This window comes from Pinus tabuliformis, chromosome 3_2 (genome assembly GCF_031772625.1).
Source record: "Pinus tabuliformis cultivar Carrire ecotype Pingquan chromosome 3_2, CPIR1, whole genome shotgun sequence".
Lineage (NCBI taxonomy): Eukaryota > Viridiplantae > Streptophyta > Pinopsida > Pinales > Pinaceae > Pinus > Pinus tabuliformis.
Genome location: NC_142302.1, coordinates 1,216,884,635 through 1,216,956,723, shown reverse-complemented (window position 1 = coordinate 1,216,956,723; position 72,089 = coordinate 1,216,884,635). Strand labels below are relative to the sequence as shown.

At 39.8% G+C, this 72,089-nt stretch overlaps 3 pseudogenes; all 3 read left to right on the top strand.

Annotated features, from left to right (window-relative positions):
* The first annotated feature begins 53,473 nt into the window (after window positions 1–53,473).
* LOC149185120 (soluble starch synthase 3, chloroplastic/amyloplastic pseudogene) lies at window positions 53,474–54,010 on the top strand (annotated as a pseudogene).
* A 4,811-nt stretch (window positions 54,011–58,821) lies between these two features.
* LOC149185119 (soluble starch synthase 3, chloroplastic/amyloplastic pseudogene) lies at window positions 58,822–59,358 on the top strand (annotated as a pseudogene).
* A 4,810-nt stretch (window positions 59,359–64,168) lies between these two features.
* LOC149185118 (soluble starch synthase 3, chloroplastic/amyloplastic pseudogene) lies at window positions 64,169–64,705 on the top strand (annotated as a pseudogene).
* Window positions 64,706–72,089: the final 7,384 nt, after the last annotated feature.

Genomic DNA, 72,089 nt, shown 5'->3' with positions numbered 1-72,089 from the left:
AGCCTACTCAGGGGCCATTTCGACAGTATGGTCTGTTCTTGTTTGTTCATCCGGAATAATATCCAGAAACTCTTATTTTGAGTCTCAACAAATTGATTCATTTGGAGGTAAATTTAGGCAATCCAGCCCTCAAGGGAAAACCATTCCCTTGAGTTCTGGATTACCACCGTATGGGGGGCAGTATACCCTTTCGTTATACCCTCCGGGGGGACAACCATACGGGAGTTCACAACAAAATTTGGGTTATGTTGGAATTACTTCTAGCGGTTGGGTACAAATACTACCTCAACAACCAAGAGTTGTATACTCGATGCAACAATGCTTACCTATGTCAAATATACCAACTACGCCAGCTATTGTGACGGTCGCAAGTTCAAGCGCTGCCTATTGTATGCCAACCTCAGGTTTCTCAGGTTGTAATGCAATAGACCCTTGACCCTGCGACTCAACCACAATCGCCGACTGGTGGAATGACACAGGTTCAGACGGGTACAATTACCCCTCATCTTGGTCAAACTGTTAGTATCGGGAAACAACACATGGCTTCACAACCATGGCTAGTACAATACCAACAACCGCAATTCCAACAAGTATACCAAGGTTCTGAGCAACAAATCTTTGCAAATAGTGGACAACCGTATATTCAAAATGGTTAAAATCAACCATTTTACAATGGTCATGCCCACCAAACTTACCAAAGTTGCCAGCATCAAATGCATTATGCCGGTATGCAAAGACCAACTGCTCAGGCAATCACATCTTATCCTGGGTATGCTTCGCCAAACCTGAATCAGCAGTTACCCTTTGTGGCAACTTTAGAGTTACCTGATTTAAATCGGTTAACAAACGATCCAATCGCTTACGCCCCTTGATGGCCAGCGATTCCGCATAAACTTCCATCAGATATTCCTAAATTTAATGGAAATCCGGGTGAAGATCCGTCGAATCATGTGATGACCTTTCATCTGTGGTGCTCATCAAACACCCTAAATGATGATTTGATAAGGCTTCGCATTTTTCAGAGGACGTTAACTGGTCCGACGGAAAAATGGTACATCAAATTGCCTAGAGCTTCATTCGACAACTTCAGTACCTTAGCCACAAACTTTTTAACCCATTTTCAATTACCAATAAGGTATGAAACAGGAACGGAACTCCTTACCAACTTCAAATAGACGAGGACCACTCACATATTTGATCATATACATGAGTGGCGATGTCGTCGTAGAATGGTAAAAACGTATGTTCCCGATCAACTCTTAGCTGAATGGTTTATCAAGTCATTACTACCTTCCATCACGAAAGATGTGGCAAAAGGGGGAGTCGTAACAGAAGAGCAAGTTATCGCTCGTGCGCAATATTTGGACTTGATTTACACTCAATCCGACACTCTCTACGATAAAATACCTGACGCCCCTAGACCGAAATCCTCAGTTCCTCCTCCTCCTAAATCAAACAATGACTCTCATGACGGCGATGGCGTGATTGGCGCAACAGACACGAAATCGACAAAGGCTACATCCAAAAAGGTCCGTAAGATTTCAGGTCAAAATGAAAAAGATGAACTTCTTGCCTCGGAAGTAAATGCCGTATCGACAGATAAAGGCAAAGAAACCAAGCAACCAGGGGGCAAGAAGAAAGGCAAAGGGAAGAAGAAGAAACAGGAAGAATCATCACCTGAAAAATCTTCTGCAAACCCTCCTAGAAATAGGAAACCAAAAAATCCATGCTTTATATGCGATGAGGATCATTGGACCACAGATTGTCCACATAGAGCTGAGCTTAAAAAATTCTTCAAGAATTCAAAAACCTCGGCAGTATTAACTAATCCGTTTCCAAATCCAGGGACAAATCTGGTTGATAGTGGAAATTCTTCCCTGTCTCAAGTGCTAATGTTGTCAGTTTCCAAACAGCAAAATGATGCTTTGATATCGACAAGAAACAAAGATTATGGGAATCCACAACTGTCGAACAGCAAGGATAAAGATAAACCTAGTAGTTCGACAACAACTTCGACAGAAGTTGCGCCACCCATCATTCCCGAGTTGACAATAAAACCGCCAAAGGGAGTAGTACACAAGTCGACGTTTAATCCCCGCGCTAGAGCGGCACAACATTATAATATAGTGGAAGATTTGGCCCAATCGCCATTCGCTATGTCGACTCTTGAGGTACTACAAAATTGCCCATCCCAAAAGCAGGCTTTATTATCAGCCATTGGTGGGATAGACCCAAAGGACTCCAATCTTGTATCCTTCGATCATAAAGGATATGATCCTCAGTTACCAGCTCAACTAGCTTTCCTCGTTCAAGTGAAAGCCCTCAACAAAACTGTTCATCGAACAATTATTGATGAGGGGGCATCTACATGTATTATGTCGATGAGTTACTAGAAAAATTTAGGATCTCCAACCTTGTCGTGATCTTCGACAACATTAAAAGTATTTGACGGATGAACATATACCCCATATGGTATTCTAAGTAACTTGAAGGTTGAACTAGGAGGGAAAATAGTAGAAATAGATGTTGAGGTATTCGACAGAAATCTCGATTACAACATCCTACTGGGAAGACCATGGATATATGCCATGGCTGCTGTTGTGTCGACCTATTTTAGGAAGATTGCATTTCCCTTTCAAGGAGGGATTACAATCGTCGATCAACAAAACTTCCTCCCCAATGGTTCTCAAGTTACGGGAAGCATTCCAATGATCCCTGGAAGCCCCCATTCGCTTCAAGATATTGGAGTAGGCCTACTAAAAGATCCTATATTAATGGGAACTTTCGCCCTTCCACCTCCAACCAATTTGGCGGAAGTAGCATCGGTAGGAACCTGCAACATGATATCTTCTAAAAAGATCTCAGAAAATGATATCGACATGGACCATGCGATGGTTTTGCCTCCGAACCCAACGGAAATATTGTAGCAATCAATGTTCCTAGCCTGGATGGCAAACCCAAATCAACACTCATTGAGTGTTTGGATAGATAGGTCTAAGGAATATGGCACCTCTTCAGATCCTTGGTCGAGAGTGCATGACACCGACGAAAGAATTGTTCAATCAATGGTAATTGAAGGAGCACCATGGAATGATTCCCACCATCGTTCCGTTCTTCCGGATTGTGGAGAAGATACTCCTGATGACCTTTATCATCCTTCAGTTTTTGATTTTCTATCAAATACTGTACACATGGTGGATTCCGAGTGAAACTTGTCCAACATTGAAGAGACTATCGCCATAAATATCTCGACCAAAACAGATGTTGTAGAGAATATTTATGTTGGAAAATGTTGTTCTCCTCAAGAACTGGAAATATATGATGCTCTTTTTCGCAAATTCAGAGATGTCTTTGCTTGGTCATATAGTGAAATGTCAGGCATTGACTCGAGTGTTGTTGAACACGAAATTAAAATGTATCCAGATGTCAAACCAGTACGACAACGGCTAAGGCAGGTGCACCCCAAGAAAGCCGCTTCCATTAAGGCAGAAGTTGAGAAACTTCTCCATGCTGGTTTCATTTACTCAGTTCCTCTAACCGATTGGGTATCGAATATTGTCCCTGTTATGAAAAAACAAGGAACAATTAGAGTGTGCATCGATTATAGGGATGTAAATCAAGCTTGTCCAAAAGACAACTACCCTACACCCTTCATCGACCAGATAATTGATGAATGCGCCGGATGCGAAATCTTTTCATTCATGGATGGATTCTCCGGGTATAATCAAATAAATATCCGCCCATAGGACCAGTCAAAGACTGCATTTATTTGTCCATGGGGCACATTCGCATATCAAAAATTACCCTTTGGTTTAAAGAACGCAGGGGAGACGTTTCAGAGGGCAATGAATTATGCCTTCCATGACATCAAAAACATCATTCAACCATACCTCGATGACCTTCTGGCTCATTCGCGAAAGCGGACTGATCACCCGCAGCATTTAAGAGCGATATTTCTACGTTGCCGACACTACAAGATATGACTCAATCCACACAAATGTGTATTTTGCGTCAGTTCTGGTTGTTTACTTGGCTTCGTAGTCTCAAAGGATGGGATTCGTCTCGACCCATGTAAGGTTCAGGCAATCATAAATTTGCCTCCACCTTTGAATTTGCTTCAGATTCAGAAACTCCAAGGGAAAGCAAACTTTCTGAGGAGGTTCATTCCAAATTACGCTGAACTTGCTAAAGGTTATACGCATCTTTTGAAAAAGGAAGTACCCTTTGTCTGGGATCAGGTTGCGCAAGCTTCCTTTGATGCTTTAAAAGAATCCCTAATGAAAGCATCATTAATGTACGCTCCTGATTATCAAAAAGATTTTAACCTGTATCTGGCTGCAGCGGATACGACCATCGCAATGGTTTTAGTTCAAGAAGACAACGGAATCGAACATCCTATATATTATTTAAGTAAAAACTTAAATGATACAGAAAGCAAATATTCTTATGTTGAAAAGCTAGTGCTCGCAGTTGTTCAAGCGATACAGAGATTTCGACACTATGTCCTCTTTCGAAAAACTGCCATTCTGTTAGATTGCAACCCCATGACTTATATATTGTCATGACAGTTGCTAGGGGGGCAAATATTCAAAATGGATAGCAATCCTACAAGAGTTTGATTTGGAATTTGTAAAATCCAAGTCAAAGAAAGCTCTGGTTTTTGCAGAATTATTATGCGATCTCCCATCGTCGCCCAACGATAAAACATCTGAAGAAACAATCGTGGACGAAAGTTTGTTTCCGATATCTTCAAGCAATGAGTGGTATGGAGATATAATAATTTATCTCCAAACCCAAAAATATAGGCCAAATACCTCCTGCTCTGAACAAAAACGTATTCGACACCAAGCAAAAGACTACATGATCGTCGGTGATACACTTTACCGTCGCGGTATCGATACGGTTCTGAGAAGGTGCCTCACGCATGAGGAGGCTGAAAAAGTCCTGAATGATTGCCATTCAGGAACGTGTGGGGGGCATCAATCCGGTTATGCTACAACACAAAAAATCTTACGAGCATGATACTTCTGGCCAACAATGTTTAAAGATTGCATAAACACAGTCAGAAGTTTCCATGCTTGTCAAATTTTCGATAGCAAAACCAGAAGACCACCCGCACCTCTGCAGTCAATAGTTGCTTTTGGGCCATTCACCAAATGGGGAATCTATTTCATGACATGTAACCCCACCTCGACCGGGGGGCATGGTTATATCATAGTCGCAGTTGACTATTTTACCAAATGGGCCGAGGCGATGCCTACATTAGATAATACTGGTGAAACAGCTGCCCTCTTCTTTTTCAATCATGTAGTCGCCAGATTCGGCATACCACAAGCTATAGTCACAGATCATGGATCGCATTTTCGCAATCACATGATGGTCAAATTAGCTGCCAAACTAGGGTTGTCTCACGATAGCTCTACTCCATATTATCCGCAAGCCAACGGACAAGTTGAAGAAATCAACAAGGTCCTGAAACGCATGTTGCAAAGGATGATTGGAGTTCACAAAAGAAGATGGCACCTAATCCTATACTCAGCTTTGTGGGCTTACCAAACATCGGTAAGGAATGCAACCGGGTTTACACCTTTCCGACTGGTATATGGCCTGGAAGCAGTCTTACCAATCCGGTGCGAAATCTCGTCTCTCAAACTCGCAATTGATCTCCTCCCCGGAACTTCAGAAGAAGAATCTCATTTCTTGGAACTAATCCAATTGGATGAAACCCGTCGTGATGCCGCTTTGGCTAACGAAGCCCATAAGAAACGAGTCAAAGCGGAGTTCGACAAAAATGTCAAACCACGTGTCTTCTCAGAAGGTGACTTGGTCTTGCTTTATGACCAAGAATCCGATAAATTGGGAGCAGGTAAATTTAAGTCTTTATGGATGGGCCCCTATATTTTTAAGCGAGTGTTAGCAAAATGAGCCTACGAGTTAATGGATTATGACGGAATTCCACTGGCACAACCTCGTAACGGGTTGTACCTCAAGCGTTACTATGCGTAATTCAGTATGGTAACCTATATGCTTTTGTTATGTTTTTGTTTTCGCTAAAGTGTTTATTTTGGTCAAGTAATCCACTTTTTACATTTATTTCAGATGTCAAACCTATTGGAGTCATGTGTTGGATATGCCGACGGAGCGATTCGTAGTTCGCAGAACCTATCTTCCGCTGCCTGGGCCATTTTTTATCCAAGCAACGAGTTAGTAAGTTTCAGAGGGGTATGTATTGTTCGATCAACGAATAACATCGCTGAATATAGCACATTGATAGAACTTCTCTCTGATGCCATCACACATGGTATACGCCAACTGATTGTCAGGCTAGACTCACAACTCGTCATTGTACAACTCACTGGTATCTACTCTGTCTGAAATCCAGCTATTTATCGCATGTTCCTAAGGGTTAAGATTTTGGAAAGACAATTTGATTTTATTCAATATCAACATATTTCCATAAACTTAAACACATCAACTGACTCATTGGCAAATTATGTGTTAGATAGACATTTGCAACATTTATAAAAAGAAGCATACCATCAATGTTTGCATTTGGATAATGTAAATCAAAAATATATATATAACTGTTTATGGTTTACACATAATGTTCTGTAACCAAGACAAAATTGGTCAAATGACCAAAAAACTCAAAATGCTAGTGGGAACCCTAGTCTAATGATGCTCATGATAGCAAGTCACAGCCTATGCGATCATGCGTAAGAGACGAGTCCATCGTCTTGGCATACCAGTAGTATGCCGTTGCAACCTCAAGGGCAGCTCGTCAGTCCTCACATCTGGAATACCAAGAGTGAGGCCCTCAACCTACTCCTGTAATGTTGTGAGAGTCTCGGCCACATCGAGGTCGTGAAAGATAGCCCTTCCAACAGCCTCTCCTGCTGGGGCGGCAGCTGGCACTCTCAGGCGTGCTACTGGCCGAACAGGACCACCATCTGCATGAACACATGAGTTTGATTATGTCTTGATAGAATAAAGCACAAGGACATTATAAATGAAAAACGATAAACAGGAATATGGTCAAAGAATTTACCAATGGCGTCCCGCTGTTCGACATCCGGCAGTACTAAATCTGGATCACCCCGGAAGTCCATGCCAGCATATGGATACTCGGAATAAACCATCTCCTGACGATTAAACCACCCGAAGAAGGTATCAAAAAATGAAATCTGAGACTGACCAGCATGCCTAGACATATGGTCAACCCATCTCTGCATACGTGGTTCAGTAGGTGAAGGTAAATCGAGTGCAAGATACTGTGGCTGCATCAGTGGTATCTTTTCCAAGGAAAAGGTGGTCAAAATAGAACCATACCCAAATTTCTTCAACCTCCCGCTCTTTACCTTGGTCAACTGTTTTTTCATCATAAGAAGTACTGCGTCGCACCAGTTGAACACCTTCGGTTGGAGGCATTCCAAGGCATACTGCATATAAGATCGATTGGCTACATGAAGAGCCGCACCACTAGCCATCCTACCAAAAGTAAACAGAATAGTCCTGAGGGACCTGTCAGTGACATCACAGATGATGATCTTGCCGTCTTTACTCGGCTGAGATCCCTCTCTGCAATATCGGCGAACATAATCTCTCACAGATTCACCTCCTCGGGCCGAACCTGATAAAGAGATGGGGGCACCCCGCCTCAACAAGCTAGTCAAGAAATAGATGTCTACTACAGTAAAGGGGATGGATTTGCCCCTGATCTGGAAAACTTGGTTGGTAGGATCCCAAGCATCGAGCAAATACTACAGTAAGTTGATCTGTTGTCTCATGCTAGAAATGTGGAAAAACTTCAGCAAGCCACAGTTCCGCAGTGCGTTTACTGTAACCGAATCATGTAGGACAAGCATGTCCTCTTCTTCATGCTCATGTTCTCGCCATGTAATAGTCATCTTACTCCAAAGATCTCTGAAAAAAAAACAAGAGAAGAGTTAGATCTTGATTTTGGTAAGAAACAGGAAAAATTTCCATAAAAAACCGTGCATAAAATTCCTTCTCTGCGCCCATCGCACCTACAGTAGTGCTCTGGGTGCATTGCATGTTCGATGGCCAGTGAACAGGCCAACATCCAACGCACCTTTCGATACAAAGAGGGTGCGTTGAAGTCAGAACGAGTTTTTCAAACCCCAGAGGCTCAGTAAAACCAGGAATCAAGCTCAGAATGCAAAATGGAAAGCATGAAATGAAGGAGCTCAGGTTTAGCTCCTACCTGGTCCAGACGACACCAAGAATCGTCCACAGAATCTCCCAAAATCAGCTGATGAAAATCAAAGGGGGAAAGCACCTCCAAAGCTCCAACAAACCAAAGTTCAAATGAAATGACAAAATAACAGGTGAAAGCACTTTTTCCTTACTTTTTACTTAGTTGAAAGTAAAATATTAGTGTTCTAACTCATTTTTCAAGCATATATTGTTCATTTATGACTAGTTTGATGAAGCAAGTGAGAATACAATACAATCTTTGAAAGAACAAAGCTATTTATGGTAAATTCAAAAAGAGACCATTTAATCGAGCAGTTTTAGCGCATAGTTCAAGCTCGTTAAAAAATAAACATAAGCCATGAGAAAATGTTTCCCCCCGCGTTTAAGCTCATTAAAAAATGAACTATTCCCCGGTAAATAACCATCGTGAATGTAGTACTTCAGCCATTACAGCCTTGGTCATGTTTGCACCGTCACCTCCACTTTTGCATTGGCCGATCATTCACCTCCATTTGATTGTTTACCCATTTTCAGGAACAGCTGTGAAGAGTGATCTCACTAGCCATCCTTGTAACACTGCCATGATTGGAAAATTCCAAACCTTACATGGAATCAGTTGCTACCCATTTTATCACTCGTTCTCAAAAGACGAGTCTCCTTTAAGCTCTTTTCAACTGACTCGTAAAATATGAAAAGATTGCCAAGCCATTGGCCTCTCCAGCTCGTTAAAGGGACTGGAAGTGCTATCCCTCCTCTAAATTTTAACCTTTTTGGACCTGAGGGATTATTACACAAAAAGATCAAGCGCTTGTTTTCTTCGGCTCGTTAAAAGTATCAAAAATTCATCCCTTCTGTATTGTTTTATACTTTTTAGAACTTAAGGGATTAGATGACGAAAAAGGAATTTTGGAGTTTCCTTTACGTTCCTTTTCAAACTCTCTAAAATTGAAAAGGACCGAGTTATCTTTTTCATTAAACTTGTTAAAATTTTAATAGCGACAAACTTGTCTATAGACGAGAACGAGTTTCACTATCGCTAGGCTCGTTAAAACATAGCGATGGGTTTTTCTGAAGGGCAAATTATAGAACAAGTATATGTTATCCTCCTCAAGCTTGATAAAAATAAAGAGGTACTGGTCAGCAATGACTGGGGAAAAATTGGGAAAAAAACTTGAAGAAACTTTGTTGGTAGCAAGTCGCTCTTGAACATGACACTTTCACTCCGCATCCAAGTCGAATTGGGTTGTTTCATTCACCGGTCACATCACCATGGTCCCATCATACCATCCACATTTGGGCTTAATGCTACCAATCCATCACGTCAGTGTCGCCGATATGTTCAAGAGAAGTCATTCAGAGAATTCACCTGTGTCTCACCCACTACAATACATTTATACTCCATTCTTTCATGACCGCCACCCTGAACCTTATATCACCAGATTGTTTTCACCTCCATTAAAATCATTTGCTCCATTCCGTGTCATTGATTTGGGATTCATTAAGGCCCTCCTATGACGGATCACTTCTTGTCGACATCAGCTCATTATCCAAGAAATTGATCTGGGAACACCCCATTCAATACTTTGAAGCTTGCATGCCTCAATGGCAAGTTTCTCACTTCCGGTGACAGGTTTACATCAATGACCTTCGACCGAAAGATTTTGCGTGGTGTTCAACGCCAAGTCCTTTATTCACACCACGTGAATTGTACTATAGTACCTTGAGGGTCATTATCATTATCGGTGATTCCTCTCGCGCTTGTTAACAGCTTATATCATTGCCTGGTAATCAAGCGATGTCTTTCCATGTTCGACTTCAGAACATTTCTCACATGGATAGACTTGTACTTCGAGTGAAGATCGAAAGAGATTGAAGACCCCGGATCTAGTTTCATCCATCTGGGCTGCGATATACATTCAGGAAAATAAAAACATCAAATGTACATCATTGCTGCATAGATAATCATCCAATCAAAGGGATGATGGCTCTATCAGAATCATCAATCTACACTCAGACGATTGTCTGTCCTATGTACATGAAAATGAATTTATAAAGCTGAGCATGGGAATGCCCGCCTCAGCTAGGTCATGAAAATATTATGAAGATAATGTATTGTATTGTATCTTATTACAGGTCTCCTCCCAGCTTGAAAGAACTTCCGATCCTCATAATAAAGCATTTCACCCGACATCAAAAGATTAACGACCTCATGCTTTAGGGGGCAACTGTTATAGACATTTTTGGGCACTACAACCCCAAGCATGAAATTTCCATAAACCAAGGGCTCCTAAGTCCCTAAAAGTGTTGTTCTAACCCCTAAAGGAACAAGGTCAACAGATTACAGCTTCTCCCAGAAGTTCTCCATGAAAAACTGCTCAGAATTGGTCAAAACAGGATCATTTCAGCTGCTCCACTGGCCAAGTGTGTTGCATCTCACCTAAGTACACTGTGTGGGTGGGTTGCATTTCAAAAATCCCTTTTATGGGGTGCGATGGGCGAGAAATTACAAATGGCAGTGTCATTCCGCGAGGTGGAGAGGCAATGGAAGCTTCCAGAAACTTCTCCTGTGACACTTGCCTCTCTGAATTCTACCAAGGATGAGTAAGAGATCATCAATATCCAAGTGGAAGCAAGAAATATCAGAGGGAAGACACTAATCAAATCATAAGCTGACTCATCTCCATTACAGATATCTATATATGGATCCCTCATCCTAGAGTTCCAGAGGCTGGAATTTTGCATATTGTAAGGAATTGTTGTTGGTTTCTTGAGACAAAACATCAGATTATTGGGTGATCTAAGCTTTGTATGAGGTGAAGAGGGGCTTCCTTGCTGGGAGGTTGATGCTGGGTCAGAACAATTGGTTGTAACTCCTCTTGGCTCTTTCTTGTTTATCAATAAAAGTTATTCAAGTTTTCCTCCATACTCTTGTGTCATTGATGTTTGCTGCATTTGTATGTTCAATTTACATCTGATCCTAGATTGTTTATGATTATAGATCCATGTCTTTGTATAGTGCTATGCTATTGTGATCTTACAGGTACTTTGTGAAGTTGGGCGTGCAAGGGAACAAGTAGTGAAAGACTATCAAGGAGGAGAGGAATCAAATCAGGAGATTAGTGCAAGACAGAGGTTGGTCTTTTTGTTCCTCTCTATCTATAATTCATAAAGGAAAAACGAAAGTAGCTTTACTTTGTTTGTTTCTAAGGCAGCTGTCACACCTTAGTGGGATAAGCAGTTCTGAGTAGACACTTTTCCCTGTAACATTGCCTCCATGCAATCCTTCCAGGCTATATAGTTTGAGCTACCATCCAGTGCATACTTAAGCTCAAACCATAGAATGCCATTTATGAAATATGAAATGTGATAAGAAATTGAAATCTATATATAGAAACCACAAACTTCTTCCTTCTTGTATATTGTTCTTCCTTGATCACCTGTGCTCTGATACCATGTAGAATTTTCTCTACAAATCAGCTAGCTCACTGATATCATGTAGAAATTTCACCTATAGATCAAACTGATATATGCAATGTACTAAAGCATAATACTAGATCTACATCTACCATAAACTTTGCAGAAGCTAATCAACCATGAGCAACATCAAGAATGAACACATATAACTGATAAGAAGGAATCAATCACACATAACACATAACATATCACTGTGGAAAGCACCAGCATAAAACCCCAACACTGTATTATCAATCAAGTGGAAATCCTCAACAACATACAAAAAGAATCAGCTCAAAAGCTATCATGCTCTCTATCTACTCTGATGATGTAGATCATAGACTACCTAGGCCTCAATATATAAGCCACAAGTCCTCCAATCCCCTATTTCCTTGCGCAATTTCGATTGGGGTCCAATTACATAACATGTGGGAATTGGCCCCAGTCATACTTGTTGTCAACCTCAGCTCCAACTACGCAATCATTCAGGACTCAAGTTCCTCCTGCATGCAAGGAATATTCACTAGAAATATCCTAGCATCTGATAGTACAATGTCCCTCATCTGATCTCAACTGGGTCTCTGTCTGAACTGCCATGCATCAGTTATCAATGAGAGAATACTCAGTTATCTGAAAATAATAGTTGTCAGAGGCATGCAAGCATCAACAAACTATATCTCATTAATTTAACAGCTTGTTAAATTAATCTAGTTGAACTTGACTAAGTTAAACTAAGTCAGCTGATCCTCTCAATATAGAACTCATCCTTAATTCCTCAATCAGTGGAGCAAATCAAAGACATATTCCCCAATTAGTGGAGAAATTATTGCATGTTCTCACAAAGACTTCAAGTTTGATTTTCCTTAACTAATTAACTCAAATTGAATTAATTAATTAATATTCAAACTGCTGGTAAGACCAAATTTGAATTTTACTTCCTATTCTAGACCAAGGACTGTCTAGAAATAGGAATCCACATTGCACTGCTAAAAATAGAACTTCTATTTTTAGCACTTCCATTTTTCATTCCTTGTTTCCCAATCCAGCATTGATGCCCAAACAACTATTTTTAGCAATTTCTTGTTGCCAATTTTTAACACTCACCACAACCTAAACATATCAATGGAAGTTTACCTTTGAATTTTCCCTTACCGATTTTTAGTTTTCTCATCAAGTAAGCATATTCTTCATCTGAAAAGCCTTCTTCATCATCTTCCTTTTCTTCACACTTGCAGGTGCAGGTGTAGGTCTTTGCCTTTGAAGGTTGTTTTTCCTTATTGGTTTTCTTAGATGTAGTGGACGCAGTTTCTAGATGCGAAGTACCCTCTTCTTCATCAAGTCTCATTTCATATGCTATGAGAACTCCATGTAATTCCTATTTGCTGTGTTTTTCCATATTTTCACTGTATTCTAAGACTGATACCTTTGGGTTAAATCTTCCTGGTAACATTCTAAGAATCTTTCGTACAATAGTCTTCTCGTCAACAGGCTCTCCCAATCCTTCTAGAGTGTTGGTTATTTCATCAATGTGTTGGAAGTATGCAACAACGTTGTCTTCCTCTTTCATTCTGAGTTTCTCAAATTTTACTCTGTATATTTGAAGCTTTGCTTCTTTGACATTTGAGTCACCTGTATATATATTCTCAAGCTTGTCCCATACATTTTTGGTGGTTTTACAACCCAACACCTTATGATAAGTAGATTCAATAAGTCTACTGATAATAATATTCTTTGCTTTTACATCATTTACCAAATTCTTCTTACCTTGTTCATCCATGGTTGGTGTAAATCCATTTTGAACATTGTCTCATACTTGGTAACCTTGTGCCAAGAGATAGATCTCCATTCTTCCTTTCTAGAGTGCACAATTATTTTCATTGAATAGAGGTGCACCATTCTTGGTATGCTCCATGATCTCCTTCCAGTTGTTAAATTGCTATTGAAGGAACGAGGCTCTGATACCAATTGTTGGAAAATACTTTGGGGGAGGGGGGGTGGGAGAGGGTTGAATCAGTATTCCTTAGAAACTAGCACTTTTAAATCTTTTTAGAGCATTAGTTAATCTTTAATTATCATTAATTTTTATGCAGTAACAACAGTGAATAAAAGAACACAAGAGGCACAAAAATTTTAGGTGGAAAATCCCCTTCAGGTCAAAAACCACCAAATGTTTTTCTAATAATTCTTTAATCTTCAACTCCAATTGAAAAAAAATCTCCAACTTCCTAGAATCTAGAAAAGCATTCTTCTCCAACTCCCACTGGATGGATGCTCCAACGCCCGAGATTCTTCAGTAGTCAACTGAACGGATGCCCCAACACCTAATGAGCTACAACTCACCCTAGCACCACCCTACTACCCTAAATTTTTCACAGGCATGAACTTGTTGGTGACTTCATGCACTAGCCTAGCACCACCTTACCACCCTATAGAAGAATAAAAGAAGAATGGACTCCTGTACCAGGGAAAATGGTCCACTTTACAATGATATAGAATGATGTAGAAGAAGAAGACACACTATACTATGACACAACCACCTAATGACGATCCTAGACCTCCCAACACTGCCTCTTCAACTCTTGGTAGATAGGCAATTTTACAACTTTTACAATGATGATTTTACAATGACTCTGTGAAATGATACTTTTACAATGACTGTATGCAAGGCTGCCCACTTGAAGACTTCATGCGGTGAACTTCTTGCTGATGTTCTACACCTTGATTGTTTCTCTTTTCATGCTACCCTTTCTCACTCTTCATAACATTATATTATGCATTGAGTCCTCTATTGATGAATATATAATACCTACAAAAAGTCTTCAAGGAAATACCCATGACATGATAATACCAAAACTTACCTCATCCTGTAGAGCATATGTCAGTGCTAAAAAAAACAACAAATTAGAATACAAAGAACCTAATGCAATTGAGAGATGAACATGCATATACAGAAGATAATTACCTGTAGCTTACCTCTACTACATTATTTTTCTACACCTTGCTCTTTGCTGCCTTAGAAAGTCTGGTCCTTTGCATTTCTTGACAACTCTTGATCTAGTTTTTCTTTCCTTCTAGGAGCACAATATTTAATCTGATGTATATCTCCAATTTCAGATCCCCAACATGTGATCTTCAATCTTGTAGAAGCCCTTTGAGTCTTCTTTCCAATGCCACAAGTCTGACCTGATTTGGACTCTTCAAGACAAAGTTATGCCCAATCTCTCTCAATGATGTAATTATGGACTAGTCAGTAGAGCAAACTTGTACGACGTTCCACGTGTCACTGTTTCCTCCTTTGGCTTTGAAATTTATACATAGAAAACTACAGTCTATGCACTATCCGTCACTATTTATAGAATTCCAATCCTCTTCTCAGAGAGAGATTTATGACAATTTTCCCAAGGTAACTTCTTTGAGATGAAATTCGATAGCCTGAAAAAACCCTAACTTCCACAGATCATATCTCTGAAAATATAGCAAACCAAGATTGTAAATTCGGTCATGACATTCATCAGGATTTCAAAGCAAATGGATTTTAATTTTACAATCTAAGACTTCGCAGAAATGAAGTTATAGAGAAAATGCCACAATCACACCTTTTGGAGGATATATGAGATTTCTTTTTACAGAGATGAGAGGGGCTTCTATAGAGAATGCTGGAGGGATTTTAGGAGCTTAAAAAATTATTAATTATTGACTATTCAATGGCTAAAACCAATTATGAGTGCCGTGCCACAACCCCATAAGGTTTTAGCACACTAACTGGGGTTACTAACTTCAAACATGAATATCTCTCAAACTGTGAAGAATTACTTGGTGTGCCATATATCAACGGAAACATCTCGACAAGTAGAATCCATCTAGAAGATCCTTGACTAAAAATAGAGTAATTTGTCAAGTAAAAATTCCATTGCAAGATCAGGTTAGCCCCCGGTGCTGCTTGGGTTAACATCAATGACAACCTCAGATCATCTTTAGATCAATAGAGACGATACTTCATCCAATATCATTTTCCTCAACTCTGCTCTGGTGTATGTTGTAACTTTCTCTTCTCCCTGCTTGGCCACTTGTAACTCCTTAGCCACATGCTCACTCTTAGCTATCAAGAATCTAACACTTCAGATGGTGGCTTCAAAATAAGTCTTGGTAGAATCGGCTAATGCAGCTGGATGTCTGCTCACATCAGACACAATCACTCATTCTTCAAACTGCCCAAGAGATACATGGACATACGGAGTGGGCCCTCTCCGTGACTGCAGAACTCTGTGTTATGACTCATCGAAAGATATGTTGTTCACATATGCTTCTAGATTGTCCTCAAGAATTTCAGTGTCTCCTTGATCGCTTGGGACTTGCTCTGCTTCTGGATCTGGTGAAGCCAGTGGAGTGACCTCTTGGTTTTGAGGCATGAGGTCAATTTCCTGATATAGCTCTGGCTAAACCACATGTGTGTCCATTTGTTCTAGCATATGTTCAATCTCCTGAGAAAAGTCTTTCTCCTGCGACTGCTCACCCTATCTGCTATGTGCCAGCTGCTCGGATGAATCAATAACATGTATGGGTGCACTCTCATCAATATGTATATGCTGCACCTCCTGTTATTCCTATTCCTGCTATGCTTCCTTCTCTCTTTTGTGCAACTCTTGTTATTCCCTGAGTTGTTGCTTCAACTCCTACAACTCCTTTTATGCTTCCTCTAGCTTCTTCTTCTCCCTCTTTCTTTATGTGATCCTTCCATCACATTGTCACCTCTTTGCTGCATTCTCCAAAGATACTCTTAACACAAGTGGATCTGCTTTGAATTTGCAGCTTTGCTCTACCTCTGCGCTGTCAGCAACCTTCCTCTTACCTTTATCAAGTGCAGGTCTACTGCCCTCTGCTACTGTTGATGATGCTTCTCTCTAATATGCTACTGCTTTATGCACTTCTAACCACTCTAAAACCATTTTTACCAATTCATTGAGCCTTGAGTAGTTGTTGAGCAGCGGATCCCCCAATAGTGGGTTTTTGGGGATTAAAACCCAAGTTTTTGGACAATGTAATGTAAATACCCCGCAAAATGCGAACATAGAGTGCAGGAGTCTAGGGTAGTCCACCCTAAAATATTGTAATTTAATTTAGAATGTGTTAGCCTACCCATGGTCCATGGTGAGGCTCTAAGGGTAGAAGGTAGTTTTTGGTTAAGTCTTGATCTAAAGTGATATGGGTTTTTGAATGCGATATTCGCTCTGAGTCTATAAGTTTGAGTCGGGATTGGTAGTAGTAAGAATAGGCTCTGTAGTTGTGTGCGCAGAGGCCTGGTAGAGTCCACAGTTGTGTGTGCGGACCCCTGCAGCTAAGTGCGCAGGGCGGAGTTGAGGTTGTAACAGAACAGAAGTTTAATAAAAGATAAGTTGATTATGAATTATTATGCATCTGCTTATAGATCTGTGTGTTTACGCTTCTGTTATATTCTTATGCATCTCTTTACAGTTTATGCTTGCGCGCACTTGTAATGAATGTTGAATGATTGATAAGATTACTGGGCCACAAAATTAAGTTAGATCTATAATAATATAGTAAGGGTAGGGGATCTAGATCACGCCTCTTCGCATTCGATACAAGAGCTATGCAGGTTGGATAGCTACGCGGAACATTACAAGCATGCAAGATTAGTTCGCAAACATCCCAGACCTCATCAAGTCATCCCTAGGGTGTGGAAACCTGGTTCCAGCACTCTCCCATACTACCTAGGGTGAGACCTAAGTCCGCGCTTCGCGGATTGTTGCCGAAAGGACCGGTAGTGTGGGATTTGTTTGGATAAAACACTTCTGAACCTGGGTCAGGCCCCAATAAGCCAACAAATGGTTCCATTGCCAGGATTGGGATCTGCCTAAGGGATGTCTAATGTCAAAACATTGGAACACCACGAAGAAGGAAATTGAAGAGTGGTTAGATCAAAGGCTTCACGAGTTCGTGGTACAAGAAAATAAAACTCTGTAGATATCTGAGAAGAGGTGGCTAGATTGCTACGTATTTATGGAAATCCATGAGTTCTTCTTCGCGTCCTTCTCTTCTAAACTATATGAGTGGATCACAAGGTTAGCAGACAGCCAGGGAAGGTACAAGCTTGATCAACTGATCGTGTGGACTCCAGAGTTACTGTGCAGATTAGAGGCATCAGAAGATAACATCGCGTAGGCCGTGGACCATTACCTTGAATGGATAGTAGGGGGTTTTATCACTGAGTTTGCGATAGACACAACTGTGAGCTATAGCGAAGCAAAACGACGTTTTCTCAATGGACAATGAGGTAGGTACATCAAATCCCTGAATACCTGGATTAAGATGCTATTATGTGAAAAGCGGGTTACGTGAATACATTAATGAGTGGAACGACGCGAAGTGGAAAGATCTACAAAGGGATCGAAGGGTTAGGGAACAGTCCTTTAATTTCACCTTTGCAAGAGAGCGAGGAAGAGCGCACTTGGGTTTCTTCGAGGAGTGTTGTCAGTTTGATAAGGTAGCACATCCCACAGTTATCACCACCCCTTACGCCATCACCCACTTCACCTAATTCACCTCCATCTTCAACCACCCCACCTCCACCAAACCCATAGTTTAGAATGGCAAGCACGATCAAGCTACCCGTATTCAGAGGAGTAGGGAATGAGGACCCGCATCAGTTCTCGTTCATGGTAAGAGCAGTGTGGGAAGCACATGAGGTTGTGGATGACAACATTAAGAAGGCCATATTGGTGAGTGTGCTGCAAGATCGCGTGCTGACATGGTATATCAAGCACTCAAATGATCACCCAAATGCAGGAATAACGGAAATCTAGAATGCGTTAAATAGAGAGTTTAGCCGGTCGAAGTCAGAGATAGTCAATCATTGGGTTTAAAGAGATTGTGATGCTTCCAGGCAAAACCCCCTAGTGATCTGGATCACAGGCTAAAAAGTACGATCCACGAGGCTAATATGATACTGACGGATGCATAGCACCACGCGCGGTTTGTAGCGTCTTTGACACAACACTTGAGGACGGTGTTGTCACAACAGAAGATTTCAACCCAAGCAGAAGCATTATAAATGGAAATGAGGTTGCATGAAACATCGATACAGGATCCGGGGTTGGGAGTCCAAAAAATCCACAGGTAGCTACAGAACCTATGATTAGAGATGCAGAGTTTGAAGCAGGATAGGGCACCCTATCTAGAAGCATGCGAAGAAGTGTGGTGCATAAAATGTAAAGGCCAAGGCCATGATAAGGATCACTATTCAGTATTCACGAACTATTTGGTAGGAGGGGGACCAATGCCATTGAGGCTAGAGGTATAGGTACGGCCAAGTGCAGCACCCACGCTCTAGTGCGTGATATGTCAGGTGGGAGGAAAGCACACAATGGACAACTATCATTTGTTGCAAAAGTATACTCAGACTTCCTAGCAGCTATTTTGCAATTTTTGTAGATCGGTGGACGATGATGAGTGTACATGTTGCAACTACAATTTAATGATGGAGTGGACCTTGGCATATAGAATGCAGATGGAAACGTGAGGCCTTGACCCAGCTGCGAGGATGACATGTGCTGGATTTCAAGGGCGAGGGCGAGGACGAGGAGGAATGGGGCTAGGAAGGGGCCACAGACAGTGAATCTGTTACAATTATGGAGGACAGGGGCACTACGCTCGTGATTGTACCAACCCAACAAGAATATCTTGTTCTACTATGAGCATTTTGATCATGAAATGGTAGATTGTCCTATGATGTTTGCACAAATGTGTGAGAAGGGGGTACTACAGCTAAATCCCACCCAGAATATCCAAATGACGAAGTCTAAACCGTGCGAAGAAGACCCCAATGTGAACATGGTGCTCATAAGTGGTGCAATCACAGGGGAAGATAAGGGGAAGTAGCTTGAGGAAGATACATGGGTTCGCAAGGCTCCTACAAAGGAACCTGAGTTTGACTTGGAACACGCAAGGGAGACGTTTATGGAAGCTAAGAAGAGCTTCACAGAGGCCTCTACTTCAGGTAGTAAGGATCAACCAGAGCCGGGAATGGATCCTTCTATGCTTGCTACCTTTTCAGAGACATGCATGAAGCTGCTACGTGATGATAAGGTAGTTAAGGGACTATAAGAGCTAATCACTAGGTGTGCAGGGTCGGGTGAACCGTGCGTAGTTTGGAAACTGGGAAAGCATGCATTGCGCACTAGAAGGGAAATGAGATTAACGACACAAATTGGGAAATATGAAATGGATTAGGTAATCCTCGACTTGGGTTTGGATGTGAATTTGTTACCAAAGTAGACATCAAAATGTATGGGCAGGCCCACGTTACAATGGTCCCCTATTCAATTATGGATGTCGAACCAACAAAAGATCTTTCCCATGGGGAGGTTATAAGGAGTAATAGTGGATATCGAAGGCGCAAGCACACAAGCAGACTTTGAAGTAATAGAGATTATTGATGACAACAATCCTTATCTCGCATTGCTAGGAATAGACTGGGCCACTGATATGAATGGAGTCATCAACCTAAAGAAGTGGAAGATGATATTCCAAAAAAACTCTCTACGCATAGTAGTTCTGCTGGATCTAGCTAAAGGAGTGTGCTACACTGAACCTGTGCGCGACGATAACAATGATGATGAGATGGATTGCATTTACCAGATAATGGCACAAGATCGGGATCGGGTGAACCTGACAGCGGATGGGAGAATCTCATGGGAGCGCGACAGTTCCTGTACTTCAGATTCAGATGAAGAAATAGAGCGCTGGTAGAACCGGTTGCACAAAGTAACAATGTTGAATTGGAACATGATGATTAGATCACTACGGCACATGATGACTGAAGCAAGGGAACTACCAAAATTTGAAGGGGAAACCTGAGTAGGTGAATTCTTAGACAAATTTGAAAGTGCAGTACTGGAACAGAAGCCATGTGGTGCACTAGAACGGGAGTTGTGTGCGACACCTGCACGATTGGGGAATATACATCAGAAGACTATGGGGAACTGGCGCGGATGTGGAAGATGGATCTGCTTATGAATTAGAAGTCCCCAGTGACAAACGTGAGCTAGGAAACCAGGACGAGGCAGTTTGCGCGGCCACCTGTATTGATGGGTGTAGACGTGTGCTGTGCAAACACCTCCCAGACTAAGGATAAAAAATTAGAACTTGGTGCGGAAGCAGGGAAGGCAACGCACTCCAAAAATAGTCCATGATGTAGCATTCAAAAAGTGATGTGGAGCCATGAAAAAAGTTCACCATATGAGATGAACCAACTAGGACCTGTGTGTACCAGCGGTTCGATGGGCCTATAGGACCAGAAGCAAAAACCGGAGCATGGAAATGACCCCATCATTGACAAGAAGAGATGAAACTAGGAGGACGGAGAGGAATCCCCAGACCACAGCTCCCACAGTTGGGACAGGATGCAAGGCCCTGGGTGAAGGAATTAGGCGGTTACAGGAAGCCATTCGGCAAGGGAGCTTGAAACTTCTTGAACTCGATGAAGAATGGGCACGACTAAGGAAGAAACGCATGACATTGGATGAAGAAATCAGAAAACTGGAAACCAAAATCACATAAGAGGGCCATGAGAAATTAAGCATGATGGGACCAACTCTAGTTGGTCCTACTACTGCATTAGAAAGAGTTGCGACCCTGCTGTCATGGCTGCAACCACACCTCACTAAATAGGGGAGCGTACCATACAAAGAAGAACACGATGCACGACTGGACAAAAGGGTATTTGAAGGGTGCCTGCAGCCTAGGCTAGAAAGAAAATTGAAGCCTCGCACTAGGGGTGTGACCACCTGACTATCTGTAGGAAGCACAGTCTCAGTGCTCCAAGTAGTTGAAAGAAGGCGCGGGACTATAAATGAGTCTGCAGGAGAGCTGCGCGGAAAGGAGGTTCCGCGCAGGGCCAGTATGTCACAGGGATCGCAGTCATGCATAAGGGGCTACGCTGCTACGCGGGTAGGCTGGGAGGTGACCATTGATGTCACTATTCATGAAAAGAGGTCTAATTTAAGACAGAAAGGAGTAGGCAGCGGGCCATTAAGACAAGACTTAAGAGCTAGATTTGGGATGATCTGCCTCCAAGAAGGTATTAATGACTCAGAAGTGGAGGGAATGGTCAAATTCAAATTCAAACGCTATTATAAAGTCCCTTGGGGTAGCCTTGAAGCAACACTTGGTTATTTGATATTTGAGCCAGTACAGAATAGCGAGCACCAAGCTACCTTGCCACCCGTGAGTATGCGACTGAACGAATCCAGTGTAGAAACAATGATGGCTGCAAGAACCAGAGTGAGATTCACGGAAGTTACCCAAGAACCCCATGTAACCCAGGAGGAGCCTGGAGAGGCAGTAGGAGCACCATAGGTACCAAATTCCCTACGCATGCCGCGACCACAGAGAAACAAGTAGCTAATAGGGCCAGTCTAGGTATCACCATGGAACCCACGAGTTAGTAAATTATCAATGACAAAGAAGGCAAAAGTTGTCACTGTTGAAACAGAGGAGGAGGAAGATTTGCAAGCCCTAATTGCCCAAATTGAAGCATAGGACGATGAGGCAGATAATGTTTCCCAAGTACCTTCAATGATAAAGTTACCCCCCTACATCGCCTCGTGGAAAGGGACAACCAAGATACCGAAGGACTTGAAGGCCACGAAGAGTGCGCTCCAGACCCCGCTTCTTCTGGATGAAATAAGGTTTTACGGTCCGTTGTTGGGATGGGTGCCCAATATAAAGTTCGAAGACTGGGACCTTATGGATAGCAAGAAGTTCCCACTGTTGGCCATGGAGCAATTATTGAAGTAGAAATGGTTACGCGGTGTGGAGAAGGCTGGGATACTACATTGCGGTGGATACCCCGCTACCACTGTGCGCCCATCACGATTTTTGTCATTCGACAAATATTGTGCCTAGGACATGATGGGTATCTCTGGCTAGAGGAGATGATCCCCATCATGGCCGACTTCATTCACTGAATTTCTCGACTGCCCATCAAAGGAAACAATCCCGCAGCCATAGCAGGGAAGAGCAACGACTTGGGCCTTGCAGAAGCTATGAAGGCCAAATATAAGCTGGAGAAGAGGAAGCGAGGATATGTAATAGCAAGAATCAAGTATTGAGGGGTGCACCTCACCACCTAGATGCTGGCTAGAAATCTCATGAGGAAATGTCACGTAGACTAGGTGCCAGCGTCTGTAATTACGTTGGCGGAGCAGTGTGCAGAAGGGGTCTAGTTCAACTGGGTGTAGTTTCTCTGCGACGAATTTTTGAAAAATTGTAGGGAGGCCTAGGAGTAGGGTAAGACCTTCCACTAAGTGTGGTTGCTCTTATCCATCCTGTTGGTTGCAGGGGAGCTGCCGGAGGATAGCCAGTTCTCCACCATTGAGAAGAACCTATCCAAAGCTGCAAAGTACACCTCACTGTGGGCGACAAAAGACGTGACAAGGGCTCATGAGATCAAGGTGTTTTGGGTGCTCATGGAGGCGCGCATCCAAACATGGATCAACCATAGGCCACATTTGTCCCCGACAGTATACAACAGTTTACAAAGTGCGGTCGAATTCAAGGCAGATATGCATAATTTGTATTTCCGGGCATGAAAGGATCCAACCCGGACATGAGTAAAGCCTCTGTTCATTGCAGCGGACAATGAAATCTTCAAGGTAATAGCGAGATGGTCTCCAGAGTGGTGCACTCCAAACTTGGTAGAACTAGAATAGATTTCCACATAATAGCGGAAGAAGGAAGCCAAGTTGCACCTCGCAAAGTTGGTAGAGAGAAAGCGCCAGGAACAGGAAGCGATCACACAGCGGAAGGTGGCTAAGGCAACAACGACAGTGCGGACAGAAAAAACCACAACCGTGGCCACAGAAGAGACTAAGGAAGGTCAGAAAATGTCCACGGAGCAGGTCATACAAGGGGAGGTGGAGACACAGGAATGCACAGACCTTACAATAACATCGACCCAACTTAAGAGGTTGCGCGTCTAGGGGTAGCCCACTGCACGCAAAAAGACAAAGACAATGAAGACTGTGGAGGGAGATCTTCTTAACAGTAGAAAACCAGTTCGTGATGCCACTAAGGATGCTCTGGAGTAGTTGATGATGGAGCAGACAACTATGTTGGGGGTGCTCAGAGCACAGTTGTAGGCATTATAAGTGCGACCCCTAAGAGTGATGACACTGAACCTTGCGGAAGGTGCATCCGCAGTTGAGCAGATGTTGCACTCCCACAAAATGAACACTTTGGTGTTACCAGAAGGCATCGTCCTAGTAGAGGTGAAAGGTGACATGAGGGGTTTGGGGTTGAATTTGGCCACCCTTCCTAGAGAGACCCTATACCAGCTGCAGGATGGGGTAACCGCTAAGCTCCGTGCCAAGGAAGGCCACGCCCTCCAGGTCTTAATGGAGCAAAAGGGAAATTTGGAGCAGATCAGTCTACAACGCGATAACTTGGTTGCACACAACCAAGGATTGGAACAGGCCATGGAGGAGGTCTATAGCAGCATACCAGAATTGACTATGCTAGCGGAACTCCCAACAGTCAAAAAGATTCATCACATGGCGGTAAGATTCCATAGGGCCCAAGAGGAGGCTAGGAAAGTTTAGTTGGAGTTGAACTAGTAGATCGTGGATCTGAGGTTGAAGGCGCAACCCTCTACACCCCCAAAAGTCAGAGAGTAATGCCACCACAGAATTCAATTGGGGTTGGAAGTGATAGAGCACGCTGTACAGGACTGCATGGGATTATTGGATCAGTCCCTTCTTATGCTCACTTCACTACAAGAAGACCCAACGCTACAACAGTTAGAGACAAAAGCGCAGGAGTTGTAGTAGGCTTATGACAATGTCTGAGTGACTGTGCAAACGGTCACCCTCACTTAGTGCTTGGCTAAGATGAGGGAGGCCCAGGCTCTAAAGGAACAGGTGGACACCACATGCCAAAAAGAATCAGGGCTTAAAGCACGCATCGAGCCTTGGATTGAGGAAGCATTCACGGTCACTGGTGTGATCAAGGGGAAGTTGGCCTAGATGCAAGACACATTGCGCTAAGGAAAGAAGGTGCCTCCGACAAGAATGCATTAGAAAATCACACACAATTGATACAGCGAACAACAGAAGAATGTGTGGTAGATGTCAGTGTAGCGCAGATGTTGCTAGATGGACTCTGAGTGAAGATCACTGCACCAGCCGAGTGAGTCGGGAGGAGTCATGATGTTTGTATTGGGGGCCTGTTGGGTAGCAGATCCCCCAATAGTGGATTTTTGGGGCCTAAAGCCCAAGTTTTGGGACAATGTAATGTAAAGACACCACAAAATGCGGGTGCAGAGCGTGAGAGTCTAGGGTAGTCCACCCTAAAATATTGTAATTTAATTTAGAATGTGTCGGCCTACCCATGGTTCGCGGACCATGGGAATGTATAAATAGAGCGAGGCTTTAAGGGTAGAAGGCTTTTTTTGGTTAAGTCTTGATCTAAAGTGATATGGGATTTTGAATTCGATATTTGCTCTGAGTCTGTAAGTCCGAGTCGGGGTTGGTAGTAGTAAGAATAGGCTCTACAACTATGTGTGTAGAGGCTTGGTAGAGTCTACAGCTGTGTGTGCTGACCCCTGCAGCTGAGTGTGTAGGGTGGAGTTGAGGTTGTAACAAAACAGAAGTTTAATAAAAGATAAGTTGATTCTAAATTATTGTGCATCTGCTTATAGATTTGTGTGTTTACGCTTCCTTTATATTCTTATGCATCTATTTAAAGTTTATGGTTGCGCACACTTGTAATGAATGTTGAATGATTTATTAGATTACTAGGCCACAAAATTAAGTTATATCTACAATAATAACATAGTAAGGGTAGGGGATCTAGACCGCACCTCTTTGCGCTCGATATAAGAGCTACGTGAAGGCCAGACAGCTACGTGGAATAGTACAAGTGTGTAAGATCTGTTTGCGACTTCCCAGACCTCATCAAGACATCCCTAGGGTACAGAAACCTAGTTCCAACACCCTCCCATACTACCTCGGGTGAGACCTCAGTCTGTGCTCCGCGGACTATTGCCGAAAGGGCCGGTAGTGTGGGATTTTTTTGGCTAAAACACTTATGAACCTGGGTCAGCCCTAATAAGCCAATAGTAGTTATAGCAGTATCTCCATAGGTCTTCCTCAGGCCAATAATACACCCCGTGGATCCAAGAATGATACACTCTCGTATAGTGATCCTTCACTAAGAAATGCGGGTCATATAGATTGAAAATTCTAGTGCTGAAGGAGAATCTCTTGAATTCCTCCATCTCAGCCTTGGCATGCTTGATATTCTGGATCTCATACAACCTGTGCCACAAAGGGGAGTGGGCCAAGGTGCCTTCTTCTTCCTGTGCAGCCTCACTGACAACCCTTTCGAGATGTGATATGCAACCTCTTGCGTGACCAGCTTATCCATGACAAACTTCGGTAAAACATGCGAAGCCTTCTCCGCGTTGTACATCTGGATGAAGGTGCCAAGGGGTAAGGCATACTAATCTAATATGTCAATCAATGCCCCCATCGCTACCTGCAACATGCAAGGTAGATCCTTCTCAAATATCATCCTATACACTGGGGTGACGAAGTGGTTTGCTAGCTGTATAATAACTCCACGGAATATGCATTCAGAGAACAACCTGCAATAAGTGTGCACATACATTTGTGAAGGTGTCCATGCCCAACCCAAGCTTGGGAACTATTGATAGGCACAAATTGCATCAAGTATGTAAGCGGACATGAAAATGTTTGCTTTCTAACCCTTAGGTGGATGTCAGGCTTCTGTTACTTCTTCCTTCAGCCGGAGAGCCAACATGTTAGACCAATTGAAAGGTCTTCCTTCATTCACTAGCTGATCCAACACAATCACCCAACTCTACGAAAATGTTTCTGTACTCTCTTGGCTGTATAGGTAGTATGAAAAAATGACCAAGACTTGATGTACCTTCCACAATATCCTTGTCTTGTACACTTGGTTGGGTGTTGTCCTAAACTTAGATGGCTTTTTCACCCAGCGCTTCAAGATGTCTCCTGAGTTTGCACTGCTGCTAGGCCTGGTGAAGGGTGCATCCATTATGACTACTGACTTCAGAAAGTGATACATCTCCTGAAAGTCCTTTTCCATAAAGGTAGCAAGTTATGTTCCACTAACACCACTCAACACCATTGTCTATGGATTAGTATGCTATACAATCGAGTGGATCATGTCCGTGCATGGAAACGTGGGATACCTGCATGTAATCCGGTACAACCCAGGCTTGTGTATGTTGAAATAAACTCTATGGTCCTCCAGATTCTCCTCAAATGTGCCTAAAAATATGTCATTGATGTCCTACCATTTTTTCTTGATATCCTTTTCTGTGAACAACTTAATGTCTTCATAGATGGGAAAGCTCATAGACACTTGCTCGACCACATCTCCATTTGCACTCTCAATGGTATCCTTTGATCTTGCTCTCTTGGAAGCCATTGCAACTATTCTACTGAGTGATGGATGAACACTTGTGATACCTAGGGACAGAGCAACACTCATGGAAAGCATAAAGTCAGTTGAAAACCAAAAAATCCTAAGGACTGACATGCAACACACCCAAGTGACTGACTAGAATATTTGTGCAATTTTCACTGGGAGGCTGGGAGATTGACTTTTGTAACTGTGTAGAACATAGTCTAGACTATTAGTGAGTTGAATCACTGCTAAAACTGTGTAGAGCACAATCTAGCTTGGCCTGCTGAGGACTGAAACTACGAATGCGTAGTTTTAGCTAGTATGAGTGCAACCCAGTAAAAGTGCATTCCGCATTTCCAGGGGCCAAAGAGGAACTTCCTCCCAGAATTGTGCAAAGAAAGCCTGGGAGGCAAGTTTTGGGCAAAGTATGTGCAATTCCTTGGAGGAAGGCATGGCATTCCATCCCAGAAATGTGTAGTGCAAGTCGGCCAAGGCAAGGTCTGGGCTAAGGCAGCCCAGGATCACTGATGAGCGACTGAAAAAATAGTAAAAGACTGAATGCATGTGTGAATATGAGTGCATACATGAGTGAATGAACATATATGCAAACTATGAGTGTGAGATTCAACAAATGGGAAAATAATTAAGTGTGTGAAGAAAGTGGCTGCAATGGTGACATTAGTGTAGAAATAGTGTCATGCATGTGACAATAAGGAGATGCAATGAGAAACTTGAAACAATGCTTCTACAAGGTAACATGCATTGAAACAACAACAGGCTTTCAATGAAACCAAGCAAACAACACTCACACAAATTGAAATACAAAAAGAGACAGAAAAGCAGAAAAAGATATGAAAAGATGACTTACCCAGAAAAATTTGAGTTGAGTGTGTTGAATGCTCCTAGATTCAATGGGGGATGCCAGAGCTACAAGATCGAAGTGAAGAATAAGTTTTGAAGAAGAAAATAAATAGCTTTTATAAGATCGAGGCTTATGATGTGCATGCCACAAATCTAGGAAAAAGCGACACTTGGTGGGAGGTTTTTAAAATGGCTTTTGCATGTAACCCCCAGCTACTAAAAATGGATCTCTAAAATGTATGGATGCTTCTTTATTTTCAAGAAAAGAATCGCATGCTTCAAGGCAATATTTCTCAGTTGATGAGGGAACTGGTCAACTTAGGAGCACATGCAACAGACTTAAAGCCTCTGGATGACTTCAAATAGTTTCTCAGCTGAGTGGATCCGACTACCCCTTAGGCCCTATGAAATTTCTGGACTGAAGCTAAGGCTGTCAGCCAGATCAGTGCAAATTTTAAGAGCAAGCCCATCGATGGGCTTCTTTGTGCAATTTCTAGAGGGAAGGCAGTCTACTTGCTCTACCCATTTTTGGAAAGCAGCATGTTTTTCGCAATTCTGGAGAGAAAGGTTGGTTTCTCTCTAGTTTTACACAATTCTGCAAGTGAGCACAAGAGCCAGTCGATGACCAAGTCCCAGGATGTCAACTTGCGGGTGAAAGGCAAACAAGCTAGCAAACACAAGCTGATAAGCCATAGAAACTCAACTAAAGCATAAGTACCTGTTAGTGCAAGACATGCTGCTAAGGATGGTTGGTAGGGAGGCTCCAAAATGAAGCTAAGGAAAATTTTTGGAGGATGCTTGTAGCTGCTACAACATTGGAGACACATTGTAGAACTCCAACTCTCTGAATGGACCTTGTTTCATGAAAATCAAGTCTAACTTCTCTAGAAGTATTGCTCGATTCTTAGATCATATTGGTTTCCAAACTAGCTTTAGATAAAGATGTAGCACCTACCATGCTCTTGATCGGTCAGCACACATTCCAAGCCAAGTCAACTTAGTTGTTTTGATTGGGAGTGAGGGGTATATTGGTGCACAAGTAATATGACTGTCAGAGTTCAAGTTTCATCTCTGGTGTTTCTCCACTGCCAGCAGGCCTAGATAGTACCTCGACGGAGTCACGTAAGAACACAAGCATTGCTTCGCTGCCAGAGAGTGTAGTCAGTACCCCGACGGAGTTACTTGCATCACCTCTCTACGCAGGAAGCCTTTCTCTTCTTTTTCCTTGTTCATTTTTTTCAAAAAATTTCACATTTTCATTTTTCATCTTTCATGTTTTCAAGAACTATGCATAGGCACTTATTTATTTCAGAGGTGGATGAGGGATCTAGACTTATTGAGAGAAGAAGAGGTTTTTCCTTAAAATAAGTATGTTATATATACCTCTGACATACTTTTTAAGGTTTCCCCCCTCACCTTACTCTACTTTACTGAGATTAAAATGGTTAACCCAAAACCAACCAACTAGAGTAGGTAGTACTAGTTAGCACACAAGTGTTGTGTTTTCACTATGATTCACTTCGAACATAACATATTTTTCCATTGGTGTATCATTGATTGAAGATAACAAGTTCTACATAACAAGAGAGGACAACAGATAACCAAGTGTTGATAGCTGTACAAGTCCTCTTGTACTTTACCCTGCTTGTCTTAAGAGTCGTACATGGTTTCATGTGAAACTAACCTACAAGCGTAAACAAGCCAACAAAACAACAAAGCGAAGAACAAAAGAAAATGTGAAATCAAAGAAAGTAAGCAAAGAAAGCAAGCAAACAAACAAACAAATTAATAAAGCAAACATGCATGCAAGAAAACAAAACAAAAGAAAACACTACTCCTACTCCTAAGCTAATGGCGCATGGTCTACTCACGTGAAGTGGTATTTCCAATGCAACCACCAATGCATTCATTGACTCATGTTGGTGAAGGCATGGTTCGCAAAAAGAATAGTTAGGAAAACCAACAAACATGAAAGATATAACAATGAAGATAAACACACTCTAAGTTTAAACACGTTCATAGAAAATAAAAGAGTGAAAGCACACTATAAGAACTCTGTGGACTTACCATGGTTCTGTGACACACTGCGTGCAAATGATAAGCATATGCACTCCCTTAATTGTGAAAAGTAAGTAAACATGAGAAAAAGAGATAACTTATATCTCACAATTTTTCTTGTTGTGTATGACTCGTCCAATGCATGAACAATAGGATCATGTGATTCAGGTGGAGGAAGCGAAATCTATGTGCTGGATTGATCTTCAATGCATACAGATGAGTGATGAGGAGCCTTGGGTAGTTCAACAATTTCCTAATCGGAATTGAAACTAACCTCAGGACAATGAGGGCCTAACATAACCATCAGCTCGGGATGAAGTTCTTTGATAGCCTGGGGGGTTTTGACTTCATCAACAGATAGATCATCATAAATAGGTGGTTTTGAAATATCAACAATGATTGAATCAACATCGTGATCGAATACAAGAATAAATAGATCAAAAAAAATATGATCAGAAACATCAATCAGTTCATCGACATCCTCATGATCTTATGAATCAAATAGAGAGGTAGATGAGAAGCAAGAATTTTCACCCTCTACGTTTCCAAAAAAAGTAGATGAAAAATCAAGTGGATTTTCAGTGAGGAATTTTTCCTCTCTGCTGTCAAATAATGGACTAACATCGGGTGTGTTCTGCGAATGATTCGAAGTAGATGCATCCGTGGATGGATTTAAACAAGGGAAATAAGAGATGGCAGAATCACTAAAGATGTTAGGAAAAAGTGGAGGAGGCATGGATAGAAGGAGGTCATCCTTCACCACGAGTTGATGCTTAGATTCCCTGTCATACTCATCATAAATGACAACACAGGTTGGTTGTGCAACATCAACTTTGTCAGTAGCTTGATCCTTGTTCAAAATTGGTGTAGTGTCCAGAATGGAAGAACAAAAGACAAGGAAATTTGGAGGATCAGTAGAACACGGAGACAGAGGTTGAGGTAACAAGTGCATATGACAACCCATGGGATTCCCAACCAAATCTGTGCATAAATTAAGAGTAGTGAGGGTGGAAGCATGTATCAGTTAAATAAACGTGTGTGAACACTCTCCCACATCACTATATGGGGGTGGAGATGTTTGATGAGTGGAAGAAGGACAATCACTTGTGACAACAACTGTGTCCTCTTGTGATTTGACAACTCCATCACCAAAGTATGATGAGTGGGATTCGAAATTTTTCTTCCCTTTGGGACAGATTGATTTGTGACAACAATATTCAAATCTATCCATAAGATATTAGAATTTCATCTGGATTTTCAGAGCTTCAAACTTGAGTAGACGGAAGTGCTTCCAAAAATCCATAGGCCATTCATGCAGAGCCTTCTGTTTTTTTAACATTTTCTTGTAAAGAGCTTCATGATCAAAATGATGGAAAATAGATTCGATTAGATCACTGAACTGCTTAAATGAGTGCATGCAATTGTGAGGTAGGTTGCGGCACCAATGTTCTGGGTATTCACGATTTGTGTGTTCAAGAAGCATATTGACATGTACTTCATTAAAATCTTCCTCATTCCCCAATAATGCAAGGAAGTCATGTAAGTGCTCAGGCTAGGCCACTTCACCTTCACTATCATATGTGAGTTCCGACAAGTGATCAAAAAATTCCTTTGTGACTTCAAAGGAATGTGCGTTGGACAAACATCATGGAGGGTTAACTACAACAATATCCATGATAGATGTGCAGAGATTCAAAATAGGATGTGAGGACTTAGCTCGTCATCTGGCCATCCTTCTAGCACCAGAAATGTTGATGGTGCTAGACCTGCCAACATGTCAGTACATCTCTTTGGACGAGAAAGCAACAGTGATTGTAATGTTCCGCTATCAGGGCTAGTGGTTGTCGCGGTTGTATGTATGATTTTATCTTTCACTCTTTTAATATAACAGAGCCAACACGTTTCATGCATATATTGTTATTGTAGTTCGACTATCTTGGTTACTTTAATGATGTATGTAGCTTTAGTTTACGCATATATGTATGGAATATTCTGTATGTGTTTGTATGAATCTTATCAAAGCATGTTGTTGATATAATCCATCTCTTTGGATTGCCGGCTATCCTTCTTTCCATCTTGTGATGTATTTTTTCTCGTGTGTTCCATTTCAAGCTGCGTGCTATCACAAGCTTATAAGGGCCACACTCATCCCCCCTTCCATGTGTTAGAGCCTTTCATGCACCTTCCTTGTCTTATTGCAAGGTCACACCCTTGCTACCAAAAATGACATTTCACTCACCTCTACGCGCAACCGCAGTCAAGGTGATACCTTACTACCCACTGCTGGGAATCCTATTCCAAACGGTTTGGGGTCTAGTTGGGACTTCTTATCGGGGAGATCCCCTGACATGTTGGTGGGTCCAGGACCGTCAACATGTCCTAATATGCAGATCTATATTGTTGATGAAATAGGTAATGAGGAAAATTTTCCTGAAAAGGAGTAGATTTTTCTTGATTTAAAAGCTCAATTAAACTTTGTTGAAGTGGAGCAAGCCCAATCTAACAATCTCATTGGTAAGCTATCCTCTAATGGTCATGCTGATGAACCTCATGATATGTTCTTACCTTTATTAGGATATTCCGACACATAGGATATAGTTAAGTTCAACTTGGTCTAGTATAGAGTTAGGTTAGAGTTAGGTAAAGTGTGTTTCTTTACCGTTGTACATTTTGTAACTTACAATCCGACGGTCACGATATGTAGTGATCCGACGGTTCACTCTCACCTCGGTATTACCGGCACTTGATCCGTGGCTTGACACCCGATTGGTCCATGAGTTCTATTTAAAGCGCATGGAGGGTCATTGTTCGGGTAATCCGTGCATGAGAGAAGCTTATGTAAATTTTCATTCTTTGATTAATAAATTGCCTGTAGTACCCACGTTGGGACAGGCCGTGGACTGTTTCCCTCCTTGCACTCTGAGGGTTTTAACCACGTCAAAATACTGGTGTATTGATTTGAGATCTGGTTGTGAGCGGTGTCCTTTTGGTATTCTTTCTGTGGAACTTACCCTGTAAATTCCTACATGGTATCAGAGCTATTTGAGGGCCGCGTCCGTTGGTGATCCAAATATGAAGCTGGTAGAACTGCATGCGGCTGTCGTTTCCTAGATCTGCTGTTTCTGACTGCTTTCGGGCCGAGAGGACTGCTCTGTTGCGTTCGGAGCATCTGTTTCAGTGAGGAACCCCTTTCGTTTCACGCGAAAAGGTTTCCGGTAGCCCTAGCTGCGTCATTTTTCAGATCGGGAGGTATACAGTGTTTTTTTTTGCAGTTTACTGTTATTTTCTCTCTGCTTATTTCAGTCTCAGTTTATTTAGCCCTTTTTTTAACCGGATCTATACCTTTCATTTCTGCGTATGCTCTTTGCCCTGCGACTCTGTGCGATCTGGGCAAATCAGAAACAGAAAGGAAGGATTTTTCTCATGCGTATGCTCTTTTCCCTGCACCTTAGTGTGATCTCGGAAAATCAGAAACATTGAGAAAAATATTTAGATTTTCGGCTAAAGCTAACTTTGAGATTTTTTTTTAAATTTTCTAGTTTTTTTGGCTAAAGCTAACTTCGAGCCGTAAGGTTCGTTTTTCTTTGCATATTCGTGTTGGGTTTTGTGTTTTGTGTTTTGTAGGGAAAAAGAGCTTTCTCAAGGCAAGCACGCAAACCAAGGGCCCCCCCCCCCTCTCTCTCTCTCTCTCTCTCTCAAATTTTTTGTATAGATCAATTGGTTCAAAGCTATTTTAAGAGAGTAGAGGTCTTGGGTTCAAGTCTCCATTTTGTGGGGGCAGATTTTTTCATTCTCGCACATTCGCGCACTTTGCCGGCAATGTCAACAATTGTTTTTCAAAAAGCCATAACTTCTTCATCCGGAAGCCTTTTTCAGAGCCGTTTTTTTTAAAACCGCCTATTTTTTCGAGATCTATCCATTGGAACACTTACTTTCAGCATCTTCAGCTTCAGTTTTTTTTTTAAATGGAAAGTCCATGCCAAGTCATTCTTGACAGCACTAACTACTTCCAATGGGTAGCCTACATGGGAGATTTACTTAGAAGTAAAGGTCTCTACAAAATAGCCACAGACCAAGAGAAGAAACCAAAAGATGAAGACAAGGCGGCAAAATGGGAAAATAGACAAGATCAAGCACGTGGTTTGATAGGGATGTCTGTTTCTCCTGATCTTAGATTCCACATTGCAGAACTTGAGACTCCTCATGAAGCATTAGAAAAACTTGCTAAAGTTTTTGGATTAAAAATGAAATTAGAGCCCATCAACTTGAAAATGAGCTGCTTACTTTGGATCCTAATAATTTTTCTTGCATTGAAGATTTCTTGTCCAAATTCAAGACCCTTAGATATCTCTTGGAAGGTGTTAAAGTTAAGAAAGAAGATGGTAACCTTATTTATTCCATCCTTACTAAGTTGGGACCAGCCTACTCTGTATTTGTTTCCACTTTCCATTCTACAAGGGAAGCTTTCATTTGTCAAGACAAGAATACAAGGCCCCTTCCTTTGACTCCTTTTGTGATTCCTTAATAAGAGAACAAGAAAAACTCTTACACCTTGGTCTTCTTAATCTTGGAAACTCTTCCACGAAAGCGTTAGCCGCCCAGCAGCAACCAAATTCAAAGAATCCTAAGAAGTCATATCCTCAAAAGAATGGTCCTAAACCATCTCAGCCTCAAAATGAAAGATCATTTCAGCAAAATGATAAGACCAATAAAAACAAATGGAAGAAGACTGATAGACATTGTAACTTTTGTAATCGAGATGGCCACTTAGAATCTAAATGCTTTAAGAAGATGGAAGCCTTGGAAGCCGCAATGAAGAAACATAACATCCATGTGGAGCCTACTTCAACTTCAACTTCCGGAATGGCACTTTCTGCATGTCATTATCAATCATCTCAGTCTGGTTATGCATTAAATGTATCTTCTTCTTCTTCTCATTCTCATGAGTGGCTCATTGATTCTGGAGCCTCTTGTCACATGGCCAAAAATCAAGCCATGTTTTCTTCTTTAAATGATTGTAACACCAAAAATATATATATTGGTGATGATAGATCTCTTAATGTTGTAGGGACTGGAACTGTTCATCTAGACAATGGTCAGTTTAATGATGTATTATGTGTTCCAACCTTATCCTGCAACCTTCTATCTGTCTATCAGATAACTCATTCAGGTGAAGGTAAAATTGTTGAATTTTCACCTCATGATGTTGTAATCAAGGATCTAAAAGATCCTAAACAGATTCTAGCTACTGGTCTTGCTGATGATTCCAAAAGGTTGTATAAGTTTCACAACTTTGGGTCATCCAATCTTCCCTCAGTATTTGTTGCTCATAATGATGAAGTGAGCAAACTTTGGCATGAGTGATTTGGTCACTTAAACTATCGCTCCCTTCAGCATCTATGTAAAGAAAATATGGTGACAGGTCTTCCTATGGTATCTTGCAGAGATGGTGTTTGTTTCGGATGTGTACTCGGAAAACATCATCGGGACAGTTTTGACAAACGTGCCTCTTGGCACGCCTCAGCCCCTTTACAGCTTGTGCACAGTGATTTATGTGGTCCTCTTCCTGTTGCTTCATTCTCTGGCTGCAAGTACTTCGTAACTTTCATTGATGATTTCTCCAGACGCACTTGGGTATACTTCTTAAAACTCAAGAGTGAAGTATTTAACACTTTTTTGGCCTTCAAAGCCTTTGTTGAAAAACAATCTGGACATCAAATTCTTAAGCTAAGAACTGATAATGGTGGAGAATATGTTAAAAACACATTCATCAACTTTTGCACCGAAAATGGAATTCAAATGCAACATACTGTTCCATACACTCCACAACAAAATGGTGTAGCTGAAAGGAAAAATCGCACCTTAAAGGAAATGGCTAATTGTATGCTGCAATCTAAAGGACTCAGTCTTAGTTTTTGGGCCGAAGCAATTAATTGTGCAAATTATATAATCAATCGCACTCCTACTAAGGTTCTAGAGAATATCACTCCAGAAGAAGCTTGGAGTTCCATTAAACCAGATGTAAGTCACTTTCGTGTGTTTGGAAGTGAAGCATGGGCCCATATTCCAGATGAAAAGCATAAAGCTTTAGAACCTAAGAGTGAGAAATGTACTTTTGTTGGATATTCTGAAGATGTAAAAGGTTATAGACTTATTCCATTTAAGTCCAAAAATGTTATCATTAGAAGAGATGTAAAATTTGATGAAAATAAATCGGCCTGCGAGCCTAGTCCGGCGGATGTGCCACCTCTTCCTATCTCTTCTACTTTTGAAAACATTTCTTCTTCAGATGATGAAAGCGAGGATGATAATCCTCCCCCACCTTCTCAGGATCCTCAACTTCCAAGATGGGTCCGTGCTACTCGGGATGCAGCAGGTGATCTTGCCGGTGATCCTACAGATCAGCGACGTACACGTTCTCAGTTTGAAAGAGCCTCTTCTTTACTGGCTCAAGCTCCAGTAAATCATGATCCTGACACTTTTGCAGAAGCTTCAGGCCATCCACATTGGGAAGCAGCTATGAATGAAGAATATCATTCATTGATGACAAATGATACATGGGATCTTGTTCCTCTACCAAAGGGACGCAAACTTGTTAGATGTAAATGGGTTTACAGAACCAAGTATGGACCAGATGGGAAAGTTGATAAACATAAAGCTCGTCTCGTTGCTAAGGGCTTTTCACAGGTTGAAGGCATTGACTACACTGAAACCTTCTCCCCTGTTGCCAAAATGAACTCTATCCGCCTTGTTCTTTCCCTTGCTGCCTCTTTAAAATGGGAAGTCCATCAGATGGATGTTAAATCTGCCTTCTTGCATGGGGACTTGCAGGAAGAAATCTATATGGAACAACCCATTGGCTTCATACAAACAGACTCCAGCCTTGTTTGTCGACTTAAGAAATCCCTTTATGGCCTCAAGCAAGCTCCTCGGGCTTGGTATGCCAAAATGGATAGCTTTCTTTTAGAATCTGGCTTTTCTAGGTGTCATTCTGACAATACTGTCTACACCAAGAAAGTGGGCAACTCTCTTATCATCCTTGTTCTTTATGTTGATGATCTTATTCTTACTGGTAGTGATCCCAACCTTATAAACCATGTGAAGTCCAGCCTTAAAAAGAAATTTGAAATGACAGACTTAGGACACTTACACTATTTTCTCGGTCTTCAAGTCTTGCAATCCCAAGAGGGTATTTTCCTTTCCCAGTCCAAGTATGCTTGTGATATTCTTCGTCATTTTCACATGGAAGACTGTAAGCCAGCCCCTTCTCCCTTTCAGTCTGGAGTCAAACTTTCAGTCTCTTGTACTTCTCCTGAAGTTGATGCTACCTTATACCGTCAACTTGTCGGAAAACTCTTGTATTTAACCCATACTCGTCCTGATCTTTCCTTTGCTGTTGGCCTTGTTGCTCGTTTTATGCAAAACCCCCGTGAAAGTCATTGGAAAGCAGCTAAAAGAATACTTCGTTATGTTCGAGGTACAGTACAGTTTGGGATTCATTACAGTGCCAAAGCAGCTCCTCTGTTAGTTGGTTTCACTGATTCTGATTGGGCTGGTGACTCTGATGATCGGAAGTCTACTGCCGGTTATGTCTTCACTCTTGGTTCAGGACCTATTACATGGGCTTGTAAGAAACAGGCTGCCATTTCTCTTTCGTCAGCAGAAGCAGAGTATCGTGGTGCCGTGGAAGCTAGTAAGGAAGCCTTGTGGCTTCGTCAGATCCTATCAGAGTTTGGCTTTGAGCAGCAGCATCCAACCACACTTTGGTGTGATAATCAAAGTGCCATTCAGCTATGCAAAGATCCAGTCCAGCATCAGCGCAGCAAACACATTGAACTACACATGCACTTCATCAGAAAGCTCATTCATGACCATGTTCTTGAAGTGCAATATTGTCCAACAGATGATCAGGTTGCAGACATCTTCACAAAGGCTCTCACAGAGGCGAAGTTCACTAAACTTCGATATATGCTTGGAGTTTAGGAAGTTGTCACTAAGGGGGGATAGGCTCTAGTGCCTCCTTCCTTCTCCTATTGTGTCATATTTGTAAATCCTTCAATCCTATCCCAAGTTGTTCTTAAGGGGGGATGTTAGGATATTCCGACACATAGGATATAGTTAAGTTCAACTTGGTCTAGTATAGAGTTAGGTTAGAGTTAGGTAAAGTGTGTTTCTTTACCGTTGTACATTTTGTAACTTACAATCCGACGGTCACGATATGTAGTGATCCGACGGTTCACTCTCACCTCGGTATTACCGACACTTGATCCGTGGCTTGACACCCGATTGGTCCATGAGTTCTATTTAAAGCGCATGGAGGGTCATTGTTCGGGTAATCCGTGCATGAGAGAAGCTTATGTAAATTTTCATTCTTTGATTAATAAATTGCCTGTAGTACCCACGTTGGGACAGGCCGTGGACTGTTTCCCTCCTTGCACTCTGAGGGTTTTAACCACGTCAAAAATACTGGTGTATTGATTTGAGATCTGGTTGTGAGCGGTGTCCTTTTGGTATTCTTTCTGTGGAACTTACCCTGTAAATTCCTACAACCTTCACCTCCTTTTCATGACCAAGAGCATAACATGCACGTTAATCCATTGATTCCTCAAGTTAACACTAATGTGTAAAATTCGAGTTTTGAATAAGTTTTGGTTTGAATTGATCACTCTTCAGCTAAGTCATTTCATCCATTGTACCCTGATTTGCTACACCAATGAATTATCTAAATCCTTTAGATCTTTATCTTATTGGTTTTGGTTGTAATTAGATGCATAATGGTGTTGTATCATGATTAGAAGATGAAAATATTTAATCCCTTGATCATGATCTTCTCAATCTGCAATCTATTAGTGTCCTATGTTATAGTAATCAGAGTCAAGGTTTTGTCTTTTCATTATTCTGGTCAAATTGTAAAGTGTTTCTATGATATTATAGAGATCAAGTCCTTATTTTTTGTGAAGAGTGTAAGATTGAGTCTCGGTGTCAGTTTATGAGAGGATATACTAAAGTTTCAGTGGTAAATAAAGATCAAGTTGTCAATGTTTTAGAAGGTATAGGTTTAACAAGTCTACGGCTAATGTGTCATCCAATTCATGAGTGAAGATAATAATTGGTTTTTGTTTTTCATCATTGATTCAAGTTAGTGATGCCTTTTCAGTTAGTTGCAAGGTCAAATTAGATAACACATCATATCCTTGTCACCACAAGTTGTTGTTGCACTTCTCTTTTATGCTGCACATGAACATTTTAAGCTTGAAGAGTCATCATTACACTTGAAGGAAGTTCTAGACAACATGGAGGAGTATAAATGAATGTTTTGGATTTCAAAAAACCCATTCAGAAAGTTAATCATCCCCCTCAGATGCTCTAAAAATCAAACAAGAGTTGCTGAGTTTTGGTTGCAGGAGATTTGTTGCACTACTGTCAAAGGCATTAAGATTTAGTAAAAGATCAAGGTTTTTATCACTATTTCCTATGTATGGAGGTCCAAGAAATTATTTTAGATTGTCAAAATCATCCATCAACTATTTTACTTGGTCATAGACTTCAAAATTTGGTCAAACTCATGCAAGCGAAATTTGTTGTGCTCAGTCACTGCACTTTTGTTGTAGATGATGATTTTCAAGAAGGGAGGTTTGCAATTTCAATAGATGTTTTCTAATAGGTGTTGATGTTTAGGGAGTTTTATTACACCTGTATAACACATTTAGAAGAACAAGAGATGATTAGAAGCATGAAAATGATGATTTTTTGCGCTTTAGTGTTGCGCTTTTTCTAAAGAAAGAAGTGTGGTGTTGCATTTTTTACTGTTTTAGTAGTTAAATTAAAGATTAGTTTATGACCAAAGGGAGAAGAATAATGAAAAATAAAAAATATGTTTTTTCAAAAACGAGATAAATAAAAAAAAACCTCCTTTAGTTTCTTCACAGGTGTCACAGATTGGAAGTTTTGAATGAAGATTTATAGACTATTTTTCGGATTTCATCATTTTTGTTTTAGTCATTATCTTTGGGCATTAATTACGAGGATATGGAGATGAATTTTTTAAATTTGAGAGAGGTTTATCTCAAGAACATTTTCATATACAAAAACCTCCTTCTGTTTTGTAAAATATTTCATGTTTCAAGAGATAGGATCTAATATTTCACTCCTATTTTCCATAAATTTGATCCCTATTTCCTGGCAGACAGTTCCAAATCTCAATGTAACTGATTCTATCTTTGGGAAAATGGTTGAAATCTACCTCCTTATCTTGGGAAAGAGTTTTTAATTTATCTTTTTGTAAATTTCTATGAGGGAGGGTTGGTCAGGGTGTGATAGAGAAGACATTGAGAATTGTACATTTTCATTAAAAAGTTTCAGTGAATGATGAAGGCCGAAGTCTACTTGTTCATGGATTCATGTGTCAGTCATTTATGGTTATGTTTATCTCTTATTTTTGTTTCATTATATTATTTTATTGTAATTCTTAAATGTCATGTTTTCAATGTTTAGTTAAGAAAAAATTATTTCATAAATCACTTTTAAGTGCTCTGTTATAAGTAATTGCATATTTTAGTGTTTTTTCCTCCATTGTAATATCTAAAATTCATCATCAGCTAGATGGTTTAGATTTTGTCAATCACAATATTCCTTTGCTCACTTATCTAAGAAATAAATTGACAAAGACACCATAAGGATTTCCTACCTTTCCCTTGTCTAAGTATTCATCATTTTCCCATCATATCACTGAAAATCATTAGCTCAATATGACTCCATGCCTAATGGATTTTCCCTCTTCCCTGCCATAAAAATTTTAAAACTTGTTTCTCTTTGATCTTAATACCTATCCTAAAAACTAAGACAAATAGTAATATAAGTAACGGAAGATTCATATAGGGAGAACCCTCTCTGTGTTGGCATTATGAATTACGTGTTATCCTTGATGGCAACCTACCTAATGAATGGAAACCTACTTGATGATTTGTCTTGTGGTGGAAACCTACTTGTTGAAGATGTACATAGGATGTGTCTACAAATGTGACAAAGTGTTTTGAAAAAGGCATAGAAATTCAGAGGCAAAGGTATGATAAAGTTGAAAGTTCAAGAAGTATACATAGGTTCTGTGAGTATGAAGAAGCAAAAGCATGTACAGTTTATGCACCATGGTATTCTAAATACCAAGGGTCCTTACCATGGTATTTCCTTGTGGTATTGAGCTCAATAACAAATGTTTTGATCTCATCTAAGAAAACCATCGACTGGAGTATGGTTTTTACCTGTGGTATTGGATAAAGGCTAAGCTATATAAGGTGATGAAGATCAAAGTGGCTACAGGTGTGAAAGCGATGGAAATCTCATAAATAGTTAGATATGAAGAAAATATGCATGTAATGGGCTATTGATGATTTTCTTTATCTAAACTAAGTATGCACCTGGGAGTTTGATGATGAATCAAATCCAATAGATCTAAGATGACAATCATGATTATGAGATGATCTAATTTGTGTTGATAGCATCTTAACGCGATATTTTTTTATGTATGCTGAGATCTGGGTATGTTTGAAGTTTTGTGTTACAACGAAGATTTGATTATGAATTTGCAGTTTTGTACATGAATTTTATCGCCTGCAAGGTATGTACACACGCTAGTGTGATTCTGGTAAGTCGCATACACGTGAGTTTGTTTCCTGAAAATCACATACACACGCGGGTTTTATACTGCAAAGTAGCGTACATATTTTGATAGATGGTTAATAAGGGTTTGCAGTAACAAAATCTGGTTTTTGATATGTGCAGTATGTTGTTTGGTATTCTAGTTATAGTGATTTGATTGTTTTGGTTGGTTGGTTGAGTTTTTGGTTAATTCAATGATTGAGTTTCAATGATTTGTTGCTTTAGTTGGGTCAGAGATTGATGATTGAGTTATAGTGATAAGTTTCAGTTTGATGATTGGTATTGAGCTTAAATGTTGGTAGTGAGTCTAGTCTGAAAATTTGATGAAATGTGGCCTACAAGTTATGATGTTGTGTAGTAGGTCGATCTAGTACGAAAATTTATGAAACGTGGTCCCCAAAGATGAGGGAGTTGGAGCTTCCTTCCAGTGGTAGCTGGTAAATCAGATCTTGGGGTTAGAAATTCCTTCCAATAGCAGTTAGAGAACAGGCAAAGGTTGTAGCCTTTTGCAAGTTGGTGCTTGCGTACTAGTATAAGTTTATGCCAGTATAAGATTCAGGGAGTTAGAGATCCCTTCTAGTAGGTGTTGGAGAACGAGCGAAGGTTGTAGACTTCTACAGGTAGGTGCCTGTGTATTGGTATGAGTCTACACCAGTACAATATTGTAAAATATTTTCTTTATATTAAAAAGAAGACAGAGATGACAACAACGGGTGGTTTTTCCCGCATTGGGTTTCCACCTTAAATCCTCATGTTCATGCGTGTTTTTTTATGTGTGATGGTTTTTGTTCTTATTGCACATGGTTACTATCTATTTAATGTTTAATGAAGTATTGATGCATTGGATCAAAGTAAATAAAAGATGAATTAAATCCAACTAATTTTACTGGATATACGCTAGTTTTCTTGAGAACAATCACGTACAAATGTGGGTTCCCTTATGTAAAGTCACATACATAAATCGCGAAATGAAATTGAAAAGTTTATTGATTTTAAAATACTGATTCACCTCACCCCCTCCCCCCCGACCCTCCCTCAATATTTTTCCCAACAATTGGTACCTGAGAAAGTCCTTTAGTAGAAGCTTGATTGCTTGAAGGAGAATCATCAAGATGACTAGTCACGAATAATAGTTTTCTATCAGAACTCCTATATTTAATGGAACTAACTTTGTCTTTTGGAAAGTTAGGATGAGAGCATACTTGTAGCCTCCATTCCTTCAGACACTGTAAGAAAGAAACAGTAAGAAATAGTTAAAAGTGGATGTATGGGAAATAGGAGTTGATGTATGGGAAATAGTTAAAAGTGGATATCAATTTATAGCCTCCATTCCTTCAGACACTGTAAGAAAGAAACAGTAAGAAACCAATGCAAAGGTTGTAAATGCCATCTTGGGAATTTTGGCCGAGACCAAGTTTGTGAAGGTAATGCAGTTGAATGAAACAAATGAAATGTGGGGTAAGATTATCCAAAGTTATGAAGAAGACACCAAGGTAAAAATTGCTAAACTTAAAACATTCAAAATATAATATGAGACATTGAAAATGCATGATGATGAAAGCATTAAAACATTTTTTCTTAGAGTAGATGAAGTTGCGAATTCCATGAGAAATATTGGTGAAGAATAAAAGATGCTTCTATTATTGAAAATATTTTGAGATCTCTAACTCTGAAGTTGGAAACCAAAGTATCTTCTATTGAAGAAATGTAGGATCTGAAAAGTTTCACACTTGATCAACTCCATGTAATATTGACAACATTTGAGATGAGGAAAGGTGGTACCTCAGATATGAGAGAAGCAACCTTAAAAGCTACTGCAAAAGGAAAAGAGAAGGAACAATCATGTTATGTATCAAAAGAAGAAGAGGAAAACTTCGTAAAGAAATCCAAGTGGGTACATGAAGATTCATAGGTAGGCTTCCTTTAAAATGTTTTCCCTATGGTAGAGTTGGTAATTATTCTACTAAATGTCCTTAGAAAGAAAATCAAGAGAAAGGAAAAGACGCTGCAAAAACAAATAGGAAGAGGTTTGAAAACAAAAGAAGTTTTTATACACATGAAGAAAATGATGGTCTTTCAAATGGTGAAGAAGGTGAGTCTAATCAAGATTGTCAATTAATTATGGAATTTGAAGATTACTCTAGTGATAATTTCATGGATGCCCTAGAAGAAAAGGGTACTTTTATTGAAGGTTTGGACAGGAATATATCAGATGCATTAACAGTTACAAATGTCAGCAAATATTCAAGTTTGGGAGCAACCCGCTTTCTAGTGATCAAGAATGAAGAGGACGAAGCATCATCAGGTATGGGTTTCCGTTCAAAATGTGATCCATTTTCTTGTCTATGCAACAATGATAATGATGATGATAATGAAACCACTTAGTTTTCACCTATGGGTAAAAGTGAAAGAAAGCCTCTTGAAGCAGAAGATCAAGGAAAATTAGAATCAATGGACAATGTATATGTGCCTATGCTAAGATAATTATCAAAAACAGAAAGGAAATATGAAACATAATCTAATGAATCTCGATGTTTGGCATCTAGTGTTCAATTTTTATGCCAAGTTTCCTCCATCAGATAAGGAAGTGCAAAAGAACAATAAGGCTTTGAGTAACATCTTTCATAGTATATTTGATTCAATATTGAATAAAGTTATGCATTATACTATTGTACAACAAGTATGGGATAAGTTACAAGCAATACATGAAGAAGTCCCAAAGGAAGATTCTTCAGGTAATCTTATATCTAACAATGTGTCCAAAATGACAGATGGAGTTGGTTTGAAAAATATTTTTAATCTTAACGATAAGTTGTAGGATTATGATAACAAGGATCATGCTGGTATGGTATCTAACCAATATTATGAAGGTCTTGAAGCTGAGGTCATCTCTCTAAGAGAAGATCTTGAAAAATCAAATAAGTGGAATGAAGAACTACTTCAAGAATTTGAAGAACAAGAAAATGGGTTGAAAGAAGAGATTCTCAAATTAAAATAGCAAGTGGAGGAAGGAAGAAAGATTGAAGAAATTATGAATAAGTAGGAAAAGAAATATCAGGTTGAGGTAAATATCCTAAAAGGTAAATTAGAAGAAAAGGATAAACATTTGCAATTTCAAGATAGTACTAAGATTTTGGATAATATTCTTAGTAGTCAAAGGTCTCTTGCCATCAAATCTGGTCTTGGTTTTCATAAAACTATTAAAGGTGAATCTAGCTCACAAGTTGAGGTAAGAAATTATAATGCAAAATCTGAAATGCTCAACAAGGAGATAAGAAGTCAATCTCATCAACAACTAAGGAAAGAAAGTCTTCAAAGGAAATCATTTACTCCTAACTATAGACATGTTAATCAATTTTCTCCTATGATCAATAGTGTTGAATGTTCTAAATGTCATAATTGCGGACATGTTGTAGCTAGTTGCAAAAGTATAATGTTTCAAGCTAATAATTGTTTCACAGAAAGATCATCATCTTGCAGGTATTTTAAGGGATATTGTTTTACTTGCAATGTGTTTGGGCACAAAACCATTGATTGCAATAGAAGGAATATGAAGCATATAAGATGTTATGTTTGTAACAAGTTTGGGAATGTAGCAAAAGAATTCAGGAATAAGTCTATGGATCACTACAAACAACATGGTAAGAAACCGAATAAGAACATTAATATCATAAAATATGAAAAAGGTGGATCCACCAATAAGCAAGAAAAAAAGAACTTATAAGGTGTGGTATTTCTCTCTGCTCATTTGAAGATGAAGATGAATGGTACATAGATATTGGATGTTCTCATCACATGACTGGAGATAAGAGTAAAACAGAGTCTCTCAGGAAGAACCATCATGGTGATTTTATTCTTGGAACTAATGTTTCAACAAAATTTCTAGGAAAAGGTAAAGCCATAATAACTAAAACTAGAGCAACCACTGATGCTTTATTAGTTCAAGGGCTAAAGAAGAATATTCTAAGTGTAGGAGAAATGGCAGATAAGGGAAGTACAATTGTGTTTACATCAACCAACTGTAAGGTTATGAATGAAGTAACTGGAAAAGTAATAATAAGAGGATATAGAAATCAAGATGAATTATATGTGTTTGAAGAACGAAATTCTCATAGATATGAGAAAGGTTCAGACTTAGAGTAAAAGAAGATGGTGCCTATTATAGTCTCTTATTTTTAAATGAATATTTCTAATATCGACTGCAAAAGTGTTGAGAGGTAGTTAACCTAATGAAAACATAAGATAATCATCAAGTCCTCAGGATCAATGATATATAATCTTAGGGAGAGAATGTTGTCTTGATGATGACTCCCATGGTTTTTATTTTTATTTTCATGCTGCTTATACTACTAAAGTGGCTCTGCTATACTAATAGTGCATAGGTATAGAGATAACAGACTCGGAGAGAGCTAAAGGTGTGCAATTTTAGTATTTCACTTTCTATATGCAGATCATATGAAGAAAAGTCACATTTATATGTGAGTTCTGAACTGAACAGTCACATATATCTTGGTTTGATGAAGAAGCAATGGGACAGACTCAGGAGAAGGGTCTGATATGCTTCAGTCAATAATTGTTTGGCTCTTTTCCTCTGATGGTTGATGGTTACAGTCTTTTGATGCTATTTAGAAGTTATTTTGGCTTTTATAAGTTGTTGATACCTTGATGGATGACTGGTTAATGAAGATACTTTGATGTCCTAACTGATGGATGCAATGATATAATCAAATAGACAGTGAATAGTTGGCACAGGTTCATGGGGAGAATTTGCTTTTCTTCTAATAATGCATTGTTGGCATTATGTTTTCTTCATACATAATTATTCTTTGGTGATGTTTCTTATGAAGTTATGGAATGATGAACTTGTTATCTCATACTATGATGAATAGTTGATTATGACTAATTAAGGTAAAGATTGATGGAATATATTTTGATGAAGTAGTGTTGGTATGATAATTCTTCTTATGAAGAATTTGGGCCAAGAGAATGATGTTTCTAAAACATGGTTATATGCTACTGCTACATCTGTTGGATGATACTTGGAAACATGGCATATTGAAGAATGATGCTACTTTGTGTTGGCATTATGATGCATGTGTTGTACTTGATGGCAACCCACTTGTAGCAGAACAACTCACATGTACATGGTAACTAGATGAATCTATAGAAGAGATATCAGATGTGACAGAATGCATGGCAGTAGTATTTATAGACGTAATGAAATACAGGACAGCTTTAAGGAATTAGTTCAGAAGGCAACTCACTCAGATGACAGATCACAGTACAACAATTTAACAACACAGAGTTACAGATCAGACTTCACATAATGAAGGAAGAGAGGTATATGCAGGTTCACCATTAGCCAAGCCACGTATACACACGAGTTCACTGTATACAAATCGCGTATATGTAAACATGCACTTTCACAAAAGGAAAAGTGCGTATACCTTGGAAAACTAAGTTTTTGGTCCGAAATATTTGGTCCATGGTATTTTCATCCATGGTATTGGTCCAAGGTATTGACCCTAGGTATTTGGTCTAAGGTATTGGTCCTAAGTGGTTTTGGTCCATGGTATTGAGAAAGGCCTACAAACGATAAAAGGAGGAGAAGATCATTAGGCCAAGGTGTGCAAGTATTGAGTATCTGATGAAGTGTGAGATCTAGTATGCAGGTTATTGTGTTATAGTACATTACTGGATCTGAACCAAGGAAGAACCTTAGAAGATGATGAGGAACTAGATCTAATGATGGATCAGGATCTTAAGGCGTAAAATGAACTATCATTATGTGTTTTTGCTCATGAATATTCTAGATCTGAATATTGACGCATATATTATTCTGTAAATGATATGATCTAGGTATGACTAAAGTTTGGAATAGTTGTAATATTTAAATCATCATTTACAGATCTGTACGTAGGTTCACTTTAGAAAAGGGGCGTATACACGTTGGTTCTGCATATCAAAGAAGCGTATACACAGGTTTGCTTTGAGGAAAGCACGTATGCATGCAGCTTCGACACATGGAAGTAGCGTATGCCTTATAAAATATGTTTTAGTTGCTTCTATTTGCTGTTGCAGTGTTTTGGGTTCTGACTTGAAATCTGGTTACTGTATTCTAGTGATAGCATTTTGAAAGATCAGATTGATGGGTTGTCAGAGTGATTGATTGATTCGGTTATGATTGGTTCAAAAGGAGATTGGTTGATGCAGATATATTTGATGATTGAATGATGTTTTTGATGGATCCAGCCTGAAAATTTATGAAATGTGGTCCCTGGAAGAAAAGAGAAGGTTGTAGCCTTTTGTAGGCCAGCACCTACGTACTAGTAAACATATCAACTAGTATAAGAGCTAGGGGGTTGTAGCTCCTTTCCAGCAGAAGCTAGAGAACATGAGAAGGTTGTAGCCTTCTACAGGTAGAAGCTTGCATACTGGTATAAGACTGCACCACTACAAAAATTGTAAACAAAATATTCTTATTATTAAAAGAAGACATAGACGATTGTAGCAGGAGGTTTTCACCCACATTGGGTTTCCACCTTATATCTTGGTGTTCATGTGTGTTTCTTATGTGTGATGATCTGTTCTATTTTCATTGCACCTAGTTACTGTTTATATGGTTAATGCTGTTTTGATTCATTGATTAAAGATCCACATATAACTGAATCTTAAGTTTTCTGGATATACGCTAGTTGCATTAAACACAATTGTGTGTACACGCAAGTTCCCTTAACTAAAGTGGCATATATGAATCTAATTATGGAAATGAAAAATAATTGATTTGCTAATACTGATTCACCCCCTCCCCCCCCCCCCCCCTCCAAGTATTATTTCCAACAATTGGTATCAAAGCAGGTCCTTCAGAAGAAGCTTGATTGCTTTAAGGAAGATCCATCATCATGAGTAATCAAGAAAGTGGGGGATCCATCAGACCGCCAATCTTTGATGGGAGAAATTTTTTTTATTGGAAGGTAGCAACCATAACCTCTCTTCAATCTCTTGGAATAGAGGTATCAGAAATTGTGGAACGAGGATATACATTTCCATCAGCAATTCCTACAGATACAGCAGGTAAAAAGCAATATGAAACCAATGCCAAGGCTGTCAATAAATTATTGGGAAGTCTATCACAATTAGATTTTTTCAAAGTTATGCAGCTCAAATCAGCCAAATAAATATGGGACAAAATCGTTCTAAGCTACGAAGGAGACTCTCACGTAAAATGTGCTAAACTGCAAACTCTCAGAATTCAATATGAAACTCTCAAGATGCACAATGATGAAAGTATAGCTAGTTACTTTTGACGTATAGATGAGATTCTTAATTGCATGAAGAATCTAGGTGAAGAGATAAGGGAAGTTACCTTAGTTGAAAAAGTTTTAAGATCCCTATCTGCTAAATTTGAATCAAAAGTATCTGCCATAGAAGAAAAGCAGAATCTACAAACTATTACTATGACACAGCTTCACGGAATCTTAACTGCCTTTGAGATGAGAAAAGGAGGTCCATTAGATATGAGAGAAGCTACATTTAAACCTTCAGCAAAAGGAAAAGAAGAACTCAATGAATCAGGACATATTTCAGAAGAAGAAGAAGAGGAAGCAAACTTTGTCAAGGAACTTCAACAGGGTTCCGAAAGATTCAGAGGTAAACTAACTTTCAAATGTTTTTCCTCTGGTAGAGTTGGTCATTATGCTGCCAAATGTCCTCATAAAGATAAATATGATAAAGGGAAGGAATCTGAAAAATGGAATATAAAACAAAGTGTAAGTAAAAAGAGCTACTATACTCATGAAGATAGCGGTGGTTTATCAAATAGTGATGAAGATGAAAATAGTAATGACCATAGGCTTCTGATGGCTTATGAAGATGATGATTTTTTGGATGCTTTGGATGAAGAAGACCTTTATGAAGAAATCTCTAAACTCAAAATATGTTTAGAAGAAAAGAATATGATTATAGATACCTTGACATACCAACTTATTGAAAGAGAAAAACACAATGAAAAGCTAGAATGTGAAATTGCGGGTCTAAGAAAGGATCTTGAGAAAACAAAATCTTTCAATATTAGATTTGCTAAAGGATAAAAAACCTTAAATGAAATAATAAAAGTGCAGTGCTCTCCTCTAATAAAGACAGGTCTTGGATATAATGAAGAAACGTCTCAATCACAGAAGTCATCAACTTCCACTAAAAGCTATCTTGATGCAGCAAAGAGCAGTGAACAGTTCGACAATCGTCAGCAAAGGCATAAAGAAGATCACCAGGTGAATTAGGCTCAATTTACTTCAAGGATGAACAAAAGCCACAATCAACCTCAAGTAAATCGTACTCAATTTGATTCAAATAATATCAATAGAAACTACAATCAACAGGTTAGTAGATTCGATAATCGCAGGAACTTCTTTAATGGTTAATGTTTCTCTTGTCATAATTTTGGACACAAAGCTGCTCAATGTGTTGCTTACAAAACTATCATGATTAGAGAAGCATGAAATCAAAGGAATGTGATAGGGATCAAGAAAATTTCCTATAATAACTTTTCTCTTCTTGAAAATGAAATAGAATGCTCAATCTATAACAACTTTGGCCATGAAGAATATGAATGTAGGAGTAAATATCGGCAAATAGCTCAAAAGGAGCAAACTCCATTAAATCCAAAAATATGGAGAAAGAATGAACTGCAAACAGACAGATGTGGTATAGCCTTGTATGTAGAAGGACAAGAAAACCAGTGGTACATCGACAGTGGATGCTCAAAACACATGATAGGTGAATGAGAAAAACCACACTCATATAATGCCTTAGAAAAGGAAAAGAGTGTTTCATTTGGAAACGACACCCTTGCTGTCATAAAAGGTAAAGGCTTTATTTTCTTGAAAGAAAAGGTTAAAGATGGGAATGTTATGTATGTTGATGGATTAAAGCATAATCTATTGAGTGTGAGTCAAATGTGTGATCAAGGAAATGAAGTAGTGTTTCGATCAAATGGATGTGTTGTTCGTGAGCTTGATATAGGAGAAACTGTGATTAAAGGGACAAGAACTCCAAACAACCTATACATACTCAAGGGAGGACAAAAACAGTGCTATCTAAGCAAAAATTATGAAAACTGGATATGGCATAGAAGATTGGAACATCTAAGCTTTTCTCAAATATGAAAAGAATGCAGATCCCGGGTTGTTTGTGATCTTCCAGATATCAACATTCCTAAAAATAATATATGAAAATCATGTTAATTTGGTAAGAAAACCAGATCTCAATTCATTGAAAAGGAAGGGTCAGCTAGTAAGCCTCTTGAACTTGTTCATACTGATTTATGTGGTCCATCAAGGAAAAAGTCACCCCGTGGAGAAGAATACTTTATATTGTTCATTGATTATTTTTCCCGAATGTGTTGGATAGGTCTTCTAAAGCATAAAGATGAAGCATTTGAAAAGTTCGAACCTTCAAAGCTTTAGTTGAAAATGAATCAGATCGAAAAATAAAATGCCTCAGATCTGATCGAGGAGGGGAATTCACCTCAGATGAATTCTTTGATTTTTGTGAACAACATGGAATAAAAAGGCAGTTCTCCACTGCAAGGACTCCTGAACAAAATGGAGTGGTAGAAAGGATGAACGAAATTGTTCAACAAATGGCTCGTGCTATGCTAGATGAATCTGGAACTCCTACAACCTTCTGGGGTGAAGTTACATTCGCCATCATCACTATTCTCAACCAAGCAAATGTTTGGGTAAGCAACACTCAAACTCCACATGAACTTTGGTATGGTAAGAATCCTACTGTAAAATATTTCAAAGTTTTTGGAAGCAAATGTTACATCAAAAGGATTGATGAAAAACTTGGTAAGTTTGAACCCAGAGCAGATGAAGGTATTCTTCTTGGTTACTCTTCCCGAAGTAAAGGATATAAATGTTACAATAAAAGACTTGGGAAAATTATTGTAAGTATTTTTGTTGTGGTTGATGAAGCATGCAAAAATCCAAAATAGATAAAAATCGAAGATTATGAAAATGAAGAATATGAGAATCATTTTCCCACATCAAATCACACTGATTCTGAAGAAGAAACTAATGAAGCACCAGAAGAAGAGATAATGATAGAAGAAAAGACTCCATCCAGGTATGTTCACAAGAATCATCCAGAAGCTCAAATATTAGGGGAAAAAGGGGCAGGTGTGTAGACTAGAAGAACCATTACTGAAGCTTCAAACTATCTAGCATTACTATCTTCCACTGAACCTCAAAATGTAAATGAAGCGTGTAGAGATGAATATTGGGTCAAGGCCATGAATGAAGAACTTGAGAAAATTAAAAAGAATAATACTTGGGAATTAGTTCCTAGACCTCATGATAAGAATATCATAGGAACTAAATGGATATTCAAAAACAAGTTGAATGAAAATGGAGAAGTTATTAGAAACAAGGCCAAACTTGTTTGTAAAGGATATGCTCTACAAGAAGGTATAGATTTTGAAAAAACTTTTGCACCTGTTGCTAGACTTGAAGCCATCAGAATGTTTCTTTCTCTTTCTAGTTTTCAGAAATTCAAAGTATACCAAATGGATGTAAAATGTGCCTTTCTTAATGGAGACTTAGAAAAAGAAGTCTATATTGAACAAGCAGAAGGATTCATTCTTGGAAATGATGTAAATCTTGTATGTAAACTTAGAAAAGACTTCTATGGTCTAGAACAGGCTCCAAGGGCATGATATTACCGTCTTGACAAATATCTCCACCAACAAGGTTTTTCAAAGGGGTCAACAGATAGCAATCTATATACAAAGATTGATACTAGTAAATTGCTAATAATTGTTGTTTATGTTGATGATGTCATTTTTGGTAGAAATGAAGAATCCATGAGTCAGAATTTTGCTTCAGTTATGCAGCAAGAATTTGAAATGCCCTTGCTTGGTGAGCTTACCTATTTTCTTGGTCTACAAGTTCAACAAAATAAAAATGATATTTTTCTCTCACAAACCAAATATCTCAAACAGATCTTGAAAAAGTATGGCATGGAAGATTCTAAACCAGTATGTACCCCAATGGTAACAGGATGTAGTCTTAGCTCAAATGATGAATCAACAATAGTACATCAACCAACTTACAGATCCATGATTGGTAGTTTGCTTTATCTAACAGGTACTCGACTGGACATCATGCATGTTGTGGGAATAGTTGGAAGATTCCAAGCAAATCCCAAGGAATCACACCTTCAGGTAGTCAAAATAATTTTAAAATATCTTCAAGGAACACATAATTTTGGGTTATGGTATCCTAGAGATACAGATCTTACACTTCATGCATATACAGATGCAGATTGGGTAGGAAGTGTTGATTGACAAAAAAATCACTAGTGGTGGTGCATTCTATATGGGTCCAGATTAGTGTCTTGGTTCAATAAGAAACAAATTTCAATTGCGTTATCTATAGTTGAAGCAGAATACGTGGCTGTTGCATCTTGCTGCACATAACAACTTTGGTTGATGCAAACCTTGAAAGTTATTTAGATCACATGTACCCCACCTGTTATCACTGAAAATTCTGTTGCCAAAAATTGCTCAGACTAGCTTAAGGACAAAGTGTTTTCGCAGCGCATAAATCCTTTAGCAGTTTCGCAGCGCAACCTGTTTTAGTGATTTCGTAACGTGCTACGAAATTGGGGATTTGTTCGAATCCATAGCAACTGTCATGCAAAATAGCTCTGCGGTGGATGTATTTTACAGGTGGCATGCTCTCAAGCTCCTGCGTGTATGCTTGTTATCAATTCTAAATCTCGAAGCCTCAAAGTTCATGTAGGAGAGGAAGTTGCTCGCAAGAAGGGTGAGAAATTGGAACTTTTAAAAGCAGAAAGGAAGGAGAAAACAATGACATTATTTCGACAGTCACAAAAACATATATTCTACACCGAACCTAGTAAAGTTGAAGCTGGGAACTCTGTTACAGTCTTTTACAACCCATCTAATACAGTTTTGAATGGTAAATCTGAAGTATGGTTTCGGTGCTCTTTCAATCGATGGACTCATCGACTTGGTGTTCTTCCACCCCAGCGAATGATCCCGGCAGATAATGGCTCCCATGTGAAGGCAACTGTTAAAGTGCCACTAGATGCATATATGATGGATTTTGTTTTCTCTGAAAGAGGCGATGAACATGTTGGATTGTATGACAATAGAAATGCTATGGACTACCATGTTGCTGTGGTTGGAGGAATTCTGAGGGAGCCACCAATGCACATTGTGCATATAGCTGTGGAAATGGCACCTGTTGCAAAGGTTGGGGGACAGTAGTGATGGGTTTGGAGCATCAGGACGCCCTCAAAAGTAAACTCGTATGAAACAGAAGTTCACTAGTACAAATAACTTTGGCAGATCCTATTCTAATCTGTTGCAATGTAAATTAGAACCTTCAAATTATGGTTGTTCATCTCCAGTAAAGAAAAGGAGGTCTGGAGGTAGTAAGCCCGGTGTTGTTGGAAAAAGAACACCACGCTTTCCTGTTTCATACACACTGGAAAAGCAGAATTCTGAAGTAGTGCTGTCTGGTAAACAAGAGCCTGTCCTTGATGGCGATCATGATGATTATGATGTTGCTAAAGTAGTTGCATTGACATTAGCAGAGGCTTCACAGAGAGCAGCCTCTCTTCAGGTTTCTTGAACACCTAGTCGGATAACATTACAGATGAGATCATCTCCTGTCCAAAACGGTGATTTTAAAGGTTCATATACTCGGAATGAGTCTGGAGGATCTGCAATCAAGCTTACTGGGTTTACAATGGATGAAGGCAGCCTAGAAGGTAGTCAAGAAAGCAAGGTAGATTGCTGAAGAATGTTCCTTTGTCCGCCGAAGATCCTGAACTCAATGGACCAGGTGGGCCTGTGTCAGACCCGGTAATACAAAATCCTACTGCAAGTCAAGTTAGCTTAACGACAAGACTTTGAAGCAGGTGCAAAATGCCTTTAGAAAAGGTTGTGGCTTCAAAGCCTGTGGAATGTCCAGATAAATGTGAGAAAATTGTGTGCAATGAACAATCTGAGCGACTACACAATGCGACTGTGTTCTGCCCTCATACGGTCACAGACAGGGCATCAAGTTTGAAGGCCAAGTTTATTCATTTCTTATCATATGCTAAGGTGTGTCATTGGTGTACGTATGAGTGGTTCTACAGTGCCATTGACTGGCCATGGTTTACTCGGAATGAGTTTGTAGAGTACTTAAATCATGCAGGCCTTGGGCATGTTCCTAGACTTACTCGTGTTGAATGGGGTGTTATACGCAGTCCACTTGGAAAGCTACCCAAAGGCCATTCAAGCCCTACAGAATTAATTCCAGATGAGACGCTGGGTTCACTAGTACAAACGGTTACCACCAGTAACCAATCCCCAATCACATTTATGAATTCTGTAGGCCCTCAACCTGAGTTACCGAATCAGACTGCCACTGATCAAGCCTCAAGCAAGGATTCGGAGGTCTCTTTCTTTCAAGTTATGAAAGTTGTATTTGACAAGCATGATTTGAGCTTTGTAGAGAAGGTTAATTTTCCAGAAGAGCAGGTTCTTCGTCTCTGTAACGGAATTGTACCTAATTCTTCGTCTCTGTAATGGAATCAGTTTCAACTCCTTGAATTAACAATCTTTGCCGACAATTGGCTTCTATGGGGACAAGCGAACGATGAGTGGAATATTGAAGGAGATGGGTGTTATAGATCATTCCGTTCATGCGCAAATGAAGGAAGACAAATTCGAACCAGGTTTGTATGTTGGTCTTTTGAAGCGGCGCATAGTTGTTTTCTATTAGCATCAAGGTAATCATCTCAAAGATGCATCAAGGAAACAGGTTTCTTGCAATTTCATACGTTATGTAGTGGATTTGTGCGATGATGTTATTGTGTGCGTTGAAGAGCATAACCTTCTGGGATCTATGTCGGTTTCTGTCTCAATCACTTCTCGTAGATTGAAACGAACTCAGAGGCTCAAAATAAGTCATGTCCAAAATTCTGAAGATGATGTCCGGGTTTCGCCCGGGTTCAACGTAAACATAGGTGAAGTCGACAATACAAACAATACAAAATAGAAGGCAAAGATTTTGCCTATTATAAAGGATGAATCTATAAGGCAACGCTCAATAGTAGCAGAATATTGTTTTCCTGACTTTCGTTATGAGCAACGGTATTTTGGAGCAAATGAAGAGCTTTGGTCAGCCTATTATTGAGAAACTTGTGAACACAGAAAGAGATTTCATTGATAACTCATGATTCTGTTGGCTCGGGTGGGTTTAAAAATGAAAATACCCTGAATGTGGAGATAGATATAGGCTCATTTATCAGTGTTGAAGATGGTTCACTTTCATGGAGTCAGGCTTCCAGCTCCAGCCAGATCATAACTGTTGATACATTGGAAGATCACTTCCAGATATTGAGCTTGGATCAAACAGAGACATAATTACAGTTGCTTCGGCAAATCCAAAAAGGTAAGTTGTTTAAACAATACAGAAGTTTCGTAGCGCGCTACGAAACTGCTGTAGGTAGTGTTTTTAGCGCAGAGAGGCAGTTTGGTATACAAGCGGGAATTTTGACAGAGAGGCACCTGTCCATCAACGAAGCTGCCAGCACATTTGGGAATATGGTGATGCTCGTCATTGTTGGGGTATTAAAAAGAGCTGGAGACATGCAGCTTGAATTCCGAAGAGTGGTGGAAGACAAGGACCGAGAAAACAGGGCACCTATCTTGTTGATTAATGAACCATCTACGCAGCCAGTATCCAAAGCCAGCTTGTTCATTGCATTCTCCTCCAACATATCTCGGCCAAAAAAGAAAGTATACAGGTGTCAAGAATTAGAAAGTAACCATGCTACGAGGAGGGCAGATTTGAGTTTTGAATAAATTAGGACCTTTTGTAATTACAGTTCAGCACTTATGTAATTAATGAATTAGTTACACAGTAGATAGGGATAGTTAATAGCAGCCTTCGATGCTCCCCTCATGCTGGAGGAGGAAGCTCGAGGTGGTTAGGCATGTATTCCTATATATGGATCAGACTTGGATGTAATTGGGGTTGGATGTTTTGAAAAAGAACAAGTCTATTTTGGTTTATGTAAAGCAGATTTCAGTAATGCAAACAGCTGTTGTTTCTTCTCAGGATTCTCAATAGATCTTATTGTTCAAATGTATGGTGGTTTATTCTCTTAATGTTCTTTTACAGTCTTGTTATGGCATAATCACTCAGAACTCATGTATCATGCTCTGACTTCCTGTATGCTTTGGCAAACTGGAATTTATGTAAGTTGTGTTTGAACATTAGATGTAAAGAGCCCTGATTTCTATGAAAAGATGGTGTTTCTGTTTGCTGAGATGTGTGAGACTCCATAAGCCCAATGGGAAACAATTTGATATTTGTCCAGCCAGCTTATTTTCATGTGTTTTTTAAAGAGTTAGCCATCTTTCCTTGTCATTAGTCCATATTCATAATCTGTGAGAGAGCCCTCTCTGACTAAGGAGGCTAAACCTTAGTCTAAAGCCTGGTTTGAAACAGTTACACAGAGTCTTGCTGATTCGCAGCCTTCAGTACCTGATTTTGTGATAACATTTTGGTGCGTCTGCCGGGAGACTGAAGATTATTCTTTCCCGAAATTATGAAGCTGAACTTCTGAAGGTAGCAGGAGCTCAGAAGGTTTTTGAGGCTGCAAAACTACCTTGGCAACTCCATTGTTGAAGAATTCGAAATTCATAGGTTCATGGTGATTCCATTGGAGTTATGAAGGACCCAGAAGCTACCATTCTTAGTTCAAGGTATGCATGCATAGATTTTTCAGGAATTCATGGTTTCCCAAATCATTTTCCCAAGGATGCATATTTTCTAAGGAATGGTCCCAAATTTAATGGAGAAGATTTGAGTTTAACTCTGAAGCATATCTCAGATTTCTGTCATTTTGCTGAGCTTCTTAGAGTTAAACATGAGGATGTTTGCATTATGTTATTTTATGATTCACTTCAAGGGAAATGCAAAAAATGGATTGAAAGTTTTCCTATCAAATCCGTTAAGTCATTTCAAGACTTATGGCTTATGTTTTTGGAGGAATGGATAGATAGGTCAGAGGTGGTGGCAAACTCTCCTTCAGTTGAGGGTTTCAAACAATGGAATGATGATCATATTAATGAAGAAATAGGTGAAAATTTTTCTTTGTCCTTGTCCTCGTATCTAAAGTCATTTGACTGTAAAGCAGAGGATAAGATGAGATTTTTGGATGAAGTTGCTGAGGACATTGAGAAAGAAATTGAAGGTTTAGAAGGTCAAATTCAGGCATACAGTTTTCATAATCATGATCATTATTTTCAGAGGTTTTCTATGGCAGAACACAAGGAGAGAATGCTGGTTCCTTTCTCTTTCACGATTGAGGAACTGAACACTGTTGTTGAAGATCATTTTGCACAGCTGGAAAGTTACAAGGAAAAACAAGCTGATCATGTGTTCTGGGATCCTGTAGCTGATTACATGGAAGAGTTTTACTCTCAAGTTTTTCAGTTTTCCTATAAAGATCAGAGACAATTTCAGTGGCAGGGGTCATCACACTATCATATTGGCTCTGAACTCCGATGCAGTCAAAGAAATCAAATATCAGATAAAACAGAGGATTGGCTACATTGGAAATTTCATATTGATTGAGCAGAAAGAAGTTGAAATTGTTAGGGTAGGTAGGTAGAGGTAAATGCAAAATAAGCTCAAGGTCAACTGAGCATTTTTTTAGTAGAAGTAGCTTTCTTTCTCCTACAGTCATGCTGGTCAAGCAAATTTCTGTTTGTCAAATAAATTTTATAAGGCACTGGAACTGCAGGTTCTTAGTGCACCCCAAGGGCACATTATCCCAAGTGGAGCCACTGTTATCACTGAAAATTCTGTTGCCAAAAATTGCTCAGACTAGCTTAAGGACAAAGTGTTTTCGCAGCGCATAAATCCTTTAGCAGTTTCACAGCGCAACCTGTTTTAGTGATTTCGTAGCGTGCTACGAAATTGGGGATTTGTTCGAATCCATAGCAACTGTCATGCAAAATAGCTCTGCGGTGGATGTATTTTACAGGTGGCATGCTCTCAAGCTCCTGCGTGTATGCTTGTTATCAATTCTGAATCTCGAAGCCTCAAAGTTCATGTAGGAGAGGAAGCTGCTCGCAAGAAGGCTGAGAAATTGGAACTTTTAAAAGCAGAAAGGAAGGAGAAAACAATGACATTATTTCGACAGTCACAAAAACATATATTCTACACCGAACCTAGTAAAGTTGAAGCTGGGAACTCTGTTACAGTCTTTTACAACCCATCTAATACAGTTTTGAATGGTAAATCTGAAGTATGGTTTCGGTGCTCTTTCAATCGATGGACTCATCGACTTGGGGTTCTTCCACCCCAGCGAATGATCCCGGCAGATAATGGCTCCCATGTGAAGGCAACTGTTAAAGTGCCACTAGATGCATATATGATGGATTTTGTTTTCTCTGAAAGAGGCGATGAACATGTTGGATTGTATGAAAATAGAAATGCTATGGACTACCATGTTGCTGTGGTTGGAGGAATTCTGAGGGAGCCACCAATGCACATTGTGCATATAGCTGTGGAAATGGCACCTGTTGCAAAGGTTGGGGGACAGTAGTGATGGGTTTGGAGCATCAGGACGCCCTCAAAAGCAAACTCGTATGAAACAGAAGTTCACTAGTACAAATAACTTTGGCAGATCCTATTCTAATCTGTTGCAATGTAAATCAGAACCTTCAAATTATGGTTGTTCATCTCCAGTAAAGAAAAGGAGGTCTGGAGGTAGTAAGCCCGGTGTTGTTGGAAAAAGAACACCACGCTTTCCTGTTTCATACACACTGGAAAAGCAGAATTCTGAAGTAGTGTTGTCTGGTAAACAAGAGCCTGTCCTTGATGGCGATCATGATGATTATGATGTTGCTAAAGTAGTTGCATTGACATTAGCAGAGGCTTCACAGAGAGCAGCCTCTCTTCAGGTTTCTTGAACACCTAGTCAGATAACATTACAGATGAGATCATCTCCTGTCCAAAACGGTGATTTTAAAGGTTCATATACTCGGAATGAGTCTGGAGGATCTGCAATCAAGCTTACTAGGTTTACAATGGATGAAGGCAGCCTAGAAGGTAGTCAAGAAAGCAAGGTAGATTGCTGAAGAATGTTCCTTTGTCCGCCGAAGATCCTGAACTCAATGGATCAGGTGGGCCTGTGTCAGACCCAGTAATACAAAATCATACTGCAAGTCAAGTTAGCTTAACGACAAGACTTTGAAGCAGGCGCAAAATGCCTTTAGAAAAGGTTGTGGCTTCAAAGCCTGTGGAATGTCCAGATAAATGTGAGAAAATTGTATGCAATGAACAATCTGAGCGACTACACAATGCGACTGTGTTCTGCCCTCATACGGTCACAGACAGGGCATCAAGTTTGAAGGCCAAGTTTATTCATTGCTTATCATCTGCTAAGGTGCGTCGTTGGTGTACGTATGAGTGGTTCTATAGTGCCATTGACTGGCCATGGTTTACTCGGAATGAGTTTGTAGAGTACTTAAATCATGCAGGCCTTGGGCATGTTCCTAGACTTACTCGTGTTGAATGGGGTGTTATACGCAGTCCACTTGGAAAGCTACCCAAAGGCCATTCAAGCCCTACAGAATTAATTCCAGATGAGATGCTGGGTTCACTAGTACAAACGGTTGCCACCAGTAACCAATCCCCAATCACATTTATGAATTCTGTAGGCCCTCAACCTGAGTTACCGAATCAGACTGCCACTGATCAAGCCTCAAGCAAGGATTCGGAGGTCTCTTTCTTTCAAGTTATGAAAGTTGTATTTGACAAGCATGATTTGAGCTTTGTAGAGAAGGTTAATTTTCCAGAAGAGCAGGTTCTTCGTCTCTGTAACGGAATTGTACCTAATTCTTCGTCTCTGTAATGGAATCAGTTTCAACTCCTTGAATTAACAATCTTTGCCGACAATTGGCTTCTATGGGGACAAGCGAACGATGAGTGGAATATTGAAGGATATGGGTGTTATAGATCATTCCGTTCATGCGCAAATGAAGGAAGACAAATTCGAACCAGGTTTGTATGTTGGTCTTTTGAAGCGGCGCATAGTTGTTTTCTATTAGCATCAAGGTAATCATCTCAAAGATGCATCAAGGAAACAGGTTTCTTGCAATTTCATACGTTATGTAGTGGATTTGTGCGATGATGTTATTGTGTGCGTTGGAGAGCATAACCTTCTGGGATCTATGTCGGTTTCTGTCTCAATCACTTCTCGTAGATTGAAACGAACTCAGAGGCTCAAAATAAGTCATGTCCAGAATTCTGAAGATGATGTCCGGGTTTTGCCCGGGTTCAACGTAAACATAGGTGAAGTCGACAATACAAACAATACAAAATAGAAGGCAAAGATTTTGCCTATTATAAAGGATGAATCTATAAGGGAACGCTCAGTAGTAGCAGAATATTGTTTTCCTGACTTTCCTTATGAGCAACGGTATTTTGGAGCAAATGAAGAGCTTTGGTCAGCCTATTATTGAGAAAATTGTGAACACAGAAAGAGATTTCATTGATAACTCATGATTCTGTTGGCTCGGGTGGGTTTAAAAATGAAAATACCCTGAATGTGGAGATAGATATAGGCTCATTTATCAGTGTTGAAGATGGTTCACTTTCGTGCAGTCAGGCTTCCAGCTCCAGCCAGATCATAACTGTTGATACACTGGAAGATCACTTCCAGATATTGAGCTTGGATCAAACAGAGACATAATTACAGTTGCTTCGGCAAATCCAAAAAGGTAAGCTGTTTAAACAATACAGCAGTTTCGTAGCGTGCTACGAAACTGCTGTAGGTAGTGATTTAGCGCAGACAGGCAGTTTGGTATACAAGCGGGAATTTTGACAGAGAGGCACCTGTCCATCAACGAAGCTGCCAGCACATTTGGGAATATGGTGATGCTCGTCATTGTTGGGGTATTAAAAAGAGCTGGAGACATGCAGCTTGAATTCCGAAGAGTGGTGGAAGACAAGGACCGAGAAAACAGGGCACCTATCTTGTTGATTAATGAACCATCTATGCAGCCAGTATCCAAAGCCAGCTTGTTCATTGCATTCTCCTCCAACATATCTCGGCCAAAACAAAAAGTATACAGGTGTCAAGAATTAGAAAGTAACCATGCTACGAGGAGGACAGATTTGAGTTTTGAATAAATTAGGACCTTTTGTAATTACAGTTCAGCACTTATGTAATTAATGAATTAGTTACACAGTAGATAGGGATAGTTAATAGCAGCCTTCGATGCTCCCCTCATGCTGGAGGAGGAAGCTCGAGGTGGTTAAGCATGTATTCCTATATATGGATCAGACTTGGATGTAATTGGGGTTGGATGTTTTGAAAAAGAACAAGTCTATTTTGGTTTATGTAAAGCAGATTTCAGTAATGCAAACAGCCGTTGTTTCTTCTCAGGATTCTCAATAGATCTTATTGTTCAAATGTATGGTGGTTTATTCTCTTAATGTTCTTTTATAGTCTTGTTATGGCATAATCACTCAGAACTCATGTATCATGCTCTGACTTCCTGTATGCTTTGGCAAACTGCGTTTTATGTAAGTTGTGTTTGAACATTAGATGTAAAGAGCCCTGATTTCTATGAAAAGATGGTGGTTTTGTTTGCTGAGATGTGTGAGACTCCATAAGCCCAATGAGAAACAATTTGATATTTGTCCAGCCAGCTTATTTTCATGTGTTTTTTAAAGAGTTAGCCATCTTTCCTTGTCATTAGTCCATATTCATAATCTGTGAGAGAGCCCTCTCTGACTAAGGAGGCTAAACCTTAGTCTAAAGCCTGGTTTGAAACAGTTACACAGAGTCTTGCTGATTGGCAGCCTTCAGTACCTGATTTTGTGATAACATTTTGGTGCGTCTGCCGGGAGACTGAAGATTATTCTTTCCCGAAATTATGAAGCTGAACTTTTGAAGGTAGCAGGAGCTCAGAAGGTTTTTGAGGCTGCAAAACTACCTTGGCGACTCCATTGTTAAAGAATTCGAAATTCATAGGTTCATGGTGATTCCACTGGAGTTATGAAGGACCCAGAAGCTACCATTCTTAGTTCAAGGTATGCATGCATAGATTTTTCAGGAATTCATGGTTTCCCAAATCATTTTCCCAAGGATGCATATTTTCTAAGGAATGGTCCCAAATTTAATGGAGAAGATTTGAGTTTAACTCTGAAGCATATCTCAGATTTCTGTCATTTTGCTGAGCTTCTTAGAGTTAAACATGAGGATGTTTGCATTATGTTATTTTATGATTCACTTCAAGGGAAATGAAAACAATGGATTGAAAGTTTTCCTATCAAATCCGTTAAGTCATTTCAAGACTTATGGCTTATGTTTTTGGAGGAATGCATAGATAGGTCAGAGGTGGTGGCAAACTCTCCTTCAGTTGAGGGTTTCAAACAATGGAATGATGATCATATTAATGAAGAAATAGGTGAAAATTTTTCTTTGTCCTTGTCCTCGTATCTAAAGTCATTTGACTGTAAAGCAGAGGATAAGATGAGATTTTTGGATGAAGTTGCTGAGGACATTGAGAAAGAAATTGAAGGTTTAGAAGGTCAAATTCAGGCATACAGTTTTCATAATCATGATCATTATTTTCAGAGGTTTTCTATGGCAGAACGCAAGGAGAGAATGCTGGTTCCTTTCTCTTTCACGATTGAGGAACTGAACACTGCTGTTGAAGATCAGTTTGCACAGCTGGAAAGTTACAAGGAAAAACAAGCTGATCATGTATTCTGGGATCCTGTAGCTGATTACATGGAAGAGTTTTACTCTCAAGTTTTTCAGTTTTCCTATAAAGATCAGAGACAATTTCAGTGGCAGGGGTCATCACACTATCAGATTGGCTCTGAACTCCGATGCAGTCAAAGAAATCAAATATCAGATAAAACAGAGGATTGGCTACATTGGAAATTTCATATTGATTGAGCAGAAAGAAGTTGAAATTGTTAGGGTAGGTAGGTAGAGGTAAATGCAAAATAAGCTCAAGGTCAACTGAGCATTTTTTTAGTAGAAGTAGCTTTCTTTCTCCTACAGTCATGCTGGTCAAGCAAATTTCTGTTTGTCAAATAAATTTTATAAGGCACTGGAACTGCAGGTTCTTAGTGCACCCCAAGGGCACACTATCCCAAGTGGAGCCACTGTTATCACTGAAAATTCTGTTGCCAAAAATTGCTCAGACTAGCTTAAGGACAAAGTGTTTTCGCAGCGCATAAATCCTTTAGCAGTTTCGCAGCGCAACCTGTTTTAGTGATTTCGTAGCGTGCTACGAAATTGGGGATTTGTTCGAATCCATAGCAACTGTCATGCAAAATAGCTCTGCGGTGGATGTATTTTACAGGTGGCATGCTCTCAAGCTCCTGCGTGTATGCTTGTTATCAATTCTGAATCTCGAAGCCTCAAAGTTCATGTAGGAGAGGAAGCTGCTCGCAAGAAGGCTGAGAAATTGGAACTTTTAAAAGCAGAAAGGAAGGAGAAAACAATGACATTATTTCGACAGTCACAAAAACATATATTCTACACCGAACCTAGTAAAGTTGAAGCTGGGAACTCTGTTACAGTCTTTTACAACCCATCTAATACAGTTTTGAATGGTAAATCTGAAGTATGGTTTCGGTGCTCTTTCAATCGATGGACTCATCGACTTGGTGTTCTTCCACCCCAGCAAATGATCCCGGCAGATAATGGCTCCCATGTGAAGGCAACTGTTAAAGTGCCACTAGATGCATATATGATGGATTTTGTTTTCTTTGAAAGAGGCGATGAACATGTTGGATTGTATGACAATAGAAATGCTATGGACTACCATGTTGCTGTGGTTGGAGGAATTCTGAGGGAGCCACCAATGCACATTGTGCATATAGCTGTGGAAATGGCACCTGTTGCAAAGGTTGGGGGACAGTAGTGATGGGTTTGGAGCATCAGGACGCCCTCAAAAGCAAACTCGTATGAAACAGAAGTTCACTAGTACAAATAACTTTGGCAGATCCTATTCTAATCTGTTGCAATGTAAATTAGAACCTTCAAATTATGGTTGTTCATCTCCAGTAAAGAAAAGGAGGTCTGGAGGTAGTAAGCCCAGTGTTGTTGGAAAAAGAACACCACGCTTTCCTGTTTCATACACACTGGAAAAGCAGAATTCTGAAGTAGTGCTGTCTGGTAAACAAGAGCCAGTCCTTGATGGCGATCATGATGATTATGATGTTGCTAAAGTAGTTGCATTGACATTAGCAGAGGCTTCACAGAGAGCAGCCTCTCTTCAGGTTTCTTGAACACCTAGTCGGATAACATTACAGATGAGATCATCTCTTGTCCAAAACGGTGATTTTAAAGGTTCATATACTCGGAATGAGTCTGGAGGATCTGCAATCAAGCTTACTGGGTTTACAATGGATGAAGGCAGCCTAGAAGGTAGTCAAGAAAGCAAGGTAGATTGGTGAAGAATGTTCCTTTGTCCACCGAAGATCCTGAACTCAATGGATCAGGTGGGCCTGTGTCAGACCCGGTAATACAAAATCCTACTGCAAGTCAAGTTAGCTTAACGACAAGACTTTGAAGCAGGTGCAAAATGCCTTTAGAAAAGGTTGTGGCTTCAAAGCCTGTGGAATGTCCAGATAAATGTGAGAAAATTGTATGCAATGAACAATCTGAGCGACTACACAATGCGACTGTGTTCTGCCCTCATACGGTCACAGACAGGGCATCAAGTTTGAAGGCCAAGTTTATTCATTGCTTATCATCTGCTAAGGTGCATCGTTGGTGTACGTATGAGTGGTTCTACAGTGCCATTGACTGGCCATGGTTTACTCGGAATGAGTTTGTAGAGTACTTAAATCATGCAGGCCTTGGGCATGTTCCTAGACTTACTCGTGTTGAATGGGGTGTTATACGCAGTCCACTTGGAAAGCTACCCAAAGGCCATTCAAGCCCTACAAAATTAATTCCAGATGAGACGCTGGGTTCACTAGTACAAACGGTTACCACCAGTAACCAATCCCCAATCACATTTATGAATTCTGTAGGCCCTCAACCTGAGTTACCGAATCAGACTGCCACTGATCAAGCCTCAAGCAAGGATTCGGAGGTCTCTTTCTTTCAAGTTATGAAAGTTGTATTTGACAAGCATGATTTGAGCTTTGTAGAGAAGGTTAATTTTCCAGAAGAGCAGGTTCTTTGTCTCTGTAACAGAATTGTACCTAATTCTTTGTCTCTGTAATGGAATCAGTTTCAACTCCTTGAATTAACAATCTTTGCCGACAATTGGCTTCTATGGGGACAAGCGAACGATGAGTGGAATATTGAATGAGATGGGTGTTATAGATCATTCCGTTCATGCGCAAATGAAGGAAGACAAATTCGAACCAGATTTGTATGTTGGTCTTTTGAAGCGGCGCATAGTTGTTTTCTATTAGCATCAAGGTAATCATCTCAAAGATGCATCAAGGAAACATGTTTCTTGCAATTTCATACGTTATGTAGTGGATTTGTGCGATGATGTTATTGTGTGCGTTGAAGAGCATAAGCTTCTGGGATCTATGTCGGTTTCTGTCTCAATCACTTCTCGTATATTGAAACGAACTCAGAGGCTCAAAATAAGTCATGTCCAGAATTCTGAAGATGATGTCCGGGTTTCACCCGGGTTCAACGTAAACATAGGTGAAGTCGACAATACAAACAATACAAAATAGAAGGCAAAGATTTTGCCTATTATAAAGGATGAATCTATAAGGGAACGCTCAGTAGTAGCAGAATATTGTTTTCCTGACTTTCCTTATGAGCAACGGTATTTTGGAGCAAATGAAGAGCTTTGGTCAGCCTATTATTGAGAAACTTGTGAACACAAAAAGAGATTTCATTGATAACTCATGATTCTGTTGGCTCGGGTGTGTTTAAAAATGAAAATACCCTGAATGTGGAGATAGATATAGGCTCATTTATCAGTCTTGAAGATGGTTCACTTTCGTGCAGTCAGGCTTCCAGCTCCAGCCAGATCATAACTGTTGATACATTGGAAGATCACTTCCAGATATTGAGCTTGGATCAAACAGAGACATAATTACAGTTGCTTCGGCAAATCCAAAAAGTTAAGTTGTTTAAACAATACAGCAGTTTCGTAGCGTGCTACGAAACTGCTGTAGGTAGTGTTTTTAGCGCAGACAGGCAGTTTGGTATACAAGCGGGAATTTTGACAGAGAGGCACCTGTCCATCAACGAAGCTGCCAGCACATTTGGGAATATGGTGATGCTCATCATTGTTGGGGTATTAAAAAGAGCTGGAGACATGCAGCTTGAATTCCGAAGAGTGGTGGAAGACAAGGACCGGGAAAACAGGGCACCTACCTTGTTGATTAATGAACCATCTACGCAGCCAGTATCCAAAGCCAGCTTGTTCATTGCATTCTCCTCCAACATATCTCGGCCAAAACAGAAAGTATACAGGTGTCAAGAATTAGAAAGTAACCATGCTACGAGGAGGACAGATTTGAGTTTTGAATAAATTAGGACCTTTTGTAATTATAGTTCAGCACTAATGTAATTAATGAATTAGTTACACAGTAGATAGGGATAGTTAATAGCAGCCTTCAATGCTCCCCTCATGCTGGAGGAGGAAGCTCGAGGTGGTTAAGCATGTATTCCTATATATGGATCAGACTTGGATGTAATTGGGGTTGGATGTTTTGAAAAAGAACAAGTCTATTTTGGTTTATGTAAAGCAAATTTCAGTAATGCAAACAACTGTTGTTTCTTCTCAGGATTCTCAATAGATCTTATTGTTCAAATGTATGGTGGTTTATTCTCTTAATGTTCTTTTACAGTCTTGTTATGGCATAATCAATCAGAACTCATGTATCATGCTCTGACTTCCTGTATGCTTTGGCAAACTGTGTTTTATGTAAGTTGTGTTTGAACATTAGATGTAAAGAGCCCTGATTTCTATGAAAAGATGGTGTTTTTGTTTGCTGAGATGTGTGAGACTCCATAAGCCCAATGGGAAACAATTTGATATTTGTCCAGCCAGCTTATTTTCATGTGTTTTTTAAAGAGTTAGCCATCTTTCCTTGTCATTAGTCCATATTCATAATCTGTGAGAGAGCCCTCTCTGACTAAGGAGGCTAAACCTTAGTCTAAAGCCTGGTTTGAAACAGTTACACAGAGTCTTGCTGATTGGCAGCCTTCAGTACCTGATTTTGTGATAACACCACCCATCTCCATTCTATGTGATAATACAAGCACCATCAGTATTTCAAAGAATCTAGTCATGCACTCCAAGACAAATCACATACCCATGAAATATCATTTCCACGTGAACAAGTGCTTGAACAAAAGGTCAAATTAGAGTATGTTCCCTCCAAAGAACAGGTTGCTGATATATTTACTAAACCACTACCCAGAGAGACATTTGAATATCTTAGACAAAAGCTGGGAGTAGTTGTTGCATCAGCCTGTTGTTAAATCCTATTTTTCAGAGAAAGGTGGCTATACGTGAGTTTCATGAAGAAAAGTTGCGTACATATGTAGGTTTCTGTGGGCACAGTCGCATATATGTTGGTTTAAAGAAAAACATTAGGCTTGTTTCAGTAGGGGGTCTGTTATGGTTCTGTCAATTATCTGTTTTGTTTGATGATGGTTACAATTTGCTAATAACATATGGAAATATCTTGATACTCATAAAGTTGTTGATAACCTGATGTATATCTGATTGATGATGATGCTATGATATCACTTATTGACATATGCAATGATCAGATTTGACAGTGAACAGGTGGAACAGATTCACGGGGAGAACATGGTTGCTGGTCTGGATGCTGATTGACAGATGCTACTGATGATAGTTACTGATGACTATCATGGTCTTGTTTAAGACATTTGGTCTCGGTTATATATGTCATGTATATCGTTTAATGTAAAGGTCATGAAACGACCTAATTTGTAACCCCACTATGTATGGGACAAATGATGTATTGTTTCTTGTCTTTGTCATGTATAAACAATTGGTATATTCCCACTTGGTGGGGTGGATGAGTCAAAGTTGGTATATCCCCACTTGGTTGGGAGATGGATGTATGTATAGATTCATGTTATCTTTTTGCATACCTTGCTTATGCTAAGGGGGAGCATTGACTCAATCATGGGAGCTGAATCAACACACTTCAACATATCTGAGAATTTAGCATGTACTCAGGGGGAGAATGACCCTTTGCCCTTGATGTTAAAGGGGGAGAGTGACTTGGTGTTGTTGTTGCCATTAAGTCCAAAGGGGGAGATTGTTGGCATTATGATGCATGTGTTTTACTTGATGGCAACCCACTTGTAGCAGAACAACTCACGTGTACATGGTAACTAGATGAATCTATAAAAGAGATATCAGATGTGACAGAATGCATGGAAGTAGTATTTATAGATGTAGTGAAATGCAAGGCAACTTCAAGGAATCAGTTCAGAAGGCAACTCACTTAGATGACAGATCACAGTACAGTAGGTTAATAGCATAGAGTTATAGATCAGACTTCACCGAATGAAGGAAGAGAGGTATATGCAGGTTCACCATTAGCCAAGTCACGTATACACATGGGTTCACTGTATACAAGTCACGTATACGTACACACACACTTTCACAAAAGGAAAAGCATGTATATCTTGGAAAACTAAGTTTTTGGTCTGAAATATTTGGTCCATGGTATTTTGATCCATGGTATTGGTCCAAGGTATCGGGTCCGAGGTATTGACCCTAGGTACTTGGTTCAAGGTATTGGTCCTAAGTGGTTTTGATCCATGGTATTGAGAAAGGACTACAAACTATAAAAGGAGGAGAAGATCATTAGGCCAAGGTGTGCAAGTATCGAATATCTGATGAAGTGTGAGATCTAGTATGTAGGTTATGGTGTTATAGTGCATTGCTAGATATGAACCAAGGAAGAACCTTAGCAAATGATGAGGAACTAGATCTAATGATGGATCAGGATCTTAAGGCGTAAAATGAACTATCATTATGTGTTTTTTCTCATGAATATTCTAGATCTGAATACTGACGCATATATTATTATGTAAATGATATGATCTGGGTGTGACTGAAGTCTGGAATAGTTGTAATATTTAAATCATCATTTACAGATCTGTACGCAGGTTCACTTTAGAAAAGGGGCATATACACGTTGGTTCTGCATATCAAAGCAGTGTATACGCAGGTTCGCTTTGAGGAAAGCACGTATGCATGCAGGTTCGACACATGGAAGTAGCGTATACCTTATAAAATATGTTTTAGTTGCTTCTATTTGCTGTTGTAGTGTTTTGGGTTCTGTTTTGAGTTCCAGTTACTGTATTCTGGTGACAACATTCTGAAAGATTAGATTGATGGGTTGTTAGAGTGATTGATTGATTCGGTTGTGATTGGTTCAAAAGGAGATTGGTTGATGTAGATATATTTGATGATTGAATGATGTTGTTGATGGATCCAGTTTGAAAATTTATGAAACGTGGTCCCTAGAAGAAAAGAGAAGGTTGTAGCCTTCTGTAAGCTGGCACCTACATACTATTAAACATATCAGCTAGTACAAGAGCTAGGGGGTTGTAGCTCCCTTCCAGTAGAAGCTGGAGAGTGAGAGAAGGTTGTAGCCTTCTGCAGGTAGAAGTCTGCATACTAGTATAAGACTACACCAGTACAAAAATTGTAAACAAAATATTCTTATTATTAAAAGAAGACAGAGACGATTGCAGTAGGTGGTTTTCACCCACATTGGTTTTGTTAAACACACACATGGCAAAGACAAATAGGAAGGATAAAACATGAGAGTACAATTTTATTAACAAATCATATACATTTATAGTACATGGTTTGACCATTGGGTTTCACATCCCAAGGTATCTTGGACTTCCTTTTGTCTATTTAGCTTCCACACTAACCCATTGAGGATTAGGTGTCCAAAATTCCCCCCCTTAATCTGAAGGGTTATGTATGAGTCCAAGAAGAGAGCTGTAATACAAAATGTGCAACAATGCATGGCAACACTAGGCTGAATGTGCTCTCTGAAATGTTGGTATAAAGGGTGGTGGTTTAAGGATGACCACCAACACTGGAACACTTAGTGCATTTCCCAGAACTCTTCCAAAACTAGCAAGAAGCTGAAGTCTTCTACTAGAGGAAGTTCTCCTATTATTTTGAAGAGGGAAACCTTCAACCATGAAAGGGAGGTCTCACCACGCATAAAAGGGAGAACTTCAACTTGAAAAGGGAATTCTCAACCTGTGATGGTTTAAGGATTACCACCAACTCTGGTATGCTTAATGCAATTCCTGGAACCCTTCCAAAACTGGCGAGAAGATGAAGTCTTCTGCTAGAGGAAGTGTTCTCAATTTTGTTCTTGGAATTCTTCTGAAACTGGCAAGAAGCTGAAGTCTTTTTCTAGAGGAAGTGTCCCAGATTAACAACTTAACGCATGCTTAGGGGCATCTTTGTTTCTGGATACAACTCTGAAACTGGTTTGGCAGGTTGTGGTTCAGGCTCGCTTGATGTGGCTTTGAAGCTTGTAGATAACCATCATTTCCCCCCCTGTCAGATACAAGGTAAGATGATGGAGAAAACTCAATTGCAAGACTGTTCAATGCTCTAAAACAAGTTCTGACATGTGACTGGAATATCTTCTTGGCTGTTGATGCCCATTTCTAAGAAGCGATCCATCCAAGATGAATCTTTGTTCTTGTAGGAGGTTTGTTTTTGAAGAATTTGTTTGAAGAATGATTGGTTTTATGACAGTGCTTACATGGATGAAGATCAAAACAATGATCTTTCAGATGGCCAACTCGGTCACAGTGTTGGCATTTCACAATATGTTGTTGTTGTTGTTGTTGTGGAAGAGGGGCAGAATCTGGAATATCTAGAGGTGAACTGTCATGAAGGAATCCAGCACTTTGAAATTGAATGGGCTTTGAGTAGTCTGGAATATGAAAGGACACATCCTTGTCATATCTAAGACCAGTTTTGTGCTTGTTGTGGACAAGCTCTTCCCAAGGTCTGATGATGGGCTTAGGAAGTGCAAGATGAACTTCTGCATTTGCATGTAACCTTGCTGCTTTATGGGATTCTGTTTCAATCTTCTGAACACAAATAGGTTCAAAATGACTCCTCTGTTTTAATTCTTCTTGCTGTAGCTGAGATTCGAGTTGAAAAAATCAATTTTCTCTTGTGCATTTTGTAGACAGACCTAAATGTCTGTGAGAGAAACTTTGCTGACTTTTAATGTATCATGATTAGTAGACAATATCAAAGTTTTGAGGAACTCTAATACTTCATT